Source organism: Saimiri boliviensis, chromosome 6 (assembly GCF_048565385.1).
Source record: "Saimiri boliviensis isolate mSaiBol1 chromosome 6, mSaiBol1.pri, whole genome shotgun sequence".
Lineage (NCBI taxonomy): Eukaryota > Metazoa > Chordata > Mammalia > Primates > Cebidae > Saimiri > Saimiri boliviensis.
The window spans coordinates 25,887,434-25,959,522 of record NC_133454.1 but is presented as its reverse complement, the minus strand read 5'-3'; positions in this window follow the sequence as shown (position 1 = coordinate 25,959,522).

The window sequence follows — 72,089 nt, the reverse complement described above, 5'->3', positions numbered from 1 at the left end:
AGTTTAATGACCAACTTCCAGCCTGGGCAACACAGCAGGGCGTCATCTCTACAAAAGAGAAAAATAATTTAAACTGGCTGGATGTGGGGGCACAGGCCTATTGTCTCAGCTACTCACGCAGCTGAGGCAGAAGGACCATGTGAGCCCAGAAGCTTGGTAATGTCGTGCGTTACGCTGTTCTTGCGTTGCTATAAAAATGCTCATCATCGCTGGTCACTAGAGAAATGCATATCAAAACCACATTGAGATACCATCTCACACCAGTTAGAATGGCGATTATTAGAAAATCTGGAGACAACAGATGCTAGAGAGGATGTGGAGAAATAGGAACACTTTTACACTGTTGGTGGGAGTGTAAATTAGTTCAACCATTGTGGAAGACAGTGTGGCGATTCCTCAAGGACCTAGAAATAGAAATTCTGTTTGACCCAGCGATCCCATTACTGGGTATATATCCAAAGGATTATAAATAGTTCTACAATAAGGACACATGCACACGAATGTTCACTGCAGCACTGTTTACAATAGCAAAGACCTGGAACCAACCCAAACGCCCATCGATGATAGACTGGACAGGGAAAATGTGGCATATATACACCATGGAATACTATGCAGCCATCAAAAACGATGAGTTTGTGTCCTTTGTAGGGACATGGATGAACCTGGAAACCATCATTCTCAGCAAGCTGACACAAGAGCAGAAAATCAAACACTGAATGTTCTCACTCATAGACGGGTGTTGAACAATGAGAACACATGGACACAGGGAGGGGAGCATCACACACTGGGGTCTGTCGGGGGGAAATAGGGGAGGGACCATGGTAGTGGGGAGTTGGGGAGAGATAGCATGGGGAGAAATGCCAGATACAGGTGAAGGGAAGGAAGGCAGCAAACCACACTGCCATGTGTGTACCTATGCAACAATCTTGCATGTTCTTCACATGTACCCCAAAACCTAAAATGCAATTAAAAATAATAACAATAAAATACTTGAAACTGGGTAATTTATTTTTTAAAAAAGAGGCTTGTTTGGCCCACAGCTCTGCAGGCTGTATAAACATGGTGCCAGCATCTGCTCTGCCTCTAGGGAGGCCTCAGGGAGCCTTCACTTCATGCCTCGGAGCAGAAGGTGAAGCAGGAGCTTATGGCGAGAATGACAGCGGAAGAGACAGAGAGAGAGAGAGAGAGACAGAGAGACAGAGAGAGAGACAGAGAGAGAGAAGGTGGGGTGGTGCCACACACGTCAACAACCAGACCTCACAAGAACTCACTCACTACAATGAGACAGCACCAAGCTGTGAGGGACTCACCGTCATGACCCAAACACCTACAATCTGAATTCTTTCCGTGATTAGCTTGGCCTACATATAGGAATGAACCAAGACAGTGGCTTGTAAGACCAGAAGCAAGATGGAGTCAGCTATGCCAGATTCCTCCCACTGCGCCATTAGCTTCCACTCTGGTCATTACAGTGCCTCTCTTCCAACACTGGGGATTACAATTCAGCTTGAGATTTGGTAGGGACATATATTATAGCTATACCTCGCAGTGAGCTATGATTGCACCACTGCACTTTGTCCTGGGTGACAGAGAGAGATCCTGTTTTGAAAAATATATGAAAATAAAAATCAAGGCCAACTTACCTTTTCTAGCACCAAACTGCTCCTAAACGCCCTAAAAATCTCCTCATTCTGAACTGGGGCCACGATAAGAGCCAGGTATGGAGGCTTGGCTGGATCAGGCTGACTGCCAGGAACCCAGAGCTCCTGAACTCTTCCCAGCCTCCAGAGACACTTCAGAAAAATAAAACAAATTATCCCTGCAAACATCTCTAGATGAACACTTAAGCAGTCAGGCTTCAGTCATCCAAAGCGGGTTATTCATCCAGGCAAGAACAGCAGGAAAGGAGGGAGGGCTTGGGTGAAGGAGTCTGGGATCAGGACTCTGCACTCTGCTGTCGATCAATCAGCATTGAGTTCCCCTGCCCCAAAGGCCACAGTCCTGTCTTCAGATTGAACAACTGGCCTGTTCCCTTCCCAGCATCCTCCTCTCCTCATTCACTCCTCCATCTGAATCAGAGGTGCCAACAGGCTCTGTGGGCTGGGACATGCAGTATTGATCCATTGCAGACCCAGATGTGACTCCTCCCTGTTCAACTTACAGCTATGAAACCTTGGCCAAGTTACTTAGTCCCCTTTGGTGTCTTTGGTTTTAGAAAGGACCCAACAATACCTGCTGAGTACCTGCGATTCTCATGAGAAATAAATAATGCCTATAAAGCACTCACTGCGATACCTGGCAAATAGCCAATGGCATAAATGATACAGAGCTCTTTAGAAGCAGGGTTTGCTCGAGGAGCTCACAGGCTCCTGATGAGAACAGAAAGGAAGAAACCTGTCAGGCAGGCAGTCAGGGTGCGTCCTCAGTTGAATTCTTTCAAACAAAAGAACAGCCTGGAAAAATAAAGCTGTAGACCTAACTAAGGGAACTTGCCACAACGGGACTTGCTTAAGACATGACCATAGTTGCACGGATAAGAAAGGCTACAGAGGTGACTTGCCCAGACGTGCCCACAAAGGAAAATTCTGTCCTCTGACATGTGTGCAGTCAGAGGAACAAAGCAATATGGAGTAACTCAAGCTAAGGGCCCGCAGGTGCATTAGGAGGACGGAGTGGAGCTCCCAGAAATTTGCACCTTATGCTTATGAGATGCCCAGCCCTCATCAGTTTCTGTAAGAAGCCTTTGCATTCAACTGTATAAACGGCGATGCTTTCTCAGGCCCCCTCTCCACAGCAGAGAGCTTTCTTCTTGCGCTCGTTTAACTCTCACTCCAACCTCACCCTCGGTGTCTACACTCCTTAATATTTTTGGTTGTGGGACAAAGAACTCCAAGTATTCCTTGAACAATAAGACAGCAAAATTGCGGTGCATTGGCAAGACTGCAACACTGAGATGGTGACACCCAGGAGGAGTGTGCAACTGCAGCCCGGAGTTCACAGAACTGCCGGCCCCCACGTGGGGAGGGTCCGAGGACAGAGTTTGGATCCCAAACTCCAGCCCATAAGCACACTGGGTGGCGTGAGGGACAAGAGGCGCGTGACGTGAGACAGGTCCAGCCACTTGTGATTTAGGCTCCTAGTTCCCTTCTTTTTCTTACTCAAAATCAACTCTTGTTGCCATAGCATTTCTGTGGAGAGCAGCTCATCGGCTGGGTCCTCCCTCACTGTCAGCGCAGGAAGTTACAAAGAAATCAAAAGTGGTAGAGGAGAAAGGGGAAAGTCTGGGAGTTTCACTCCCCATCGCCCAGGGTGCACAGGGTCTGTGAGATTAGAAGCTCAGGCCCCGGGCTTCTCACTCAGGAAGCAGGACATGCAGGACCCACCCCTGCCACTGTGGCTCTCCAGGCGAGGGGACAGGACCTGAGTACACAGGCTCACCTTGCACAGCCTCGTGACATCTCTTTCAGAAGCCAAAGCGGAGAAGCAGCATGAAGGCAGCTAGGTACTCAGATACTTTAGCCGTCTCTTGCAAAGCAGCTGATTATTTGAGAAAAGCCAGGTAGTTATCTCACGTTTGACTTTCTCCTGGAAAGGTGATGGAAAAGTCACCTCCAGCCCTTGCACTGCGTTCATCAGGGACCCAACCAAACCTGCCGTAATGAAAGGCTGGGCTCCGTTTCCGCTGCTGCAGAGCTGCCCCTCTCACGCTGCCGCTGCCAAAGCAGAGGGGCGGGATTTTCTGTGTAGAAAACATTTTGGCAACATTTCAGTAGCGAAGAGGACCTAGGGATCAAGGGTTCACTTCCTCTGACACTAGCGGGTGATGTCTGTTGGCACAACAGGGTAAGAATGAGTTTCTTCCTCCCAAGGGGACTGGGGAGAACACTGTCACTGTGTCACACAGCACGCGGGCACTCGGGACAGCTTCCTCAGAAGGTTTCATTGTAACGTGGAGAAACAGTGATTTTGGAATCCAGCTCATGAAGAAACTGAAGGTCTGAGAGGCAAAATAGGAACTAAAACCCAGGTTTTCACATCCATTGCGACGCTGCCTCGACTCACGCCTGGCTGGTCATTACACCAGCACCACCAACAAACCAGCCGCCACCTGAGCACTCACGGCGAGTCTCCCTGACTGCACGGCAGCAGAGAGCCTCCTGACCCGACATTGACTCCCTGGCTTACCCCGCCGGCCCCCCAGCTTCACAGGGCATTCCTGTAACTCCTAGGACCCAAAAGCAGAGCCCTTACACCAGCCCAGAGTGACTGTTTTCTAGATCAGAGGGAACCAAATGGCCAGCGATGGTAAGTCAAACATAGAGGAAAAACTTCACAGTAAGAAATAAGGTGTGAGTGCTGGGTGCCTGGAAAGACACGAGCAGCCTGCCAAGGGAAGGAACAAGTCTCTTTCTATTGAGATTGATTCTGATCTGTCAGTCTCCTTCACACACATCAAGGTTCCTGAGGGGAGAGCCAGCTATTAACATTGCTAATTACTTGTTAAAATGTACAAATGGTCTTGGGGACAAGTTCATCTGCATGTGAATTAGGTGTCCAGAGTAGTTATAATCACTTAATTATGTGCTTGTGAGAGAAGAATAGAATTTAAGACAGAAACAACAGGACTGTCTCGGTCACTGGGATGTGTCTAGAAAACTGAGGACGGCAGGGTCCGGAGCCTCAGGAGGCAGGTCTCAGCACCAGGCAGTTCACAACAATTAATGTTCTGCTGAGTGTCTGATGAAGCCCAGAATGGGCCAGGAGGTGGGTAGGGACCCACAGTATGGCTGAGTAGGCACAGAAAATTGCAGCTATTTAGGAACTTGTGAGGGAGGGGCGGCAGGAGGGAGCCTCTTGGCACATCCCTAAGCAAAGATTACAACAGCGAGAGAATTCTCGCCTGGCCGAGTCCTCCACGCTCTGGCCTCACAGGCAGGCTGCCCTTGCCCATTCCTGGGCACAAGCCAAGTTAACCATGGGAGGAATTTATTTTACAATTTAACATTTAAGCAACAATGATAATATCCCCTCCCTAACACCAACCCGCTCCTTGTTTGGTGACTAACACTGCCTTTGTAAGACTGAGAAAGGGCACAAAATTAGGATTATGGGAGCGCTCTGAATTCTGGTAAGATGCAGGCATAGCTTGCCTTTCTATAATCATTTACTGCACCAGAGGTGACAAGGTTTGTGACTCCCTCAAATGTTCTTATAGACAGCCTCACTGTTGTGGAACCTAAGATTTGTCTTTTGGGATGTTTTCCAGCCCTTTGCGTCCTGGCCCTACCCAGACTCATGACTCATGATCAGCCAGTCCTGAGGCCCCACCCAGAGGCAGACTCAGCGCCTGAAGACTATTTTCCACACCTCTGTGATTTCATCCCCAGCCAATCAGCAGCATTCACTCCCTAGCCCTCTGCCCACCAACTTACCCAGAAAAACCCTAACCTCTGAGTTCTGGAGGGGGCTGATTTGAGTAACAAACTCCAGTCATTCCCCTTGGCCGGCTCTGCATTAATTGAACCCTTTCTTTACTGCAATATCTGTCCCAGTGAATTAGTTTTGTCTGTGCAGCTGGCAAGATTACACTCACTCCTGAATGCAAACACATGGGAGGTGAGGATGACGGATTGTCTCTCTTCTCCAGCTTCATCCCTCTGCCCCCATCTGCATGGACTCAATGATGTTCCAGGAGCCCTTCACATGCGTGACCATGGCCCAGATAGCCCAGAAGGAAACTCAGAGAAATCAGGAAAACAGCCACTCGTGAAGCAGACACGCCTGCCATGCGTGGGGTAGGGGGGACAGTTAAGGGTCCTTTTGCGGCCTTTCCAGGAAAAGATTCTAACTCACCTGTCCCCTCAATACTGGCACTGTGCTTTATGTTTCTATTTATCTTTAACACTTTATAAAGGGGTAGAAATGCTGTGATTTCAAAGTAGGCTTCAGAATGCCTTTGGAAAACTTATTGAGCCATTCTGGCATTGGGTAAGACAATGATCCAGTGTCTTTTTCTCAGTGCCATGGCAAAGGGGAACAAAAATGAACTCAGGGATACAGAGGCATGTGAGACCTAGCAGAGTTTATGGCAGTCAGCAAAAGCCAACCCAGAGTCCTATAGATCTCGGCCAGTTCACCCTAATGAGGTTGTAGAAACTGAAATACAGACCTCTCTTCTCCTTATGAAACTGGGAACAAATACATCAGCCCGTTTTCCACAAACTGTCTTGTAAGAGGAGGAGAGAGAGGCCTGAGGGTGCAAACCCAGATTTTTTAACCAAAATTATTTCCTAGATTCAGTGTATCCAAAAAAAAAAAAAATTCAGTCTGATTTTTGTAAACGAATGGGCTGCTTGTAAAATTCTTATAGGAACACGAAGGACTAAGAATAGTCAAGATACTGAAGAAAACAAAATTTTAAAATATGACCAGCCATCAAGCCATGTTATAAGGCTAAATTAATTCATACAACATGCTATTCACTCAAGAGTGAGCAAACTAACCAATGGGATAAAACATAAAATTAAGGTACAAGTACATAGATTTAGTACCACCTTGTTACAGACAAAAATTAGCCCTGCCCTGCAGCTCAGGAAAGGATAGTGTTTTTCATTCATAGTTTGTACTCAGACAATGCCTGTGTGTGTCACTCACAACCTCCCATTGGCAGAAATCCATCCCAGATGGATTGCAGAGGCAAACATTGTAGATATCTCCCAGACTTTGAAATAGGAAAGCTTCTTCAGTAGGACACAAAACAGAGTAACCATGAAAGAAATAAAATTAAAAATGGCTAAATCAGACTCTATTAAACTAAAGCTTCAGGCAATGGCAGAGTAAGCTATATCAGACTAGTCCTTCTGAGAAAACAATCCAAAGCATTGAAAGACATACACAGAGGTTTGAAAGCACTGAAGAGGCGGGAGCTGGAGGAGTGTAGCACAGGAAATCATGCTGGGGCTGGGTGCGATCACCATGCATCCAGCTTAACACCAAGGACACGCTCCGACTCTACCCAGACATGGGGATACACCTCAGGAAGAAAGCAGAAGTCTCCTGGGAGTGGAGAGCTGGAAGTCTGGTGGGAGACATTTCTCCGTGGATTTCTGATACTTCTGCACACATTATGAGCAAACCACTGATCACCATCGTTCCAATCTTTTCAAGAATGTATGTACAGCAAACAGCCTTGGATGAGAAAAATAATGTCCAGAGCAAAGGGCAGGCATCTTATTGCCCAGTGCAATGAAGATAATGTCTCCGTATGGAACAAAAGACAGGCATGGTTAATCCTATTACAAAAGTTTCCAGTTCCCTCAGCTCAAGAGTCCGTCTCCTGTGATACAATATACTACATGCACAAATATCATTTGGCCCTTTTCACATCATCCTGTAGAAACTGGGGCTCATGGAAGCAGCACAAAAATGCCACAAAAATATCCTATGTATGCTTTTGCTATGAGCAACAGGCTGCCTTTCTAGTTTGCCTGTAGAGTCAAGTCTCCGCTCCTTCCGTTTCTGACAGTTGTAGTAAAGAGGATGGGATGTTGATCAAAACGTTGCTTTCTGCAAGGGAAACTATGAGGCCTCAAAGGTCTATTAGTAGGATTTAAGGGAAGTTCATACAAATCAGTAGCAAACATGTTCCCTAAACTGTATAATTAACTGGGCAATAAAGTCCTTCCCACTATGGCCTGTTAATTAAGGAGTCACGCCCTTTTCACTAGCAGGTCTTTCCTCTCTTCCCAGCCCCAGTGCCTCCCCACCCCTTCCCCAGGCCTCAGTTGCTTTAAAGAAAAAGACTATTAGAAGTGAGCCAGAGTCTCCCTGCTCAAGGGCAACTGAAGGTTCTAGGCACCCGCATGCTGGGGAGCTCTCGGCTGGGAGCTCCCCAGCATGGGGACTTCTCTGCTGCTATTGGTGCAGGTTCAAAGTCACCATTCTATGCAGTCCCTGGGTTAAAAAACTGAGGAAAGACCAAAGGTCAACTGAGTGAGTTTGGACCAAGTTTACAGTGGACGAGGGAAGAAAAGTGATGTGAGTGGAGCCACCATCTCCACTCACAGTAACTGTTAGCATGATTTTAGGCGTTTTCTTTTCCTTCTCAATCTCTTTAGGTTTCAGTCATCCTAGTTAGGAAGTAGTCAATATCTACTGAACTCCTGCTATGTATCAATGCCAAATTGGAAAAGTAATGCGTGCCTTGATTCACAAAACTGTCATGATACAGAAATGAGATAGATGTGAAAAGGCTCTGGGAAAGAATGTCGGTAGCAGAAAGGAGCTAGCAGTGGGCTCTGGGACAGGAGTTGGAACAGAGTTCTTGGCCGGCAAATGGCGCTCTCCATATGGTGAGGCAGTGGAAGAGCTCCCAAGCCAAGCCAGGTCCCAGTGGGTGCTGCAGGGCCCTTGGTGCCAGTGTTCACGTCCTAATCAATCAGCAGGGGCACCCCATGACCTGCTCACTTGCCCCTCTCCAGCCTACAGGTAACTGCTATATAGCATGTGATAAGACGTGACCTGTCTTACCCCAAATCTTCTGTGCCAGAGCCTCCCCTCAGCCCTTCTTCAGGCACTTCATCCTGAGATGCGCTTAGCAGGACTGAGGAAGCAGAAAGGAAACAGCCCACACACAAAAATCAAACAAGTAAACAGAAAAGAACAAGAAGAAAACACATCTTAAAATCAAATCGTGTGGGGAATCTCACAAGAAAAGTGAGGGCAGGCGAGGTGTGAGGAGTGGGATGGCCAGAGCAGACACAGTTCAGTATTGATTCATTCATTTTAAAATAATTCCAGGGGAGAAAGGGACTGTTTCGGGCCTGTTGAGTTGATTTTCGATGTTGTACTATGTGTGAAATTATCTAGTCATGAGAAGAGAATAAATAATGCTCTGATTTTCTTGCCAGTAACAACAGCACACCATGCATATTGAAATACTGAAAACCACGGTAATTTGATAAGAACTGTCATATTCCACGCCATGGCTATTTCTTGTCCGTACGTGTGTGTGTGTGTGTGTGTGTGTGTGTGTGTGTGTGTGGTGGGGGCAGGTTCTGGCTACCTTTCTTGCCATTTTTCCTTTGTGTGGCTATCCCACATGTCTCCCTCCCTCTCTCTCTCCCATTCCCTCCCTCTCCTCCAACTTCCCTCCTCTCTCTACCCCCAACTCCCTCTCCCTCCCTCTCTCTCTCAGGAGTCCCCAGTGCCCTTGCTGCTTCCTTCCAAAGCTGGGCATCTCCACTCTGTCCATCCACTTCTCCAGCTTGCTCCTTTTCTCCTTTGCTCTCACTTCTCTTGGCTGACCTTCATCTTCCACTCATACTGTCTGTCACCACCTTGCTCACCTGTCCCAACAGAACCACATGTCCTAGTGGACTCCTCTCACCTCTCACTCCTGTGGAGAGGAGACCAGGGCAGCACAGCCCTGAGGCAGTGAGCTCTGATAGAAGGTGCTTATCTGGGGGACAGCTGGAGGCAGCAAATAGCACCCGGGGCCAGGGTTGACTGGGAGGCCCTCAAGTCCACCGATTCCACTGTAATTGTTTTTCCAGTGAAAGATATTAACCAAAAGCTGCTCTTGGAGTGAGAGAAACCACTTCCTTTCAGAAAGGAGCTTAAATCTTCCTCAAGCACTGAGCAAGGACTTTTCCCATGCAAAGACACTTCATTGTGTCTTGTGGAAAGGTAAACATCAGCATTAGCTCTAGCATCAGCCCTATGGTGGATTTGCAGGTTCTTGATACGGAACCAAGTAGCATGTCCACCAGGTGTTACAAAATGGTGGCCTCCACCCAGATCTGGACTGCAGCCGTGGAGGAAGGCATCACATCCAGCGTGAAGCTGAATGCTTTTTGTAAGGCATATGAGGTCCAGTGGCACAGCATCCATTACTCTTCACTGTTTAATTGACAGCAATTCAACACCTTTACACCAGGCTACGCCCAAAGAAGACCAGAACCCTGATGAGAGGAGAGGTGGTATTCTCCCTGGGCTGGGGAGAAGATGGTGGAAGGCAGGGGAGAAAACGGGGATATGGACACGCTTGGTTCAGCTGCTTGGAGGATTTTGCCAGGGAGTGGAATTGTTGCCGCACCACAGAGCTGAGCCTGACTTTCAGCTCTCTGCTCCGAACTTTCTTAATTAGATCCCAAGGGAATCAGGAAGAAAAAAAGTCATCAGAATTTCTAATTTTGCCGTGCCAAGCATATTCGTGTTTATGTGAGAAATCAAACGTGGAACATGAGAAGGGAGGGTGATTCCTGCAGGCTGGGAGAGCAGTGCAGCGTGGGGAGGCAGAAAGGGGAGGCCACGGAGTGCGCCTCACGGGGACAGCTTCTCACCGTGGAAAGCACAAGGTCTGGAGGAGAAACAGAGGCAGGAGGGGAAGCGCAGATCCTGATCTTTCTCTCAGACACGTGCAGCAGCCACCAGCCATCAACACGAGCACGGGCTCCACGGGCAGTGGCTTTATCTGCTTTGTGCCCAGTGATATCCCCACACCATCACACAGGGCCTGGCAGTCACTCATTCAGTAAATACTGATGACCAAATTAACTGAAAATAAGTAATTCAAAATCTAAGCTGCTGGGATTCTAAATCGTTTTGAGCCTTAAAGTAATATAAGGGGCCTGAGTCACATAACAGGCAGTTGTAACCTAGGCACGTGCAACCGTTATTTCTCTGATTATAGATGAGCCTTAGTCCTTATATACACTGTTTGGTTAAATGTTGCAAATGACTAAAGGTCACCAGGGGTGGCCCCCTCCCTCTTCATTGTTGATCTTTGTAAGGGTTATTGCTGAGTTTAAAACGAGAAAACTGAGGCCAATATAAGAACAATTAAATTCCAATTTATTCAGCTCCCGGGTGAGGTTCTATGGTCTGGGCAAGCCGGGCCAGAGAAGTCGCCCTGACTTCCTGAGTCTAGGGTTTTTACAGCTATAGTGAGCGAGGAGGAGCAGGGTGCTCTGATTGGTTATGGGGGAGCGGGACGTGGACGGGGCAAGCTGCTATTGGTAGATTGTTGGGCGGGATTTCCCTAATGCAAGATCTAGCTGGGTTACATTAGCCTGATCCTTCCAGGAGAGCATGTGATCTCCTGGTTCTGAGTGCAGAGATGTGAGGTAGGTTTTGGGCGCAGAGATGCGTGGGTGTGTCCGAGCTCCTGGCGAGGCAACCGGCCTTACAATCCTCACTATAGATTAACTTCCCCCTTATCTTTCTCACACAAAACTTCATAATTATCACAGTGTCTAAGATGAAATGTTAAATACACACTTGCAAATTGGAAAGAAATTGAAAACCAGGTGTAAAGGAAAGAAAGCAAGACCTAAGAAAACAAACTAATTAAATTACTGAAACTCATTAAACCAGCCTTGTATAGAAAACGTCATAATCCTACTAAACCTCTGTACTCTGCCTATATAAGCAAGAACTTAAAAATTTTAACTTAGAGCACTGACTCTGTTTCTCTGGAGTCTTTATCTACCATTACCAGCTTTTTGCTTGAATAAATGCTTTAAACTGGATTCTGGTCTTTTTTATTACTTCACGTTGACAGAACAATATCATATATATGGGTTTCCCCAGCGCCTGTCATGTGAAAATAATTTAACATGTTTGTGCATGGATGCTTGAGTGTTTAAAAGAAGTCATATGTAATAAACCTTTGGAAGCCACAGATCCCAATGCCTCTAAGATGAGATTGACATACTGCAAGGCTGTGAGCCGGGAAGGCACACATTTAGAGCTCCAAGGATGTTAGTGGTTTCCTTCTGACACCAGATCGCAACAAACCTCACTCCTGGCACAAGGACCCTCCAGATTTAGTGTTGCCGGAGAGGATGACGATGGTGATGATGAGCTCACAGAGAGTTAACATCTCAAGAGGTTAAAATACCTCACTACTGGCCACGCAACAATGTGAATGTACTTAACATTCCTGAACTATGTACCTAAAAATGGCTAGGATTGTAAATGTTCTTTTAAGTGTATTTTACCAGATTTTAAAAACAAACCAACCACTAGCTAATGGTGGAACTGTCAAATCCAGCACTTTCTGATTCCAGTGTTATCTGATTGCAGTGTTATTTCTTGCCTCTGGGATGTGGTATTTTCAAGTAGCCATTTTATCACATATCCTAAGTAAAGACGATCTCTTCAGATGTGCAATAAACAAATGCTCTCATTCCACCCTGGTACTACAAGACATGGAAATAGAACAAGCAACTGGAATTACACTCTAGCTAAGACATTGTCCACCCCTGTGTGTTGAATCTGGAAGGCTTGTCGGAGTCCTCAGTGTTGTAGGCAACATTGAGGCAGTGCACGGTACCCGGGCCTGACCTCTCCGTCCCCTGTGGCCAGAGAGGGTGAGGTGTCAAACAGGCAGTAAGGACTTCTCTGAATGCTTCTAAGAGCATCTATTTTATTTATTTTTAATTTTTCCATAAGTTATTGGGGGTACAGGTGTTATCTGGTTACATGGGGAACTTCTTTAGCAGTGATCTGTGAGATTTGCATGCCCTCATCACCCTAGCAGTATACACTGCACCATATCTGTAGCCTCTTGTGTCTCACTCCCCTCACACTCTTCCTCCCAGGGAAATGCAAATCAAAACCACAATACCATAGCAACTCACTTCTGCAAGAACGGCCATAATCAAAAATCAAAAAACGGTAGATGCTGGCATGGATGTGGCGATGAGGGCACACTTCCACACTGCTGGTGGGAATGGAAACTAGCATAGCTGCTATGAAAAAATGTGGAGATTCCTTAAAGAACTAAAAGTAGAACTACCATTTGATCCTGCAATCCCACTACTGGGTATCTACCCAGAGGAAAAGAAGTCATATTTGAAAAAGATACTTGCACACACGTTTGTAGCAGCACAACTCATAATGGCGTTCATTGTAGAAAGGAGCTGAAGCATGATCATCAGCAGGCAAGCAAGGAGTTACTGGAGGAAATTAAAGTGTTCAAAACACAGGGAAGAAAGGCTCGCCAGAGGAAGCAATTTCCTCTTCATAGGACGGCAGGGCTTATGCCTCTGACATCATTTAATCTCCAGCACCACCCTGTGAGGCACGTGTGACTTCTGCCACCATGTTACTGATGCCGTAAAGAGTCAGCAGCGAAAGCATTTTCTCAACTGACATTGATCCATGTCCTCCTCATCCTGGTCCTGTCTCTGTCTAGGCCACGGTGCAAGGTGCCCTCCCGTGACCCTCATACGTCTTCAAACGTGCTCACACACACAACCACTTGCAAAAGCCATCTACGCATGCACCACACACAGCACACACATAGGCACACATACCACATGTACCACACAACACCTCCCACACTGTACACACACTACACACCGAACACAGCCCACACTCCATGCATCATACACACCACGCTGTACACACACTACACACCAAACACAACCCACACCCCATGCATCATATGCACCACACTGTACACACACTACACACCGAACACAGCCCACACACCATGCAGCATACACACCACACTGTACACACACTACACACTGAACACAACCCACACTCCACGCATCATACGCACCACACTGTACACACACTACACACCGAACACAACCCACACCCCATGCATCACACACACCACACTGTACACACACTACACACCGAACACAACCCACACTCCACGCATCATATACACCACACTGTACACACACTACACACCGAACACAACCCACACCCCATGCATCATACACACCACATGCACTACACCCCACACACACCACACTGTACACACACTACACAACGAACACAACCCACACACCATGTATCATACACACCACACACACTACAACCCCCACACACTACACCCCACACACACCACACACTACACACCACCCCTACACACCATGCATCACACACACCACACATACTACACATCCACACCACACACACCAAACACAATACACACCACACAAACCACACACACTACACACAACATACACCATAAACCCAACACAACCCTCACACACCACACACCCATCAAACACATTATACACTACACAAACCACACATCCACATCACACACAGCAAATACAACAAATGTGCACCACACACAGCACACACACTACACACACACACCCACAGCACACATCACCCACACCACAGACACACCACACACCGCACATACCACACACCACATACCACAAACACCACACACATCAAACACACTACACACATACACATTTATATATAGACCACCTACCATCCACACACCTTACACATACTATACACACATTCAACACATATACTCAAAAGTACATATCATATGGTGCTTTAAAAGTAGCAGAAATGAGGTCAGGAAGACAAACTGTGCCACAGCAGTTGGTAAGAAGGGCACAGGCTCTGCCTGCACCCAGGCACTCCACCCACGGAGGGGAGGGGTGAGGGGCACAGTCTCCCGGAGCAGTCTGCCGGCCTTGCCACTCCTGTGTCCCTAAACCAGTTCCTCTCATCAACCCTGCCTCCCCCAGCTCCAACCCAAACCACATGCAGGCACACGCGGACATAAACACAGACACACGGAGATACACAGACACCCTGGCACACACAGACACATAGAGATACAGAGTGACACACAGACACACAGAGACATACAAACACACTAGCACACACAGGCACATAGAGACACACAGACACACTGATACACACAGGCACATAGAGACACAGACACAGTGACACACACAGACACATAGAGTCACAGTGTGACACACAGACACAGAGAGACACACAGACACACAGCGACACTGGCACACACAGGTAGAGAGAGATACAGGCACAGTGACACACACAGACACAAAGAGATACACAGACACACTGGTGCACACAGACACATATAGACACAGACACACTAACACACACACAGACACATAGAGACACACACAGAGACACACACACTGGTACACAGACATACAGACATACTGACACACACAGACACTGACACATACAGACACATAGAGACACACAGACACATACAGACACAGACACACTGGCACACACAGACATACAAACATGCAACCCAGACACTTATAGATGTAGACACATATAGACACACACACAGACATACACAACCTATAGCTATGCTACAGACACTCACAGAAAGACATATAGATACACACAGACACACGCACACCATTGCTTGTGAGTGCTCCAGGAATGCAAGCTCATTTTAATGTTGATGCAGGCACAATTCCATTAGGAAGGCGATTTTGGTGATAGAAATCAATACAGAATGAAAGCAAAGCTAACTGTCTCCAGGATGTTTTTTTGTCGGCAGAGAGCACCTCTAATGGCACAGGTCACACTGCTAAGGACAATCTCACACCTTAAAGAATGGGGGGAGAAGTGGGGTCTAGTGATTGACAGTGTGTGACCCTGGACAAGTCATTTCACACATTTGTGGCATCAGTAAGTGGGGGAACCAGTGCCTCCCAAGGCTGGCCTGCAGAGGAAGTCATGGAAGGTACCCAGAAGCAGCGGGCAGATGCTGGCAGGAGGCGCCACTCACGTCACTGAGCACTGAGGACGGAGGACACGTTCCCAGGAACCTTCCACTGGAGTCTACACCGGGGAGGGAGGATGAGGAGGAAATGCTCTTTTTCTTGTTTTTCCTGTGATTCCATTGCTCCTGCCTTTTCCACAGCTTGTGCACTCCACAGAAAACTGTGTGGCTCTGTTAATGACTTTCTCCAAGGCCATGCAGCTGATAACTGAGCCAAGGCCGAGGCCCAGGACTCTGACTTCAGGATCCCACACGGACTACCACGAAGCCACCCGGATGGCCATGGGCAGATCCTTCAGGAGACAGTCACGGCTGCTCTTCATTGAGTTCCAGTTGCAGTCTTCAGGGTGGAGGAGGGGTATCTGTTCCTACCCCTAGGGGACATGTGGCAATGTCTGGCCATGTTTTTGGCGGTCTCAACTTGGAGAGGAGTGCAGATGCCCCTGGCATCCGGTTCTTCGGTGGAGAGGCTGGGGGTGCTGCCAAGTGCCCTCCAATGCACACGACAGCCTCGGCAAAGACTGTGGCCTGCAAGGTGGGTGCTGCTGAGGCCGGCACTCTGGCCCACTGCGACCCATGTCCTCCCTCTGACAGGCACGACCAGGAAGCTGTGCCCCCAGGGTTCTCATTCCCCTGGGCCCCAGGAATGGCTCTGAGGGGTCCATGGCCCCTTTCATGGAGGTGGTAGGAGGCACGCCAGCTTCATCATGCCTTGTTTGCCCCTTGTTCCCGCACTGTCCTTCCTGAGCCCAGGGAGTCCAAATCCACAGTCTTTGAGTCTCCACCGGCGGCCTCCCAGCCCAACTGAGAGTCACTCCCTCTTTCAGAACAGGCCGACAGTGAGACAGCCGACCACTCTGCCCATGAACCTCAGTTCTCCATCACTTCGGAAATGCCTTTAGAACCACTGCTGGGGGCCCTCTCCAGCCTGCCCCACGCTCCTGACACAGTCTCCCCGTAAGACCAGCATCGATCATCCCCACAGAAAACTCGAACTCGAGAAATGAATGAAGGACCACAGGCTTGGCTGATTGGCAGAGGACAATCTAGGAGCCGGTGTTTGACAAATCAGTAATGACACCTGGGATAGCAGAGCCGTGCGGTTAGCACCTTCCTCCCAAACACAGCGAATTACCAGCAAGGGCAGGAAGCCCTGGCAGAATTAATCACTACCTGGAAAACAATTTCACACTAGAATAAACAGGAGAGAGAGAAAATAATAAAATGCCTTGCATTGTCCAGTTGTTAACCTGGGCCTTGATATATATTAAAAAACAAGTCAATTACTTTTAGCAATGACAGAAACTCATCTTGTTTAGCAAAGTAAGATAAAGAAGTCTGGGGGTGGAGAGCCAGCGATCTGAGGGAAGACATCCTGAGATGATAAATATCTCGTGTCAAGCCCGCACTCAGCCGCAGGCTTCTCAGCGCAGAGGCAGCCAGCTCCGTTCCATCTGAGGGAGCAGAGGAAGGAGGGATGGCATGGAGCGTTGGAAGGGGAGCGGGCATCATCTACCAAGGAGTTGTTATAAAATACAGAAGCAAAACAGTAAAAGGCACAGTTATTTTTCAATAAAACCATCCCATGTCATCGCAGAAGGGTTTAGTTCCTGCTTTCACACTCCGCGTGGTATCTGGAAAAGGTGCTTGACTTTCTGTGCAGAACCAGAATGGGAGACAGGAAGATGAGTTTATTTCTCAAGACAAAGCTCAGTTGTTTTTCTTTGCTGTCTGCTGGACAGGTGGGCTTTCTGAATTGATAGCACGTCAGTCAAGAGGCATTTGAAAGAAAACACTTTAATCCTAAGTGAAAGAAGGGTTCTCATGTGTACAGTCCATGGTTCAAATAAGTAGAAACCACTTTACTTTGGATTCCCAGGTTGTATGCCCCAGACGGACTGCACTTTCCGGAGTCTGACACCAGAACACGTGCGGATGGTGATTGAATTATATTCTGGGCACTGGAGGCTTTTTGTAATCGACCAGAATTGCTTTTTCTGTGTAAAACGATGGTTGCAGTGCTTCCTGGAGTATAAATAATGTCCCTGAAAATCACTTAAGATGCCCTTACAAAACGTCAGAGGCTGTAATTCTCCCCTGCCCTGTAATGCGTGACCCTCATCAGTTTCCTTCCCGGCATCTGTGAGAAGACTGTGAGGTGCACCAGGTTCCCCAGGGCTGGCTGGGGGTGGCTGCCTCTAACACAGCCACCAGGACATGTCAGATGTGCTTCAGCCTCACTCCCATGACTGACCTAATTCACGTGGAAATTTCCAAGGAAAAAGTATGTCGTAGACGTATCCAAGAAAATGGGTCTATGCAGCTGCAGTGGCAGAAGGCGTGACGCCTTTACTCACTCATCCTAAGGCTCACAGAAGACAGGTTGACAAGAGAAAAGCATAACAGATTTACTTAACGTTTTATGCAATACAGGAGCCTCGAGAAAGGAAGACCTACAGCTGCAGGGGACCCATCTGTTTGCGTGCTTGGGTTCCACGCAGAATGGACACTGCAGAGAAACGTGGACTAAGGGGGATGATGTGTACTGCTAGACTGAGGCCCCGCAAGGCCAGTCTTGGCTTCTTGTGTAGCATTCCTGCCTCTTGGGTACCGACAGGACTCCTGCAGAAAGAGGGTTTTCAAGGGAGAAGGGAGAGAGTCACCTTTATAAACCAAAACCAAAATTCTAAGATCCCACTGACTGAATATTCCCCCCTTGGCCTAGAGGACCCCAAAGAAATCTGGAAAACTAGTTCTAACTTCTGGTTAGAAGAAGGAGTCAGACATGCCTCTTTATCCCCTCTTCTCTTTGCAGTTTGAACACAAATGACCAGCATTAACACAAAAACAGAGGTCTGAAGACAGACAAGCAGACTCTCTGTAGCCATAAGATTCCAAATTCCAGCCTGACTGTGGTATAGCATCGCATGACAGATAGCAGGCCCTGAAGGAAATCAAAGTGGTTTACCCCAAAATACATTTCTTTGACGTATTTTGAAGCGGTTCTGCAAAGCTGTCTCTCTGTAGGGCAAATCTGCATTCTATAGAGATTCTCCTTCCCTTACTAGGTCTTTCCAGAGACTCTTACACCTTTTAAGGTGTGATAAGAGACACCCACATCCGTTCTCTCTGAAGCCTGCTGCTTGGAGACTTCAACTCTTAAATAACAACCTTGTCTTCCCCAATCCCCTTACCTAAACTGAAGCATTTCTTTACACTGAGTTTAACTCTCCAGGCAGCACTTAACTCTTTCAAACAAAGCACATCTTTAAACACCCCCCTTGACTTGGAAGCCCCCTGCTTCAAGCTGTCCTGGCTTTCTGAGCCTGCCAATGTACACCCTACATGTATTGATTAATGTCTTAGCCTGGAATTTCTGTCCTTCCAAAATGTATGAAACCAAGCTATTGCCCAACCACTCAGAAGACTGAGGCTGTGTCATGGCCCATGGCCCAGCCTCAGGAGAACGTGTGCCCAAGGTGGCTGGGCCAAATAAACCTCCAAGTTGATGGGGACCTGTCTCGGATACCTTTTGCTTTACACTTTTCTATTGCTTACCTGAAGAAGGACATTGGGACAAATTGAATGCAGAGAGTTAATTTGGGCCAAGGTTGAACACTTCCAAGCCTGGGACACACTGTGACATGCTCAGAGAGCAAAGGAGAGGCTCAAATTTTTAAATAAAGAAGAAAGAATCAGGAAAGGGGGTGATTTCACAAGTTGTTGGTCAGGAATTCTGATTGGCCTGCAGAAATAACATTGATCAGTGATTAGCTATATATTGTTAAATGATAGGGTGTGAGTTATGGTGTCCAGCGTGGAGAGGCCAGTCTTTTTAGATTAATTTATAGCTATTGGTGGCAACACTCATTCCTGAGTTCATACAGCAGGTGGCTTTGAAATGATGACTTAGCTCAAGGCACGCGGCATGACTGCTGCCTTATTTCAACACCTCCCAGGGCCTGATCGTTCCTCACTTTCCTCAGATTAAAACTTTATTTTCTTTCTCACTACATTTCAGGGCTTGCTTTGTGGCAGAGGCAGAGGTCCATGGCTGCCACAGGGAAGAGGATTCTGGCTTCTGTGACTCCCGTCAGCAGGGAAGGAGTCTGAAGGCAGAAACAGTCAGAGCCTGGCTTCTGAAGCCTGCCAGTCTTCCTTAGCTCCAAGCGTTCAGCACACCAGAGCCTCACACTGTGGGCTATTGTTCTCAAGGTCATTGTTTGTTAAGCTACGTGCTGAGTCTTCTAGGAGCAAAGCCTCTGCCCCTCTTCCCCAGGGTATTCACAGCACCACATGGTGCTCTGCTTATAGTAGGCACATCATCAATGGTTATTAAATAAATGAATACATACCTTTAATTCACTGCAAGAGAAGTCTTCTGTTTCTTTGTCCTGGCTGCCTGTATTCATTTCTCCAGGCCTTTCTATCCCCAGGGCTGACAGTCCAACAGAAGATGGCAAACACAGTCAACTTTTGGCCAAAGAGTCTAGACCATAAGGGCCGGCTGGGGACAGGTCTTGTGGAATGCATGGGTTTGGGCTTTCATCAAGGCCGAGGAAAGACCAGTTCCCTCCTAGGAACAGGATAAAACTGAGCAAGGAGAGGTTTGGCTGGAGCTGGCAGGGCAGGAGCCTGTGTGCAATTCAAAGTGATGAGAGAAGACAGACACCAGGGAGGAGAACTCAGCCAGGAAACTCAAGGGCAAGGATGCTCTGGAAGATAACAGCTGCATTGTCTTCAAATTTTTAAAACCTCTGTCGAATGTTCGAAAAATCTCATTAGACTTACAAATCATGAGCCTTCAGCCAATGCACATGTAAGAGGCTTTTAGATATGCACCTCTCTGGCTGACCCAGGAAAACTTACATTAAAATGACTAAAGAAGCTGCTAATAGGTAGTTTAGCACAGCTCCAGACAAAGGCGGGCTCCTGTAAAGTGTTCAGGAGAGGGGTAGCGGCCAGGAGGGCTTACCTCTTGTTTAGGCTGAGAGGGCGGAACTCTGTGCTGTGAATAGAGGAAGCTGGGCAAGATTTTTTCAATCAAGCATTTCAGCTGTCAGCCTGCAACAGTACCTGAAATTCCTCATAAGAACCCCTGTTTTGATTGCATACCTTCCCCCCGTGTCTGCTACCCTGAGGGCTATATATCCCGGAGGCCGCCACGCACCTTTGGAAGTTGTCCTGTGAGTTAATGCATTGGTTTTCCTCAGCATTCCACAGCCATCCAAGAGGAGTATCCTGCTGGAATGGAAAACGGAGGAAATAGACTTTACTGTGAGGAGTAATCCAGGAAAGAAAAAGACAGGGGCACAACCCAGAAATCCAGGCCCTCGGAAAGCAAAAGCAGGCACCCGGGATACCTGCAAAGTGGCCGAGAAAGCATCAAGGGGACAGGAAGCAAGAGGGGCTGCAGTGCCCTCCAGAACTCCCCAGGCCCCAGCCCTCAGGTCACGCTGCCTGCCCCTCTCTGCACCACTCACAGGTGCTCCTGGATGAAGCTGCAGGCTCCAAGGCCTCATCTGAGTCCCAGTTAACTGGGCCTTATGCAAGTCACAGGGCTCCCAAGACTGTTAAAATGCCTATCAGGTAAAGACCAGCGAGTAGTAATTATGATGCAATGAAGGCAGCTGACATCTGTAAAACCAAGGTGTGCTTGAGCTGCTGGAGAGTCATGGGGCTGCGAGTCCAGAAACTGCCCTGCCTTATCAACTGGAAACACTGTGTTTGCACAACCGACATGGAGAAGGACTCTGAGCCCTGCCGATGGCTAAAGAGGGGATGAAAATGAAGGATTCTTCCTGTTCAATGAGTGTTCCAACCGCGAACCTGTGTTCAAAGGGCCAGTCTACCTGTGGCTACCTCTGAAGGAGGCATAGTCCAAATGTACCCACCCTGGAGAGGAGTGGCTCTTTCAAGGTCAAGACAAATGTGGGCAGCAGAGCCCCAACCAAGGCTGTTAGCCAGCGATGTCCAGCTGCTGATGGAAGCCCTCTCCAGAATCAAGGGCACGGTCCTACCGCAGAGCCCTGGACTCCTGTGCACCCCAGATACGCCTCGACATCCCAGACTTCACCCATCACTGAGTTCTAGTCCCACTGTGCATGTCCAGCCTAGAGTCTTGACTCTCCTGAGACAGCCTCGCCTGCCCCTCCATCTGCTTATAAGCTCCCTAGAGCAGGAGAAGCCATTTATCACTTTACTGGGATCTGTACATTCAGATATTAGAGGCCTCTAATTTATTGAGGTTCCAGGATGAGAGGCCCAGGAAATCATTACTGCTTGGTTCTGTGAGGCCCTTTAGCGTAACCCCAGAGAGAGCCTCAGAGACATCCACCAATGCAGGTGAAGCTGCCCCTCCTCCCTGCTCACTCCTGCAGTGGGTGGGGGGGGTGGTCCCTGTGTGTTCTGCATCCACCTGCAGGCCCTGCACCTCACCACAAACAGGCAGGCTTGCCTCCTCCTGGTCACTGAGTGCCGCTTCTCACCTCCGAAGGCTCCGTACCAACCGCGTGGTGGAGTGTGGCCCGTCTCCTGCAGGTGCTGGCGGATCACCGGAGATGCCAGGCCCACTGTGCAGGGCCCCCGCACCTGCTCCTGTCTTCTGCACCTAACTTTTCTTGTTCCCTCCACATCGGAAAGCAGGGTCTTGCTACACCAGGTAATCTGAGCCCCTGCCCAGCCCTTGCTGCCACTTGCTTTAAGACAGTCACACAACAGGTAGGAAGTCCTCCGAAGCTGTCATGACAGGCAGCGTTCACCACGGTCCCCGAGACCCGGGATGGGAACCAGAATTCTAGTCTAGAGGAGACAGAGTTGTGTAGCCAGGAAGCAACCTTGGAGTCAGAACCAAAGAAAAATAGCCCAAATTAAAGAGGAGAAGTCCTGGGGGGATGGGGTGCAGCTGGGTAATGGGAGAGCCCAGTGCATGGAAGCCCAGAGTACTTTAGTTCCTGCCTGCAAGGGCCACTCACAGAGCATCGGGTCATGCAATGCGACACACGGCTGGTGAAGGCCACAGGCCCCTCGGGCCAGTCAGGGGACACTGAGAGGCCTGAGAGTTTACTGGGAGCTGTGATCTGGAGTAGCTTGCCGGAGACCAACTCATTTGGATGAAGATGATGCTTTAACTCATATTTCCCAAACAGCAGAGTGTGGCCAGGGCTGACGTGCTATTGCCTTACTAAGGAGCGCAGTGAAGTGGGCTGGAGCAGGGCCACACACACACGTGTCATGGAGCTGACCAATGGTGTGACGAAAGCATACCCAGGACCTCACCCCGAGACCATGTCTCAGCTGGGAAAAGGTGAGAGTGTCTCCCTCTTCTGTCTCCCTGAAGCTAGCGTCTTACCCAGGGCACACATCTCTCTCACACTTCCAGATGCCCTGAGAGGCTACACTCTGCTCTCAGGGCATTTGACCCTCTTTCTTAGCTGAACTCCCCAGGGCCAGCCCAGATGTGAGGTGCTATGAACTCATGCCCACTGACGTTGACCTGAGTGCTTGCAGCGTTGACTGCGCTGAAGCAAATGGTAAATGGGGCCCAGAGACACACAAGGGGGAGAGTCTCGCATGGCTCCTCAGAAGAGCCTGCAGTGGGCACAGCCGTGCTGAGGACACTGAGCCAGCGGGCCGACCTCCACCCCTGACGGTGGCCCCGCCAGGCCCAGAGCTGGAGTCACCCTGGCCACCATGGGAGGAGGGACACATGCCTTCCACCTAAAGCCAACCCTTAGTCTCCTGCCTGACACAGAGAGGAATCCAGGTCTGGAAACTCCAGGAGGTCATGGCTTTGTAAAAAGCAACATTCCTCCTCCCCGGGACCTGCCCTACTGAGGTCTGCAGCATTTCAATACTAAAACGATTCCATCTGTTCAGAGGACAGAAGTAGATTAAGAATTAGCGATGGGCAAAAGACAAAGCCTGGGGACAAAACATGTCAAATGGGAGGCGGCCAGGCGCCCTGGGAACGGGACTCTGGACTCACTGCTTCCTATCTGCTCCCGAAGTAGCGCAGGAGGGTGCTCGGAGAGTCCTGGCCTCCCCTTACGGCAGAAGGCACAGCTAGGAACCAGCGCCCAGCGTCCCTTCCCGCAGGCCCTGCATTTTCAGCTCTTTTTCTGTGCTGAGGGAGCTCACAGATTTCCTGAGGAGCCTAGCTCTCCACTGACATCCCCTCTCAGCATCTGAGCTTCACTCACCGCCCGGGGAGCAGGAGAAGGCGCCTCGCCCCAGCCTCCTCTTGGAGGGAGCCTGGACGGAATTGGAATCGTGGTTTTTTTTTTTTGTTTTTTTTTTTTTAATTATTACAGCTACAATTATCATGCACCAGCCACATGCCAGAGATTTGTTTGCTAACGCTCACTCTGACACTGGAAGAAAGGAGCTATTATTCCCATTTTACAGAGGAGGAAACTGAGTCGTAGGGGTGTTAACTGCATGGCCACAGACCTGCATACGTAAAGGAACAGTCAGCTGCTGGGCTGTTCTTCAAGTCAGTATCCACCCACAGTTAGAAGAGCGAGGGTTTGTGTTCATTTGCGTTCATGCTTTTTTAAAAAATTCAGCTTTAAAGAGCAACTAAAAGATTTAACTCAGGGTAGCAGCCGAGGGCAGACGCGCTGTTGGCGGAGAGGGCAGCTGCAGGAGCATGCTGGTGTCTTTATGTTCGAGGATTTGTTTTTTACTTTTATTTCACAAAGCAAAAGTAGCTTCTAATTTTTCATATAAATATGTCCAGTATCCGTTCCTCTGGTGCCTGCTAATGCTGAACAAAGTTAAAACGCAGCTGCAGAGCGCAGGATGAAAGGCCAGATTGCCTGGGTCTGAATTTTGGCCCAGCCATTCACCAGCTGTGTGACTTTAGGCAAATTAAACTTTAAATTTTCTATGTGTCAGTTTCCGGTTAAATAAATACAATAATAGCCAGCTTGTGTGCATGCTTATTATGTTAATATAAGACTTAAGAGAATTCTAAGTATTTGTAAAAGGACTGAGATAAGTCATGGGTTTGATAAATCAATAAATAAGTGAAAAATATTTTTAAATTAAAAAAAAAAAAAAACGCAGCTGCCATGGCCCCCAGGGCTCCTGCAGATTCTGGGAAGATTCAGGACAGACAGCAGCGGTCATTTCTCCCCAGTGCTTCTGCACTGTGCTTGGACTCAATTGTGTCAGCTGTAAGTGAACCTTTACATAGTGTGGTGCTGGTGTGTGTGTGTGTGTGTGTGTGTGTGTGCAAGAGAGACAGACAGAGAGACAGAGAAAGCACATGCAAAGGATTTCCTTCTCCTTTGAATGACCCAGGTGAGGGAGCTTCAACAGCACACCTGGTGACCTCAGCTGAGGTCACGTGAGGAGCTGCTTTTCTGTCCCCTGAGCCTCTCTCTGGGTGTTTGCCAATCTCATCCTTTTTGTGATCACAAATGGAATTTCTATGTTTCTGCCACCTATCCAACTGCAATTTAATCCTCAAAAGATCTCTCCTGAGATTGTTTGTGTCTAATTCCTGAGCCTCCCTGGACACAGAGCATCGCCGGGGTGTAGCAGTTGGCATGATGTGATCCGAGAATGCCAGAATTGGAAGTTACATTGGAGCAATGATCCCACACCAGCCCTGAGTCCTGAAAGAGGTTCTCTCGTGGGAAAAGATGTGTATAGCCAGCTCTGCCATCACGCCCTGCCCCTCCCCCATCCAGCAGGACCCCATCTCAGGAGCCTGATAGTGACAGAGGCACAGCTGAACAGGTAAGCCCTCCCTGCTGCTGAGCCACCCAGGCACAAGGCTGGCAGGGAGCTTGGGACACACAGGAGGACCCTACACCCACCCTGCGTGAGCTGCCAAAGCCTGATAACAGAGAGAAGGCTGGAGCAACACGGTACCCTCCCGCACAGAGATATACTTAACGTGTGTTCCCATAGCTACACACACAAAATGCCACAGAGCCTTCCAAAACCCATCTGTTTGGAACATATCCAGGGTTTACACTGAAAATACCAAAATCCTTAAAGAGACTTCAGCCTCAGAAGGGGCTAGTACATTTGTATCCAGCATGAGATCTGGAGCCATGTTCCCATCTCAGGGGAGACTTTACAAGTTCTCCCTAAACCCACTACTCTGAGCAGACTGAGCGGTCAGCCAGTCACGCTCCCCAGGCCCCCTGAGGCCATAGTGCCAGCCAACTGGATTCAGGCACACACTCATCCTCAGGTCCTGACTCCGTGCTCATCCTATCTCGCAGACTGCTCTGATTCTCCCCAGGTGCAGAGACTGCTTTTCTCTGTTTGCTTTTCGTCCCCCCACCCCACTCTCCAGGTTGCGCCCAGCCTGTACAGGCCCTCGTGATGCCCAATAAATGCCGGTGCCCAGCCGGCTCAGGTTCTAGCCATGTGTAACCCCCATGCCCCTCACACCCAGCCCATCCGCACCAGTCTCCCTCCTAGAGGGTCGCAGCTCACAGGAGGCAGCTTGGTCCCCGGAGGCTCACACAGGAACCTGCCTGTGTGGGCGGCAGCACCAGCACCAACCTGCCCGGGCTTTGGCAGCCCCCATGCGGGGCTGAATACGGTTATGTGGGAAGGAAGGACGGGGCAGGATGCCAAGGGGAAAGGGCACATCAGGGGCAACAAGGAAAGCGTTAAGCCTCCAAGTCACGACCTCAGGCCCTCCTCCAGCTCCCATGGCCCCACATGGCCTCCCAGGGACCCGAAAGCCTGGCATTCAACAAACAAGGCTGTTCTCAGCTCTCAAATCTCCTGGAACCAATCTTAGAAGTCAGCTCTGAGGCTCCAAGTTTATCATCTAATCATTCCATCGAGCACGAAGCAAAGCAGTACTGGCCAAGTCAACAACCCTGAATACGTTTCTGTGTGTGTATTTACCTGTGAGCCATGCAGAAAGCACAGGTGTTAATGCCCCCTGTCCGCTCAGGCCACACTTAGTCAGGCCATCTCAGCCACCAGCTGCCTTCCTGTCTGCTCTGGCACCCACTCCGCTCTCAAGTATGATCTGGAAGAGGATTCCAGGGGCCCTCCTCAACGCCCAGGGTGAGCAAAGCATCTTCTCCAGAGAGGCAGGACCACAGGGAGCACCTCCAGGACCCCCAGCAGAGGCAGGGCCCAGTCTCAGGAGTGCGGCCACAGTGCAGTTCCCACTGAATCAAAAACATGATAGAATCGTGGTCAAAAGCCATGCCTCTCAGCCTCAGCCCAGATCCACTTCAATCACACCGCCTTCTCTGCCAGGACCAGCGTCCCATTGAAGCAAAGCCTGAGACCGCTGCCAGGTGACAGTGCTCTCCCCCCCGCCGCGAAGGTACACGACGCGGCTGCTGCCTCCCACAAGAAAACCCATCCTCTGTGCAGCTACAGAGGCTGACTTTGCTCCCAGCCTTGTTGAACACTTTGTAAGTCAACACCCAGGATTTGATGACCTGCTCACATTTGACTTATGCCAGGACAGTGTATCCAGTGAAGGTGGAGGAAGCTGTCAGTGTGTTATCACTGCACACACTGTCCCACCAAACCCTCATAACCACCTAACACACCCTATGCTACAGAGGGAAATCCAGCCTCCAGGGTGAGGGGATTTATGCAGTATCTCAGCTAGTGGGAGGCAGGCCAGTGACTGGAATTTAGTTCTGTCTAAAGGGCAGAGCGTTTCCTCTCCACACCTTGTTTCACTTGGTAATTTATCGGCGAGACATGATCACACCTTAAAAAAGTAATTTGTGCTGTGTTCTAATTGTTTTTCCTCCCCACCCTACCCACCTATTCAGGCAGAGACAGGCCCTATTCTAGTTATCATTGGATGGCTGTTATCTTTCTCAAGACAAAAGAAAGCCGTCATTAATTACTATTCCCATCCATTGTAAAAGATTTCACCAATTATAAAAAAATGCTGCTAAGTATCTAAATCAGGGAGACACAGGGGGAGATGTGGAGAACAGGTGTGGCTGAGAAGACCAGAGGGGAGGAAGGACCTGGAGCCGTGCAACTGGAGCAGCTGGTCTCGCTCTGGGAGATGTCTAAAGAAGATGGGTGCTGAGCAGAGACATGCCCCCAGTGTCAGCTCTATAAAGACACCCGAAGCCCCCAGCATCGAAGGGCTGCATGGATTGAGACTCGTCCTCTTTCTGCAGAGACCAGTACCAACTGATAACCAGTGGCCGGAAAGGCCCTCAGGGTTTGGCAGGACACACCCCATGGGAACTTTACCTCACTGAGAAAAGCCATGAAAATGAATGAGGTTGGAGTTTCAGCCAACCCAGTAAAATGGAACTAATTGCAAAAGTTCAGGTGATTTAAAAAAAATGCTGAGTTTCTTGTTACCTTAGTGCAAGGTTTAGATCTGCTGATTTAATCCTGATGGAAGCACCTTGCAAGAGCGAGCCAGCCTCACCTGTACCCTTCTGGCGCACCTGCACTCCATTTTGGTTATCTTCTCTTACCAGAATCTAAAGGCATCAGGCGAGTTGCCTGTTTTAGATCCAGATGTGCTGGCTTCATGCCTCTTGAGTTCTGTGATGAGCTGGAAGGATTGGGAAACCGTGGTGTGAGGAGAGCTGTACCTAAGCTTACAGGAGGGTGGGGTGGCAGTGTGAGATGGGTTGAGGGTATAGCATAAGCAGCCCTTCACATCTACCTAATGCCTGTAATGCCTGGCAAGAAATGGGCATCACCAGGACACAAATGGCACAGACACGCTGGCTGGCATTTGCCTTGAAACAAAGCTATAGCATCATGATGTCCATAGCAAGGGGTCTGGGACACTAGGCTGGAATCATACATACACTGTGGTCAAGATAAGGAACAGGAGTAAAACTCTGTTAACTTTCATCAAAGGTTACCCGATCACCTCAGAGTGTCTGCCCTTGTCCTACAGAGCTCCAGGAAGGACAGACACACAACTTCACCCCAAAATTACTTCTAGTACATAACAACCCTATTATGGTAGATTGTACAACCCTACTGTTGCTCCTTCTGAGGTCTGGCTGAAATCAGGGCATGGTAGCAATGTTGTCTGCTGTCAGGAATTCAGCACAAGCATGGAAATAACCTAAATCAAATATGGTGGATGCACATTTAGGAAAACTTCCCCGTAGTCAGAGGTGATGAACCAGATTGTACCCTCAGCAACATGAGCGATGGGGTAAAATGGAAGAAAATAAGAAAAGGCAAAACAGGATCCACAGGACAGTGCCCCTGAAGACTATTAACAATAAATAAATGGAGACAGATGTCAGCAAGATGGCTGACTAGAAAGCTCCGGGTCCCTGAGCTTTCACGGGAACACTGAACGAACCACTGGAGGCGGGCTAAAACAATGTGATGGGAACTCTACAAATCATGAGACTCACTTTCCATTTAAAGACACGTAAGATGGAAGTGAAAAGATATGAAAGGATAGTTCATACAAATAGTAACCAAAAGAGAGCAGGGGTATCTATATTATTGTCATCTATACTGATGTCAGACAAACTTCCAGTCAAAAACGCATACAAAAGACGAAGGATTAGAGGCATCATATGCCCAAAGGGTCAGTTCACCAAGAAGATGAACACTTACAAATATACGTGCACAGAACGTCAGAGTTCCTAGGCATTGAAGGGAGAGATGGACAGCGCTGCAATAGAAATAGAAGGCTCCAATGCCCCTACCTACATATATGACATAAGATATAAGATAGATATATATCCATCACTCGCAGACCAACCAGACAGGCACGCATCTGGGAACAGAGGGCTGAACAACACTGTAGACACACCAGACGCCACAGACACATATTGAACACTCCACAGACAGCAAAATACACATTGTTCTCAAGAGCACATGGAACATTCTCCAGCACAGACCATATGTTAGGCCACAGAACAAGTCAATGAATTTTAAAAGACTGAAATTGTACAAAATATCTTTTTCAACCACAGTGGAAATGAAACTAGAAATCCATAGCAGAAGGAAACTGGAAGATTCACAACTGGAAACTGGAAATAAGACAACACACACTTTAAAAAAAAAAGTGGGTCAAAGAGAAAATCACAGGAGATATTATCAAATATTTTGGGACAAATGAAAACAAAAATACAGCATGCCAAAATTATGGAATGCAGTGATGAGAGAGAGAAATTTATTGCTGTGAATGCTTACATTAAAAAAGAAGAAAGATTTCAAATCAACAACTTACCTTTACATCTTAAGGAACTAGAAAAAGAAAAATGAACTAAACAAATCCAGCAGAAGAAAGTAATAAAAATCAAAGCAAAGATAAAATCAAGAGAAGGAAAACAATAGAGAAAATCAATGAAATCAAGAATTTGTTCTCCAAAATTATGAGTAGAATTGACAAATCCTTACTTTGACTAAGAGAAAAAAGAAGTTTCAAATAACAAAATTCAGAAATGACAGAAGGAGCACTGCTATTGAGTTTACAGAAATAAAAAGGATTCTAAGAGTGCTATGAATAACTATTTATTTCAAAATAAATAACATAGGTGAAATGGACAAATTTTTAGAAACATGTAATTTACCAAGACTTAATCATGAAGACAAAAAGCATCTGGATGGACCTACTGGTAAAAAGACTGACTCAGTAACTAGAAACCTTACAACCAAAAAAAAGTCCAGGACCGGATGGCTTCACTGGTAAATTCTACCAAACATTTAAAGAAGAATGAACACCAGTCATTTCCAAATTATTCCAAAAAAGTTGAAGAAGAGGGAACAATTTAGTACCAGGCTGGCATTACCCTGGTGCTAAAATGGGCAGAATAACTAAAGAGAATCTTTCTTTAGAAAATGGTCTTTAAATGGCCAATAAATTTAAAAAACTGAACTTCAGTAATCATCAGAGAAGTGCAAATTAGTATGATGATTACTGAAATTTAAAGATTAGCAATGTTTAGTATTGGTGAGAATCTAGGAGAAAAAATATTGAGACTCTCACAGAGTTTTGTTAAGATATAAATCGGTACAAATCTTTGCAAAGCTGTCACTCTGTAGTAAAGGTGGGCATAAGCTCATGCTGCAGCTCAATGATTCTACTGCTAGATGTAAACAATGAAATTGTGTGCATGCATGAATCTTAACATATACACAAGATGTTCAAAGCAACACTAGCCATGATAACTCCAAACTGGAAACAACCCAAATATCAATCAGCAGTAGAACGGATAAATAAATTATGCTGTATTCATACAATGGAATTCCAAATTTTGTTTAGTATTTTAACAAAGTAAATGGTACAATTTCCATGTTTCTGCCAATGCTGATCTTTCTAAACTTCTAATTTTAAAGAAATTTTCCCTCACCAAGAAGAAGAAAAAGAGAATGAAATTATGATAGATGCATATATGTAAGGTGACTCCAAGATTCTGGAACTTGGAATGTAAAAAGCATTATAGCTACTAGGCCATCCCTGCAATGTGGTCTACTAAGGTGTAGTAGATTAAAGACGGCTGCAAACAATGAGAACACATGAACACAGGGAGGGGAGCACTACACACTGGGATCTGTTGGGGGGAAATGGGGGAGGGACGGGGGTTGGGGAAGTGGGGAGAGATAGCATGGGGAGAAATGCCAGACATAGGTGAAGGGGAGGAAGGCAGCAAATCACACTGCCATGTGTGTACCTATGCAACAATCTTGCATGTTCTTCACATGTACCCCAAAACCTAAAACGCAATAAAAAAATAAAATAAATAAATAAAAATAAAGATGGCTGCAAATCGTGTTCTATGGCTCACTTTGAGAGGTAAAATATAGTTTTCCTCTTCTTGAATCTGTACTCTTTTTGGTGGTTTGCTTGACTAGTAAATGTGGTTAAAGTAGAATTTTGGGACATCCAAGGCAGTACCTAAGACAGCCTGCAGCTTCCACCTGAGTCTCTTAAAACACTTACTCTAGGCAAATATAGAAAGAAAAAGCTAGACAGCTTGAGAATGGTGAGTCTAGGGAGACCATGTACACAGTCCATAGCCAACGATCCCAGCTGATTACAGCCTTCCAGCCATCGTCGCAAATGTTTCAAGATGTGTGAATGAAAGGACTCTCCAGCCCATCCACCATCCAAGAACACAAAGTGACCTTAGTTTATGTCATGGGGAGTGGAGGAACACCTGGCTGAACTCTGCCTCAATTCTTGACTCCTAAATTAGAACATACAATTAAGCAACTGTTACAGTCATGATAAAATCATTCTCTAGTGAATATACATATATATATGACATATGAAATACGGCAATAGATTGCCACGACAGAAGTTAAAACTGAGCACCTAAGGTAGGGTGCTGATGTCACACAATTCTACAGCATGCAGTGTTTGGTTCAGGATGTGTGGCAAGCAGGAGCTGTGAAGTCTTCAAAGAGACTCGTAGTAAAAGCTGAAAGGACAGGGAGGAAATTTTATTGGAGGAAGGATGAAAGGAAACCCGTGTTATATAGCAGTAAAATCTGGAAATATTTGTGTCTGCAGTACTGTGGAATAAAGAGTATAAAACTAACACATATAGATTCGGCTAAAGAAATTTTCAGGCAGAATGTCAGCAGTGCCTACTGGTTTCTCATAGCAGCTCCTAGTAAGTTCCGGAACTAGGCAAATCACTAAGACAATTTCAATCAAAATCTAGAGGGACAGGTGAAGGATACAGGACTTCACAGACTCCACAGTAGAACTGTCTGTCAGTCCCAGCCTCTCTAGAGCCAAAAGTCTCACAAAATAAGCAAGAGTCTCTAGGTAAGAGTTGTCTGAAAGGTGTGCCTCTATGCCCCTTTTCTGAGATTTTGGAAGTATTTAGGGAGATCTCATAGTTGTTCTCAACTAGAGAAAAATGCTTCTGAGAGTATCAAGGGTGTCTGCCTGTTGAAAACTGTCTCAGTCCAAGCCAGGAAAGGTCTTGAGAAAATCTGTGTATCTTTTGCTAATGGGCAGCAAGACATTTCTAGGAAATGACATCATAGAATCCCAGACAGTTTTCAAGAGAATTGTACTGGTAGATGCACCATCGACTTGAACTAAAAGGAACAAAAAGAGACTGTTTGAGGTGAAGAGTCCTCCAGGTCCACAGCCTTTTCTGGACAGAACAAAAGCTCAGAAAATTGCACAGCTGCAGACACAGGTCATTTCTCACAAAGGGAAGAGTGATTAGAGGCAGGAAGCAGAGCCAGGAGCCACACTCATTCCCAGGGAGCAGAACTGAGCCATCACTAAAGAATGGGTAGAATGGGCCTGACTGGATTTCAGAACTGCTGTGATCCCTCCCTTCTCCCCCTTTTTAAACTGGAGTGTCTATTGTAGATTTACTGTATCTGCCCGACCACTGTCTGTTGGTGTGAGGGAGGCAGAAAACTTACCACTTTAGGACATAAGAATTTAGAATGAGAGGAACATCATGTGAGGAAGTACATCAAGGAGCCTCATCTGCTCCTGAACCTGATTTAGATAATGACTTCTGGATTAGGATAGTGATATCCTAAATTTTAGGTAATGATATCTAACCATTGTTACTACCAGACATAAGTGAAGCCTCCTCAGACCCTCCAGACTGGCCTCTCTAGCCCTTAAGTACCAACAAATCACCTCAGTCAGCACCACGAGGAATAGAAGAATCACCCAGCTGCTGAACCCTGCACGAATTCCTAACCCACAAAATTTGCATTATAATAAATTGGTTGTTTTAAGCCACTACATTTTGGGGTAGTTTGTTACACAACCAGGGAAACTCAGAACACAAGGCTTATGTGAGCACTACATGCCTACAAAATCATTTTCTCCTGCTCATAACATACCTGCTCCTACCTGTGTTCCATTACAGGGAAGTAATTCCTTCAGAAGGATCACTGCTGTCCTGATCGTGTGTTTGTCCTTCACAGCATTGAGCACCGAGGTATCCAACATGGAAAAACGAGGACCACAGTCTAGGGATGTTTCTTCTTTTTTCATTTCTTCTGCAAGCACATTTTAGTTCTTTGTCTAATTCCAAGCACTGTGTGACAGCCTAGGCACATCTGTGTTGTTATTACAATCTGTTGGAAGTAACAGAGAAGGAACTGAAAAATTACAAAGCAGAGTCACCAATATTGGTTGCAGGGTGTTTAACCCTGGCAGGAGAAGCTAAGGAGGGAGGAAATGTTTCCAAGAGAGAACAACATGATCTGAGCCTTGAAAGATGATGAGAGATAAAAGGGTGCAGGACGGGAGAGGAACCGTTTGTGGAGATGAAACAGCACACACAGTGGCTCTTATGGCAGAGGTTCCAGGATCAAACTGCTCATGGTCAAATCCCGATTCCCAGGAGCATCTTATCCTTGGGTGTGGCAAATGGACCATGATCCTTCACTGGTGCTTGTGGCATGTGGGGGAGATTGGCAAGGGATGGCACAGGAAAGGTCAATGGGACTCTGCTTTCCATGCTCAGGATTTTATATTGAAGACAACAGGAAGCTGTTTCAAGGTTTTGAGCAGAGGGCAGAGAAGAGCTGATTTAATGTTTGAAAAAGCTCATCCCAGCAGCCATAGCAAGACCTGGAGCCATAACAGACTCACGGGGGTTATGACTCAGATGGCGGCAGTGCAGTGGCACTGATAAAGCCCAGCCAGCAGGACTCGGCGTGCAGTCACAAGAAGGGAGCTTCCAGAACTAAACCCAGGTTAGTCTGGGGGGAAAAGAGAGGGACTAGAGAAAGAAGAGAAGATGGGAGATGGGAGGTGAGGTGCAGGGTCAGGGTTGGGGCATATGCTAGAGACGGAGCATGTGCTTAGATTTGGAAACCGAGAGAACTATACTCCCATCTCAGATAACTTGCATTTAAGTTTTCTACAGAGCATCCATCTGGAGAGGTGCAGCAGGCTACTGGAGTTCACAAGAAGGTTTGGGGCTGCAGATGATGATTCAGGAGATATTGGGCATTGGTGGTGACTACGCCTGGGGTTTTGGATGAGAACATTCATGGAGAATGCAGAATGGAGCAAAAGAGACCTGGGGAGATGCATCAGGAAAAGACATTGGAAATTATGGAGAAAGCAACATCACAAAGGATGGGGAAGAGAGACAACGTTTCAAAAACTGGAAACAATCACAGGCTTCAAACTCCATAGTAAAGCTGAGTATATTCAAGTGGATTTGGCAAATAGAAACAAATGTATATTTTGACAAAGGTAATGCCAATTGTATAGTGTGGGTGAAAACAGTTTGCAACAAAGATCATCAGCAAAAACTGCTCTTTGCAGGCAGGACAGCACATTTTTGGAGATGGCCATGGGACCGCAGGAAATGCTCTGGCTGAGAGTGCATGGGCTGGGAAAGGCTGGGCCATCCCTTCTGAGAAATGCCATGAGGAAACCACGTTCTCATGGAGGAGGGGGTGACAGGCAGACAGAGAGGGGACCAGAAGAGAAAGAGAGAGGGGAGATTGTTGCTTATTTTGTTTTGCATTTATGTTACTAAATGTCAGAGTAACTTTCTGGAGCAGACAGATGAAACATTGACAGGGACTGCTGCAGAGGAGTAAGGGGAAGACATCGGGGGTTACGCAGGTACAAGCCTCTGAGGCAAACAGGACCAGGACATCTCCCACAAGGCCATGACTGATGCCAGCAGCAAAGAGCTCTGATGCCAGCACCTCCCCCTTCACACCTGAAAGACACCAGGTCAAAAACTGAACAGGGAGTACTTTCCTTAGAAATCAACTTTTCCCCATTTGATTTGATTTAGGGCAAGCAAAACACCATGAATGTTCCACAATTCACTGTACTCTCTAACTTTTATAACACACAATATTATGAAATTTAGTAGCAGAGGTTCTAGGATCAAATGGCTCATGGTCAAATCCTGATTCTCAGGAGTTTCTATAGAAGGCAATGGGGCCTGTTCTAAGGTTGGGAGCAAGGGGTAGAGAAGAGCTAATTAACGTTTCAAAAGTTCACCCTTGCAGCCTGGCAGGAGCCAGCATACGTTATTTTCTGTAAACTTCCTTGTTTGTAAAATAAATAATGTTCTTATCTCAAGGAGTTGTTAGAGTATCAAATGATATAATGAACAAAAGCACTCAGAATAATGCCAGATCTGGCATAAGCATTTCATAACTGTAACTGCTCACAACTATTAGTACTTATTAATTAATAATTATTTCCCACTGGGTCATCCATGAGCTTCCTTAAGAGCTCACCTGTGAATAGGAAGAGATGGAAGCTACTGAAGACATTAAACAAGCCAGAACGTTTTCTGGCATGGTGGGCACTCCCGGCTGGCTTCTTGCCCGTGATTCCGACTCCAGCCGCCTTCTCCACTCTGCTGATCTGACTCCCACGCTGTCAAAGCAAACCAATAGGACAGTGACAATGCTAGCAATTTCGCTGGTAGTAAGGAAGTCTTTTTGTTCCTTGGTGTCTCTTGTACTCAGAATAAACAAAATTATTCTCCTAAATATGGACTTTCAATCACTCTCAGAAATATTTAACTTTATTCCTAAAACAAACTTCTCAAGGAGGTAAAATACCTGTTGACAAATTTCCGAAGGGATGGAGGACATGGTAAGAATCCCACCTTCATCCTCAGTGTCTGCCCCAAGAAGTATCCATGGTCCGAAGGCAAAGCAAAGTGTCTTCCGGAGCAGGAAAATCACCATGAGATCACTCAGAAATTCTGAGAAAAGAAAGTAGAGAAAGTAGACAGAGGAAACTATCACATTCTCTCCCGCTTCCTCTCTCTCCTCCTTCTCTCCAGCTTTCAGAGCCCTGAGAGAGCCCTGGCCTGTTCAGCCCCCAAGCTTCCTGAGGGTAGAAACGAAAGGGGCTCGGGCCAAAGGCACCTCTGCAGGGTCCGCCCCCCTCCAGGTGGAGGCAGCAGCAATGCTCTGCAGCCACTGAATACTTCTGACAAGGTGCCCAGACAGGTGGACACTTTAATGAGCCTGCTGGGATTTGTGGCTGATGCCAGGGCAGAGGGGGAGAGAATGATTAGAGGCCTCTGTCACAGGGACAGGAAGAAACTGTGCACATGGCCAGAGGGGCAGCTGGTTCAACTAGACCATAAACCTGTCAAGGGAATAGGTGGCTCCTTGAGGACGGTATATGAGTGGCATATTACGGGGGGAGAAAGGTTGCAGAGCTGCAGAGAGGAAATGTCTAGGCCCTGCCAGGCCCCCTAGAAGGCTCACATTGGCTCAGCAAGACATCGTCCTCCAACGCCCCCAACACTTCACCTGTACTGCTAAGAGCAGAGCTAAGTGATGTATTCTCAGTCTCAAGACGGCGCTCCAGGAAAAAAAAATCCCCTTCCCTCCCTGGAGAATTGACGCTCACTCCTAAATGGCAGAACTCCCTGCCAAGTGAATACATCCAGAAATACAGATTGCATTCAGAGCAGGTGAAATATTACCCCAACTCTTGGTGCTAAGACCTTTATGCACATACGGATTTGTGACTTGAAGTTTATGTTCCACGGAAGGAATATATAGACAAAACAGGCTTTTTTTAGCCCCACCCTGCACGTGGGGTGCATCCAGCATCCATCCTGATTCAAGGGAACGTGACAGGTATGCACAGCATAGCATGCAGAACTTAGCGCTGAGGTGGGTAGTGTGGGATAGCGGCACGAGCACTGGGCAGGAGTCCACTGGGCATCCTGTGATGGGTCCCACACTCATGTGCAGCTTCAGACAGCTATACAGACTCCAACAGAAAATGTGGTGTTTTCACTCAAGGGTACAAAACTGCTGTGAACAGGAAAAACACAGCTGCAAAAAATTTCACAGACAGGACGTTGCAGGAAAGAAACCAGATACGAACACATACTGTGCCACTCAATTTATATAATGTACAAAACTGGCAAAACTGGTATATGTTAGACACACTGTTTTAGTTACTGGGAGTAGTCCGACTGCAGAGCGCTCTGGGGTCTCCCTGGATGCTGATGCTTTTGGTTTCTCCATCTGAGTGCTGATGCTATGGCTGTGTTCGGTTTATGAAACTTTACCAAACTTTTGTGTCCGACGTGTGCACTTTTCTATAATTGTAACATGCTTCAATAAAAAATCAAAAAGAGAAGAATGAATTGATAACTTCTGGAGTTTCATTCAGTTTCAGCAGGCTGTCATTCTTGTCTGTCAACCATCCCAGCTTCCAGTGTCTCTTATTCTTTTGTTCCCTCCCTTTGGCTTCTCTCATCAGTACAAAGAGAGGTGGAATGGGCAGAATGGGTGGGGGGCACGATTCAGTATTTTCACTTGGCCCCCTGCAAGCAACTCTGATCCCAGGCCCAGTGGAAAAGGGGGCCAGGCCCCCAGCATTTCAATCAAGCTTGGTTTTATCAATAAATATCAATGATTGTCACTTCGCTATCCATGGTAGATGGTTCCCAATCTAATCCTTATCTCTGAGCAGAAAAATTGAAACTGTTCTAGGATTTGGGAGTCTGTGAAAATCATTATGTGGAGAAGCAATTTTTATTTTCTGTGAACAGATATGCTGAACTGAGTATTTTTCCATTACCTTCTTTAGTTTGATGCCCACATTCATGGTAAGCATAGGGTGCTTTGTCCTTGATGAGGGTGCTTTCAAGGTGATGCTGCATTGGGTGTGGACTTGAGCAGCTCTCTCTGTGAAGCAGCGAGGCAGCTGTCTGAACTAAAATCTAGGGGCTGGCGGTAATGAACAGAGAGTGGGATACCATGTTGATTCTTCATCTCCCCCCACTACTGGCCCCTGACAAAAGCTTGTAGTCTGTGTCTGGTAGAATATGGAAAGTCAACGGCAGCTCAGCTCCTTTTTGACTATACCTCAAAGCTGGGAGTTTTAAGCTAGGTGATAGGTTAGCCACCTGGCAGGTAGGTAATAAGACAGGTGTGCATATTACTCCAAGGGCAAGATAAATTATCCAGTCTAAACCCAGACAAATGTAATAGGCAAATTGTGCTGGCCAGCACAATGAAACTAGCGCTGAGTATCTAGGCAAAACAGATGATTCAAAACCTTGAAAAGTATTTGGCAGCCAGGCGAGGTGGCTGATGCGTGTAATCCCAGCACTCTGAGAGGTCGAGGCAGGCAAACCACGAGGTCAGGAGTTTGAGACCAGCCTGGCCAATACAGTGAAACCCCATCTCTACTAAAAATATGAAAATTAGATGGGCGTGGTGGCAGACACCTGTAATCCCAGCTACTTGGGAAGGTGAGGCAGGAGAATCGCTTGAACTCAGGAGGCGGAGGCTGCAGTAAGCTCAGATCGTGCCACAGCACTCTAGCCTGGGCAACAGAGCCACACTCTGTCTCAAAAAGAAAAAGAAAAGAAAAACATTTGGGAACCTGAAGGACAACGTGGGTGCAGGGGAAGTGGAGCAGGAAGGAGCACAGAAGAAAAGGAGGGGCACAGGGCCCTTCACTCTGGAGCAACTTCCACCCAGGCAGGCAGGCAGCTACCTTGGACAGTGGACCTGGCCTGAGTCAGGGAGCTCGAGGCAGGGCAAGAGGTGGGGTGCAGAGGGCAGAAGTCTGTCAGCCAACTCTTACATACACAGAGCTGTCCACGGCTACCCATTGGCTCACAGCTAACTTGCCCAAAATGTAGTTGTCGAGCCACTCCCTGCAGAGGCCTGGCACCATTTGAGGCACTGAGAATACAAACGTGAAACTATCCCACACGTTCTGCTGACAGAGCAGTCCACAGATGGCACAGGAGTGCAAGAGCAGGTGACCAAAAGCATGTGGGTTTCGAGGAGAGTCCACAGTTGGCCATGAAGTGCAGCAGGGAGGGCCGCGAGGGCACTGCAGCAGAGCGCCTGCGAGCACAGAGCCACCAGCATGCCAGGTTTGGGACTCCGACGACACTATTCATGCACCGAACAGATACTGACTTGGTGTGTGTTGTCAACACAGGGCAGACATGGCGCCCACTCTGCTGGAGCTGTATCCCGGCAGGGGACAGCTCCGTATGGACAGACAGGGCGTTCCGGGGACCCCCCGGGGAAGAGGCAGTCAGTGTAGGCAGCGGCCAGCCCACGGCAATGGTGCTGGTCTATGGCAGAAGAGCTCGTCCTGTGTTCCAGGGCATGGAGGTCATCGAACTGCTCAGTAAAGAAATAACCTCGGTGAGAAATCCTGCACTTCTCCGGGAAGAAAGGAAACGAAGGGCTCCCCGGACGTGCCCGCCGCGTCCGCTTCCACAGGCAGCACCCCAGGGCCTCTCCTGTCCCGCGCGGGTCCCGGCGGCGTCTGCGTCCACCCCGGACACGTGGTGCAGAGCCGAAGGCTGCTCCGCGTCACCGCAGCGCCGCGCACGCGCACTGTCAAGGGCGCGCCCCCGCGGGGAGGCCCCCGGGAACGGCTCCTGCGGCCTGCGGGGCTCCCGCCCGGCAGGGCTGGACTCAGGGGACCGCCTTGCGTCCGGCCCAGCGACGCCGCTCTGCCCTCATCACTCACTCCAAGCAGACAAGAACCACCCCCACCCCCCAAAAAAACCCACGAGGGCCTGGCTGCTTCACCTTGGAGTGTTTCCTGACCGCCATCAGAAAGAAACCAGAGGGTATATACCCAGTAATGGGATTGCTGGGTCAAATGGGATTTCTATTTTTAGGTCCTTGAGGAATCGCCACACTGTCTTCCACAATAGTTGAATTAATTTACATTCCCACCAACAGTGTAAAAGTGTTCCTATTTCTCCACATCCTCTCCAGCATCTGTTGTTTCCCGATTTTTTAATGATCGCCATTCTAATTGGTGTGAGATGGTATCTCAATGTGGTTTTGATTTGCATTTCTCTGATGACCAGTGATGATGAGCATTTTTTCATATGTTTGTTGGCCTCCTGTATGTCTTCTTTTGTAAAGTATCTGTTCATATCCTTCGCCCATTTTTGAATGGGCTTGTTTGTTTTTTTCTTGTAGATCTGCTTTAGTTCTTGGTAAATTCTGGATATCAGCCCCTTGTCAGATGGGTAGGCTGCAAAAATTTTTTCCCATTCTGTTGGTTGCCGATTCACTCTACTGACTGTTTCTTTTGCCGTGCAGAAGCTGTGGAGTTTGATTAGGTCCCATTTGTCTATTTTGGCTTTTGTTGCCATTGCTTTTGGCGCCATTGCTTTTGGCGTTTTGGTCATGAAGTCCTTGCCTACACCTATGTCCTGAATGGTTTTGCCTAGATTTTCTTCTAAGGTTTTTATGGTATTAGGTCTGATGTTTAAGTCTTTAATCCATCTGGAGTTAATTTTGGTGTAAGGTGTCAGGAAGGGGTCCTGTTTCTGCTTTCTGCACATGGCTAGCCAGTTTTCCCAACACCATTTATTAAACAGGGAGTCCTTTCCCCATTGCTTGTTTTTGTCAGGTTTGTCGAAGATCAGATGGTTGTGGGTATGTTGTATTTCCTCTGAGACCTCTGTTCTGTTCCATTGGTCTATATAGACTGGATAGGGAAAATGTGGTACATATACACCATGGAATATTACGCAGCAATCAAAAACAATGAGTTCACGTCCTTTGTAGGGACATGGATGAACCTGGAAACCATCATTCTCAGCAAACTGACACAAGAGCAGAAAATCAAACACCGTATATTCTCACTCATAGGCGGGTGTTGAACAATGAGAACACATGGACACAGGGAGGGGAGCACTACACACTGGGGTCCGTTGGGGGGAAATGAGGGAGGGGCGGGGGGTGGGGAGGTGGGAAGAGCTAGCATGGGAAGAAATGACAGATACAGGTGAGGGGATGGAAGGCAGCAAACCACACTGCCAAGTGTGTACCTATGCAACAATCTTGCACGTTCATCACATGTACCCCAAAACCTAAAATGCAATAAAAAAAAAAAAAAGAAAGAAAGAAACCAGAGCGTAGAATGGCAATAACGGCCGTGGGGTGAAAACAAAGCAAGAGGATGGGCGACCTCGGGGCGAGGTCCTGACAGAGGGGTGCCGGGCCCCTGGAGAGAGGGATGCGCGCGCAACCCCGGTGGGTCGGGAGGTAGGGCCTACTGTCCGCGCCAGCGTAAGAGCGTGCGTGCGTGCGTGGGAGCGGGAGTGCGTGCGTGCGTGAGTGGAGCGTGAGTGCGTGCGTGCGTGAGTGCGTGCGTGCGTGCGGAGTGAGTATCTCACCAAAGGCGGCCATAGTCGTTCCCAGCGTCTGCTTTCCCTGGACGGCCCCTTTTGTGCTTCATGTTTAAGGAGCACCGAGTTACTGCGCAGCCTTCTCTGTGCACCCCAACCCCTGGCTCTTCTCCTGAGTCCGGGAGACTCGGGCTTTCCCACGTGCTCTGCCGGCGCCCCTAGTGACCTCGCCTCCTCGTGGCCGACACCTCTGGGCGGGGCCATCTTTCAGACCCACCGGCCGTGAATTGGTGATAGCTTCAGGAAACCCTCTCAAGCAATAAATTGTAAATATATCCAGATTGCCATCTCGTTTTCGAAATATAATTTTCCGTTTTGTGATTAATTGCCTTAATGTCCTTGCAAGATTAAAAGGGAACTACCTCTTGATCATCAGTTACTAAATTATGTATCACCAGTTCATTTGCTGCATTGATTTGAGCTTTGTGACATTTCTTATCTATTGTTTGAAAGCAAACTTCCAATTATCAAAGGATCAGATACTGCCAGCTCGAAATCTCTCTTAGAGTAGCAGAGAGCTGGTCTTTTGTGACCAAATCGTGACTTGAGCCCTGATACTGGCATTAAGCAAAGGAAGCATTTTCTTAAGGGGGAGGTTTTGAGAAACTCAGAATTTGACTCTCGAAGCCATCACAGTGTGGCTGCCCTGGCAGAAGAGCACCTCGCTTGCTTGCATTTTGAAGCCCAGTGCACTGAATGTGGTCTATTATGTTTAGACTGGAGATAAAGAGCCACATTTGGCAGACATCCCGGCTCAGATCCTACCTTTTACAAAGGCATTAAACTGCAGGTTCCCAGAGGTGAAGAAAGAATAGCTGCAATCGTAGCTTACGATTTATCCCTATTTCAAATGTCTGGGGAATGTTGAAAATCTTATGTGCAGGCATTGTGTAAGTACTTTACATATTATACCTATGAATATCATTATGGATCTATAAATATGTATTGTTAAGTAACTAATGATACAGATATAGATCTCTACATCTACCTATTTAAATAGATGCATCAATCTTCACTTTTAACCCTGCCACCAACCCTCTGACGTAGATATTATAATGGTCCCCATTTTAGAGATTAGGAAAATGAAGCAAAAAAAAGAAAGTCAATTTATTCAAAGGGCATAGCTAGTAAAATTTGGCAGAACCAGAATTGAACTGAGGTGATCTGACCCTAGAAATGATGCAACTTAGGCTTGCGTTTAGGCCTCTGGCTGCAAATGCAGCATTCAAATGCGAAAGTGAGTGTACAAGAGAAGTGTAGAGGTTCGGGGTCAGGGTGACCCCACCACGGACATTTCCTACTTTGCCTGGTGACAGCCCCACTTTGGTCTATGGCTCTGATTTCCTGATGCAGAAGGAGAGGCAGGGTTTTATCTGTGTTTCTTGGTGATGAGCCGATGGCAGGGCCACCTGACTTACGAAATCAGAGTGCTCTTGCCCCAGCAACCAGCCAGGTGAAAGCACTGATTGCACTTTGGTTGATCTCTATAATGGCTAATTATTAACAATTAACAGGCCCAAGCCTGATAAACATTCTTGTTCTAGCCTGTTCGAAGGCAGTAATTAAGGAATTATGCCCACCTGAAATACCAATCTGCCCATCCAGCCCTGCATTGCTAACTACAGTCATACATGGCTTAGCAACAGATATACATTTGGAGAAAGATGTCCTTAGGGTATTCCATTGAGGTGCACACATTGTAGAGTGTACTTACACAAACGAAATGGTACAGCCTGCTCACACTAAGGCTGTGTGGTGTAGCCTACTGCTTCTTGGCTATGAACCTGTGAAGCATGTTGCTGTACTGAACACTGTAGGGAATTGTAACATAATGATATTTGTGTAGTTAAGAATATTTAATGATAGAAAAGACAGTGAAAAAAAGGGAGGGGGATAAAAGATTAAAAACAATATACCTGTATAGAGCATTTATCATAAAATGGGGTTTGCAGACCTGGAAATTGCTCTGGGTGAGTCAGTAAGTGAGTGGTGAGTGAATGTGAAGGCCTACAACGTTGCTGTGCACTTCTGTAGATGCCACAAACACTGTAGACATAGGCTACACTGAATTTATTTTTTTTCTTTATTTAATAACAAATTAATCTCAGCGTACTGTAATGTTTTTACTTTATAAATTTTTAAAAACCTTTTGATTATTTTCTGATAACAGCTTAAAAACAAACACAATTGTACAAAGATACTTACACAACTGTACAAAAATACTTTTCTTTACAACCTTATTCTATAAGCTCTTTTCTATTTTTAATTCTTTTTTTTTTTTAGTTTTAATACATTTTATTAAAAAGTAAGCCACAAACACACACAAGCCTAGGCCTACAGGGTCAAGATCATCAATATCCACTGTCTTCCACCTCCGCCTCTCATCCCACTGGAAGGTCTTTAGGGGCAATAACACACATGGAGCTGTCATCTCCTAGGATAGCAATGTCTTCTTCTGAATTCCTCCTGAAGGACTTGCTGGAGGCTGTTTTAAAAACGTAGGTAGAAGTACACTCTAAAATAATGATTAACAATAGAGTGTAGTAAGTATACAAACCAGTAACGTAGTTGTTTATTATCATCATCAAGTATTTATGTACTGTACATAATTGTACTGAGATACTTTATTGAGACTAGCAGTGCAGTGAGTTTGTCTACACCAGCATGGGCACAAACATGTGAGTAATGCATTGAGTTGCAATGTTATGACAGCTATGACATCACTAGGTGATAGGAATTTTTCAGCACCGTTACAATTTCATAGGACCATCGTCATCTATGTGATCCGTCATGTGGCATTTTACTATGTTTCTTAATTGATGCTGTTCCTTGACTGATTATTCTTTTCCCTTCTACCTGTGCAAATTCTACCAATACTTCGAAGTACAACTCAACTCCAGCCTTACCCATAAGACCTTTTGATCTTCTATTCATCATTCCTTTATTTTAAAAAGTATTTATTGAATGCATTTTATGTGCCAGATAATATTCTAAGCTGGTGACTGGGATGGAATATAGCCTAAGGTGTGTAGTGGACTATACCATCTGGGTTTGTGGACACACACTCCATGATGTTTGCATCCAACAAACATATGAAAAAATATTCAGCAACACTAATCATCAGGGAAATGTAAATTAAAACCATGATGAGATATTGTCTTACCCCAGCCAGAATGACTGTTATTAGAAATTCAAAACCAATCAATGTTGGCCTGGGCGTGGTGAGAGGAGAATGCTTACACACTGCTGGTGGGATTGTAAATTAGTGCAGCCTCTATGGAAAACAGCGTGGAGATTTCTCAGAGAACTAAAAGTAGATCTACCATTCAATCCAGCAATCCCACTTCTAGGTATCTACCCAAACCAAAGTCATTATTATCAACAGAGACATCTGCACATGTGTATTTATCATAGCACAATTCACACTTGCAAAGATATAAAACCAACCTAAGTGTCCATAAATGCATGAGTGGATAAAATGTGATGTGTGTGTATATTACCACTCAGCCACACAAATAATAATATCAGATTGGATGGACTGGAGGCCATTATGCTAAGTGAAGTAACTCAGGAATGGAAAAACAAATACCGTATGTTTTCCTTTATAAGTGCAAGTGAAGCTATGGGTACAGACAGGCATACAGGGTGGCATAACAGACATTGGAGATTCAGAAGGGGGAGGTTGGGAGGGGAAAAAATGGGCACAATGTACTCTACTTGGTGACACAAACACTAAAATCCCAGGCTTTCCTATTATACAAATCATCCATGTAATTAAAAACCACTTGTATTCTTAAAGCTACCGAAATAATAATAATGTGATCTGTGGCTTACATGGAAGTTAGAAATTGTTGGATATAACATTATTATTAATATTTAGTTACAGTCAAAGAGCTTATTTTATGATATTGTAATTTGAAATTTATTGATACTTATTTCATGGCCCAATATAGGGTCACTGTATATGGTTTTCCAATGTGCCCTTTAAAATCACATTCACTCCTCAACTGTGGAGTGGAGTGTCTGAAAACATCAGTTACGTCAAATTGGTTGATAATGTTGTTCAGATGGGCTATTTTTGATTTTGTCTGATTGTTCTGTCAATTATTGAAAAGCATTGCTAAAATCTCCAACTATGGTTATGGATTTGTTTGGTTTTCTTTTAGATCTGTTCGTTTTTCTTTCATTTATTTTGAAGTTTTCAAGAAAGGCTGAGGTAAAACCACAGCAATATTCGTAAGGATGGGGATAGAAAGGGAAGCTGGAGACAACAGAGAGAAAGGGCAACTCTTGTACCCAAAGGAAGGGCTCTTTCTGGCAACCGTCCTTCTGTATCCCCTGGCTTATGCCACGTTATGTGTGTGCATGTGCTCGTGTAAATTAAGTATGTGTGCACCCTTCTTGCTACATTTGCTTTCATCTATTATTTTCTGCAAACTTTGTATGATCTGGACCTTTTCAAGATGCCTATGTTAGGGCTCTGAAACCAATACCCCAAAATATGGTGCTTTGACCTGCTAAACTAAAAAAGCAAGCTCAACTTCCCCCTGCCTTTGTCCCTTAGTTCTCTGTCTCTTCCAAAGCACAATATAAAGCTGTTCCCCCAAATGTCCTTATATACCCAGAAACCGGACCCCAAAAGAGGAACACAGTCCCTTCTATCCGTCCTCTGAAATTTCATTAACCAGAGAAGATTAAAATTCATATCACAGAGATAGAGACTAAAAGTTGAACATCACACCTAGAGCCTAGACGAAATTCACATGGTTCGGTTATCCCAAATCATTGTTCGTTCCCTGCTTTCATTCACTTCCCAAAGATAATTATTACTCACCATCGTCTGAACATGGAGTCCACTCATTCTCCCTAAAAGTCATTTACTCCCACACCCCCACCTTCCCTTCTCCTATGAAGAAGGGTACATAAGCATCTGGAATGCATCCGAGTATTGGGTAATTATTCCCCTGCGATTCCTCCATGCTCTGCACATTAAAATAATTTTGTATGCCTTTTCCTCGTATTAATCAGCCTTTTGTCAGTTCATTTTCAGCAGCTCTCAGAGGGTGAAGAGGAAAGTATTCACACCTGTTGTAGCCCAGAATGTGTGTATGATAGTTGATAAAAATTATGATTTATTATTAGCAAAAACGATTGATGCTGCTGACTCTTCCAGATTTCTGTGATGCAACAGAGCACCTGCTATTTCTAGAGAGCACAGTGATACAGAACTGTGAAAATAATTTTTTCAACCAATTTTCCAGGTTTCTGTTTATGCCTTTCTACAAGATGGCGCATGTAAATTGTTTAACAATTCTGAAAGAAAACTGATCAATGAGGAAGTTTACTTATACATTTTAAATCATGCCCAATAAGTATTTCTGTTTTGTTTCTAATAAAAGATACATAATATCTGAGTGAATAATTGAGAATAACTGCATTGACTTAGTATTTTACCTCTCATTAAAGTTCTTCTGGCTGGGCATAGTGGTTCATGCCTGTAATTCCAGCACTGTGGGAGGCTGAGGTGGGTGGATCACTTGAGGTCAGGAGTTCGAGACCAGCCTGACCAACATGGTGAAATCTCGTCTGTACTAAAAATACGAAAATCAGCTGGACGTGTTGGTAGGTGCCTGTAGTCCCAGCTACTTGGGAGGCTGCCGCAGGAGAATTGCTTGAACCGAGGAGGTGGAGGTTGCAGTGAACCCAGATTGCATCACTGCACTCCAGCCCGGGTGACAGAGTGAGACTCCATCTCAAAAAAAAATAAATAAATAAAGTTCTTCAAGGAGTGAGTACATCCACATCTGGATTTGTTACCCTGAACTTATTACCAGTGGGAATCTCACTATTATTTGATAGCTTGGCTTCAGTTTTTCCTGGTATATCCTTTGATCACTGTGATCACTCAAATCATTTCAAGGGTCTGGAAAAACAGATGATTTCTCTTTAACTGCTGCATTTTATTTCTTGGGAAAGGAGAATTATAAAACCTTGCTTTACAATTCAGGGATGCCTATTCTCTCTGGCCAGGTGTTGTAGAAAAGCCTGAGGGGCTTTTTCCTTTCCACGTTTTTCCCTGGGAGACTGGGAATAGCTGTGTGCCTTCTTTCCCATTGTGAGGCTTTGTTCCTTGGATCACCCTTGCTGGGAGCCAGCCGGTTGAAGTGCTAGTCCCTGACAAGCAGACAGCTCTCAGCTCTTAAAGGAGGGGAGGGGTCCCTTCACAGCAGGATGTTTGCTGCTGACACTGGGAGGGGACTCTAAGAGGCAGGGTCTCATTCACCACATTATTTGATCTGAAAATGTCTTGCCAGAACTGACCCCTGCTTTGCAGCTGCAAGGGAAGAGGGTAAGTCACCGAGAGAGAGAGAGAGAGAGAGAGAGAGAGAGAGAGAGAGAGGTCCATATATATATATATATATATATATATATATATATATATATATGTATATATATGGACGATATATATGGACCAGGAGGAGGAGTCAATTTACTGCACCCCACTTAGGTCTAGAGCCTAAAATGCAAGGTGCAGCATCACCTTTATCAAGCTCCGCATTCAATGTTTGTTGTTCCCTTCAGTCATTTATATTGTTACTTGGAGCTTAGAAATGATTAGCCAGCCAGGATTTATGCATTTCTGAGTTTCGCTCATAATATAACCAAGAGTGCCATTTCTCCACTAGCAGGGTAAAATGCAGGATGCCCAGTTAAATAAAATTTTCAGATAGACAAAGACTTTTAAAATATAATTGCATCTGAAATATTTCATGGGACAAAATGCACTAAAATAGTATTTATTGCTTATCTGAAATGAAGTTAAACTGAGAATGCTGTATTTTTATTTGCTAGATTTGGAAACTCTACAAGTTTATGCTTAAGCACGGTGGTCTTGAGCATAAACTTCAGTGACAGATTGCCTCGTTCAAATTCCTGCTGTGACTTACCAGGTCAATAAGGATCTTAAGTGATTTTACTTTAATTAGTTATCCTTCAGCGTCCACAGCAGTAAAATGTTTATAATATTAGCTACCTCAAATGCTTAGGGCGAGGATTATGTAATCAATACACATCAAGTGCTTAGAGCAGTGCCTGGCACATAATAAGAGGTATTTAGGTGCTAGCTGATAACCATCTGATATTAACCTGCGTTCAGTTTAAATTCTCAAGTCTTTTCGGAATTTCTTTTGTATACATATGAAGTTCTCCATATTGCACAGGTGACCACTTCTACCCAAGTGAAGAGATTTCTATTCTAAGTTCATTTCATACCCATGTATCTGGGCGTGTGTGTGTGTGTGTGTGTGTGTGTGTGTGTGTGTGTGTGTATGCATAAGTATTCTAAATGCCATCGGTCCTCTTCTCCTTTGCTTCCTGGATTGCCACTGGCAAGTTTGAAAACTTTCTCCATTAGCGGGGTATCCTTCCTTACTGGCCGGTGGAGCACCAACCAGAGGGGCCAATTTTGGGGTGAATTAAAAAGGCCTGAGAATGAGACTGGGAAGCCCTCCGCAGACAGCGGTGGGTACCAAAGCCAGAGGGTGGCTCATCCCAAAATGGAGCCATAGAACCAGGGGCCACCAAGTCCCTGGAGAGGTGAGGAAGAACTGCAAGTCTCCGGGGATCCAGGTTACCAGGTGACATCAGGATTCTAAGCCCAAGGCTGAAGTCCCAGAGACAAAAGAACCAGAAATTAAAACTCAAATGTGGTCAAGTAGGGGTTGGAGTGCTTGGAGCTTGAGTCAGGGCTGGGACAAAGAGTCAAGGCATTGCTGGACAGAGTGCCTTCTAAGCCATCACTCAAAGTCTGGTGAGAATGTTGACCCACGTCTACCAGGGAGCGGGGCACCAGCAGCTCCTCTAGGTAAAATTGCTCACACGCATTTCAATATACCTTTTATACCGCCATTCTGCCTGTCTTTCTCCATTCCGTTTATAAGGAAGTCAAGAAAATCATGCCCAAAGGCCCTGGGAAATACAGGTCTGCACCTAACCCAGGCCCCCGCATCGCTAGAAACCCCATCGCAGAGCATGAAAACTCGCAGGGCCGTGAGATTTCCCAGCCATTTGGAAAAGGGCCAGTAACGCTTAGGCTGTTTGTCTCTCTTCTCCCATCCCCACCCTCATGTTCTCTTCTATTTTCAGCCATGAAACATGTGATGGGTTTCTAAACAAACTACTCCGGAATACGGCACTTTGGCAGCGTGAAGACTTTAAGCTGAGGGAATTCGAGAAATGGCAGGTGAAAAAGAGACTCACTGACCTTTCACTGAAGTCGATCATTGGATGCTTCTGTGAGAAATGCCCTTCCCGTGCCCGGAAGAAAAGAACACCCTTATCTCACAGGCACAGGGCTGCCAGGGGGAATCTGAGCACAGAGGCCTTGCTGGGTGTCCCGGCTCGGCACACTCCGCTCGCACTTCTCTTCCTGTCACATTTCTCCATGACATTTTACTCGTCATCAAACTATCACAAAAGCACTCAGACTCAACCACTTTTTCAGTCTTCATTTCTTTATGAAAGTTCCCGTGTCACGTAAACATTCAGTAAATCAGCGTGCTTTTCTTTTGAGAATCTGTCTTTTGTTAGAGGCCTCAGCCAATGAAACTGAGATGAGTAGAAGGAAAAGATGTTTCTCCTCTGGGACACCAGCCAGAGCCTTTCACCCAGGCAGGGCTGCAGAGCCTCTCACAGCCCGGAGGACCAAAACCCTGTGCCCCCCTCAGCCTCCGCCTACCTCCCCTGCCATCTACATCCTTCCCCAGCAGCCTGAGCCTGGGCGGTAGCTCCAGCTGACCCTGCAAGAGCGGCAGGTTGGACATGGGGAGCTCCAGTGCAGGGGAGGACTTCTCACAAGCTCCCAGAGGCTGCCTCTTATCTTCCACCCAGCTCTGTCCATTCTGAAGGCAGGGCTGGTGCTTGGCGTGGCAAGTAATGTTTAGTACCGTTTAGTATTTAGCGTTCGCATTTTGCAGGAAGGGTGTTGTTTAGCAGCAGAAAAACGAAAGACTTAAAGAAATGTAATGCATCACCCAAGAACACAATGCCTTTTAGTCCACACCAACAAAGGAGAGTCGAAACTGAGGACAATCACCTAAGTAATGAGTGCTTAAAACTCTCTTTTGCCTCAGTTTATCTGGATATTTTCACCCAATTTCCTGGCTGATTACCTGCATTTTTTAGTCACTGGGTGAGTGAAGAGGCTGTGGACTTGGGCAACTATTTTCAGAACTGGTTTAGGCAATGTTTGTTTATATCTTATTATCCTTATTGTATCACCATACTAATTATTATGTATTATAATAATATAACCAATATAGTTATTTTACATCAATATCCTCATTAATGCTGTCATTATTATTACTCATTACTTCCATGTTTTAAATGTTTGAAAGGAAAAAAAAGGAAAGAAGAACTTGACATTTGTTTCATTTGAAGCTGCTAAAAGAATAAGATGCATTGAAAGTGTTTTCTAAATTCTGGCAGTCTTCTTGGAAACCAACCCATGCTCCTGTTTAAATTATTTAGATGATTAGGAAAAAACACCAACACACTGAAAAATAGTTTTATTTGTACAAACATAGGCATCTGCAAATTAAGACACTCTAGCAAAGGGAAGGAAATTGTTTTCTCCAGAGGGAAGCTGTGGCCTGACGAAGAGCGTGTGCCCCCACCTGTGTCCCGCCTGGCTTCCTCCCCTGGTTCGTGAGCAGCTTCCTCACAGGAGAGCCTCCCCTGTGCAAGTGGGACGGCCAGCCTCTCTTCACCCGGGGACACTGAGTGCCCGTTCCTGTTGGCATCATGTCACGCGGGATGCTTGGGAACAGCAGCCCCTCCAGCTCAATTGTCCACCTGTGCTGATCGTCTGGCACTTGAAACATCATCAGGCACGCTTTCTCTGGCTGCTGTAGGTGCCCCTGCTTCAACCTTCCTCTCGGGGCTGCCGGGACTCAGGGGGAGTCCGGGCAGGTGACCAACACTGCCGGGACTCTGGAATGGGTCGTTCCCCCTGGAGTTCTCCCACTCTGCTGCCTCGGGGCCCAGGCACTGGGTGTTGACCGCCCAGGCACAGTGTGACCCTGAGTAAGCTGAGGGGACTCTGCAGCCGCTGACCACCAGAGGCGGCTGCAGGCCACATGCCCCAGCTACACTGCCGTCTTTATTGTTTCTGGTACAGTCCACTCCTGCCTAGTCCAGTTGGGCTGCTGCAACAAATGACCCTAAACTGGGTGGCTTCAACAGCAAGCATTGAGGTATCAGCGTCTGAAGGCTGGAAGCAAAGGAGCCGGTGGCTTCTGTGTCCATGAAGGCCGCTTCCTGATTGTAGCCCGCTGTCCCCTCCTCGTATCCTCACATGGCAGAGAATAGAGAGAAAAAAGCAAGCTCTCGTGTGTCTATTTACAAAGGCACTAATGCTGTTCGTGAATGCACCGCCCTCATGAATCACTCCCAAAAGCCCACCTCCTAACAGCAGCAGCTTGGGAGCTAGGATTTCCGGATGTGAGTTTTAGGGGACATAGATACTCAGGCCATCACACACGCCTGCACTGCTCAGGCTTGCTTTGATTGGTTTTTAAATGTTGAACCAACCTTACATGCCTAGAATAAATCCCATTTGATCCTAGTGTATAATTTTTAATATATTGTTGGATTCGATTTGCCAATATTTTGTTAAGGGTTTTACATGTATGTGTATGAGAGATATTGGTCTATATTTGTCCATTCCTAATAATGTGATGTCTGGTTTTGACATCTGGAAAATGTTGGTCTCATAGAATGAGTTAGAAAGTATTCCCTCTGCTTCTATTTCTGGACCACATTGTGGAGAACTAGACCAATTTGTTCCTTAAAGACTGCAGAATTCACTAGGGAAATCACCTGGGTCTTCTGCTTTCTGTTTGGGAAAGATATTAATTACTGACTCATTTTTTTAATAGATATAGGCCTATTCAGATTATCAGTTTTCTTTTGGGGGTTTTGATAGATTGCATGTTTCACGGAATTGGTCCATTTCGTCTAGGTTATCAAATTTGTGGGCATAGAGCTTTTCATAATTTCTTTATTATTCTTTTAATGTTCATAGGACCAGTATTGGAGTAGCCTTTCATTTCTGATATTAGCAATTTGTGTCTTCTTTTTTTCTTGGTTACTCTGAATAGCTATTTGTCATTTTTATTGATATTTTCAGCAAACCATTATTTGGTTTTATTTATTTTCTCTAGTGCATTCTTGTTTTTAGTTTTATTTTTTCTCTAACTTTTATTATTTATTTTCTTAATGTCCTTTAGGCTTATATTGCTCTTCTTTCTCTAGATTCCTAAAAGGGATGCTTAGATTATTAATTTTAGAACTTTCTTCTTTTCTAATATATGCATTTAGTGCTATAAATTTCCCTCTAAGTACTGTTTTCACTGCAACCCATCAATGTTGACGTTTTATTTTTATTTTTATTCAATTCAAAGTTGTTTTAAATTTATCCTGGGACATTTTCTTAGACTTGTGTGCTATTTTGAATGGTGATGCTTAATGTTCAAATAGTTTGGCATTTTCCAGTTACCTTTGTTACTGATTTCTACATTAATTCTATGGTGTTCTCACGATATACGTCATATGATTTCTATTTCTAAAATTTGTCGAGGTATGCTTTATGGCCATAAATGTGGCCTGTCTTGGTGAATATTCTGTGTGAGTTCATGAAGAATGTTACTCTGCTGTTGTTGAATAAAGTGCCCTATAATGATTGACTACATGTCGTTTGTTAATACTGCTATTCAATTCAGTTACATCCTTACTGATTTTCTGCCTGTTGGATCTGTCAATTATTATTAGTAGTATTTTTTTTTCTTGAGACAGAGTCTTGCTGTGTCCTACCCAGGCTGGCACAATCTTGGCTCACTGCAACCTCTGCTTCCTAGGTCCAAGCAATTCTCCTGCCTCAACCTCCCGAGTAGCTGGGATTTATGGGTGCCTACCACCATGCCTCGCTACTTTTTTGTATTTTTAGTAGAGACAGAGTTTCACCATACTGGCCAGACTTGTCTCGAACTCCCAACCTCAGGTGATCTCCCTGCCTTGGCCTCTCAAAGTGCTGGGATTACAAGCGTGAGCCGCCACACCTGGCCAGGGTCTTCAATCATTAATAGAAGGATGTTGAAGTCTCCAACATATAATCGTGAATATGACTATATTTCTCTGCAGTGCCATCTGTTTTTGTCTCACCTCTTTTAACGCTCTGTAGTTGGTCACACACACACTTTAAGGACGGTCGATTCTTCTTAGAGAGTCGATCTCTTTATCCTTTATTGCCCTTCCTTATTTCTGATAAGTTTTCTTATTCTAATATCAGTTTTGTCTGAAATTAATATAGTTACTCTAGTTTTTTAGAATTCATAGTACCATAGAATATCTTTCTCCATCCTTTTACTTTTAATCTGTCTGCACTTTAATATTGAAATTGGGTTTCTTATAAACAACAGGTAGTTGAGGCTCTTTTTTTTCCATCTACTTTAGCAGCCTCTGTATTTAATTGTTATTTTGGATTATTCACATTTAAAGTGATAATTGTTATAGTTGGATTAATAGCAACCACATAATAACTGTTTTCTCTTGTGTTTCTTTTTTATCTTTTCCTCTTTTCTGCCTCCTGTCATTTTAATTGAGCATTTTATGGTTCCATGTTCGGTCACCTTTTAGCATACCATTATACTTCTTTTTAAATATGTTTAGTGATTGCCCTATCACTTGCAATATACATTTACAACTAATTTAAGCACACTTTCAAATCACGTAATAGTGCTTCATGGGCAGTGTGAGTGCTTATGTCACTGCTTCCTCCCATTCTTTATGTGTGGCTGTCATCTGTTTTACTCATCCATAAGCTATAATCATCTAATACATTGTTGCTATTATTATTTTGGACAGTTGTCTATTAGGCCAGCAAAGAATAAGAAAAATAAAAGGTTTCATTCTGCCTTTCTCAACACTTTTCTTTATGTAGATCAAGTGTCTGGCTTGTAATATTTTTCTTCTGTATGATTTCCCTGATATAAATTTATAGCTTGGTGGATTTTTTTCTTTCAATGTATTTCTTTCACTTCACGCTCCTCTTGCCTGCATGGTTTGTGTGGGAAGTCTGATGAAGACTCATTCTTGTTTCTCTACAGGTAAAGTCTCCCCTACTCCTGGTGAGGCACCTTCCAGAGGACTGTGGGGGGCCTGCTTGTTATTGCCAGGATTCTGCAAACATTGCACCAATCAGCAGTCAGTGTGTAGCATGCATTGACTCATTTGTCTGTCTATGCCTGCAGAGGCAGAGAGCCTGGCTGGAAGAGACCCTGAACCTCTTTATCTGCCAGTTCCTCAAGACCCCAGTAGAGTGACCCAGGTCCTTCAGTGTGTTCCTATGTTGTCTAGTTTCTGTCTTTCTTCATGATTATCAAAGCTACCTCTTATCTTTGCAACATCAGCACCCATTCCAGGCACATTTCCACCTATCAAATTGGAAATTAAAAGTTCAGATCCTATAAGTAACAGAGAGACTAACTTATTTTACCTTAGATGGTTGAGAAAAACTTTCAATAGTTGAACCTTTCTTGCCCCAACAAAGTCATTCGTTGGTTATTTTCCAGCTGACCTCTTAATCTATGTCTTCCAGTGTCTACTGGGACTAGGGGAGCTCAGAATAACACAGAGCTTGGTTCTTGTGTAAGAAATGACCATTGGAAACAATGGTGGGTAACTAATGTAATTCACAAAGAGGCCCCTTACCCTACAATGTACAGATATACCTCAGAGCTATTGCAGGTTTGATTTGAAACCCCTGTAATAAAGTGAATATCTCAATAAACCAAGTTACACACATTTTGTAGTTTCCTAGAGAGTGTAAAAATTATGTTTACACTATTCTCTAGTCTATTAAGTGTTGCAATGGCATTATGTCTAGAAAACTAAGGTGGATGCCTTAATTAAAAATACTTCATTGCTAAAAAATGTTAACAGTTCTCTGTGCCTTTAGCATGTTGTAATATTTTTGCTGGTGGAGAGTCTTGCCTTGATGGTGGTGGCTGCCGATCAGTGTGGTGGTTGCTGAAGGTTAGGGTGGCTGGGCAATATTTAAAAATAAGACAACAACAAAGTCTGCCACATGGACTAACTCTTTATTCACAAAAGATTTCTCTGCAGAGTGTGTTGTTGTTTGATAGAATTTCACCTATAGTATAATTTCTTTCAAAATCGGAGTCAGTCCTCTCAAACCTTGCTGCTGCTTTATCAGCTAAGGTGATAAATCCTTTATTGTCGTTTCAACAATGTCAACAGCAGCTTTACCAGGAGTAGATTTCATCTCAAGAAACCACTTTCTTTGCTCATCCACAAGAAGCAGTTTCTCATTCAGTCAAGTTTTATTATGAAATTGCAGCAATTTAAGCCATCTTCAGGCTCCACTTTTAATTCTTATTCTTCTACTATTTCTACCACATTGGCAGTTACTTCTCCACTGAAGTCTTGAACCCCTCAAAGCTCCTATGTAGATGAGAACCAACTTCTTTCAAACTCCTATTGATATTGATATTTTGACTTCCTCTCATCAATTACAGATGCCATTACGGCATCTAGAAGGGAGAACCACTTTCAGAAGGCTTTCATTTTTGTTTTTCCCAGATCCATCAGAGGAATCATTATCTATGGAAGTTTTGGCCTTCCCAAATGTATTTTTTAAATAAAAAGACTTGGAAGTCAAAATTACTCCTGAATCCATAAGCTGCAGAACAGATGTGTTAGCAGGCATGAAAACAACATCAATCTCCTTATACATCTTAATAAGAGCTCTTGAGTGACCAAGTGCAGTGTCATCAAGCAGTAATACTTTGAAATAAATTTTTTTTTATTCTGAGAAGTAGGTCTCAACAGTAAGCTTAAAATATTCAGTAAGCCATGCTGTATAGATGTGCTGTCATCCAGATTTTGTTGTCCTAGTTATAAAGCACAGGCAGAGTAGATTAGCATAATTCTTAAAGGCCCCAGGGTTCTCAGACTGGTCAATGAGCATTGGCTTCAACTCAAAGTCACCAGCTGCATTAGCCCCTAGCAAGAGAGTCAGCCTGTCCTTTGAAGCTTTGAAGTCAGGCATTAACTGCTTTCTCTAGCTATGAAAGTCCCACATGCCATCTTCTTCCAATACAATGGTGTTTTGTCTACACTGAAGATCTGTTGTAAGTGTAGCCACCTTCATCAATGATCTTAGCTAAATCTTCTGGGTGACCTGCTGCAGTTTCTGCATCAGCACTTTTTGCTTCACCTTGTACTTTTATATTATGGAGACGGCTTCTTTTCTTTTACCTAATGGAGCACCCTCTTCTAGTTTCAAACTTCTCCTCTGTAGCTTCCTCACCTCTCCCAGACTTCACTGAACTAAAGAGTTACAGCCTTGATCTGGATTAGGCTTTGGCTTAAGGAATGCTGTGGCTTACTTCATCTGTTCAGATCTCTCAAACTTTCTCCGTGTCAGCAATAAGGCTGTTTTGCTCTATCATTCCTGTGTTCACTGGAGTAGCACTCTATTTCTTCTGAAAACTTTTCATTTGCATCACCAACTTGGCTAACTGTGTGGTTCCAGAGGCCTCACTTTCGGCCTGTCTTTGTCACTAAGCTTAATCATTTCTAGATTTTGGTTTAAAGGGACGTACATATACTCTTCCTTCTACTTGATTGCTTACAGGCCGCTGTAGGGGGATTAACTGCCCTAATTTCAATATTGTTGTTTCTCAGGAAGTGAAGTAGGCTTGAAGACAGAGAAAGAGATGGGGAGGGACAGCCAGTCCGTGGAGCAGTCAGAACACACACAACATTTGCCAGTTAAGTTTGCTGTCTCATATGCACCTAGTTCATGGCATCCCCAAACAATCACAACCGTAACATCAAAGATCAGTGGCCACAGATCGCCATAACTGATATAATAGTGAAAACGTGTGAAATATTGTAAGAATTGCCGAAATGTGCCCCAGAGACATAACGTGAGCATCCGCGACTGGGAAGATGGAACCCACAGACCTGCCTGATGTAGGGTTGTCTCAAGCCTTCCATTTGTAAAAAGTGAAATATCTGCAAAGCACAATAAAATGAGGTGCACCTGTGCCATCTAGTAATAATTTTGGAAGTTTTGGTGAAATACATAAGCTATTAAGATGGCATTTTAAAGTTTCAATATGCAAATTATTTTTTATTTATCCATCTTTCCTCTCCATGAGATGTCTGTTCAAGGGAATATATATGTATGCATACTCACCCACAACCAAACACACACACAAACAGCAAATAGAAGCTTAAAAGTAGTTTCTTATTAACTAATACATTGTTTCCAAATTTCAATTCAAACTTCCAACCTCATGGATTTTTTTTTTTTTTTTTTTTTTTTTTTGGTCCATTGGAAGCTTCACACTAACAGTACCCAAGACTAGTTAGTAAACTTTTTCCTGAAACTTCAACCTGACTACCAGAAGGATTCTGCTGCACATGCGTTTGTTGTCTGGAACTTTTCATCAGTTTACAGCCTGTCAAAGGGCCTGAGAAGTGACCACCGAGAGATGGACGTGCTCTACACCACCAGCTTCCCTTCTACACCACCAGCTTGGATCCTGCCTCCTGAGGGTGTGAGCTCACTGACCTGGGGTGTGATATGGTTGTTAGAACTTTTTTTTTTTTTTTTTTTTTTTTTTTTTTTGAGATGGAGTCTTGCTCTGTCACACGGGCTGAAGTGCAGTGGTGCGATCTTGGCTCACTGTGACCTCCTTCTCTCTGGTTCAAGTGATTCTCCTGCCTCAGCCTCCTGATTAGTTGGGACTACAGGCACCTGTCACCATGCCCAGCTAATTTTTTTTTTTTTTTGGTGTTTTTGATAAAGACGAGGTTTCACCATATTGTCCAGGTTGGTCTCAAACTTCTGACCTTGTGATCCACCCACCTCAGCCTCCCAAAGTGCTGGGATTACAGGCATGAGCCACTGCACCCAGCTGTTAGAATTTTTAAAAGTTCAGTAGGTGGCTCTAATATACAGCTAACATTGAAAGTCACTGATCTAGGGCAGTGGTTCCTAAAATGTGGTCCTCAGACCAGCAGCATTTGCATCTCCTGGAAACATGCTATCCACATCGACTCCTGGGCATTTTCCCAACCTAGTGAACCAGAAACTCTAAGGGTGAGGCCTAAAATTCATATTTTAACCCAGCCTTCCAGATAATTCTCGTGCACCTAAAGTTTAAGGGCCACTAATCTGGACTCAACTTTAATGACAGTACAGCATCAGAATCGCCTGTGAGCCTTTATAATCACACGTCACTCCAGACTCACTGCATCTGAATGTCTGCTGGCGTGGCCAGGGCACTTGTATGTTTTAAAGGATGCTATAGTGATTCTGATGCAAGCCCCTGGTTTAGAGTCTTGTGTTGAGACCAAACCGTTTAATTTATTGATGAAAAAACTGAGGCTTAGGGAGGTAAAATGACTCACCTAAGGTCAAAAACAGTTCTAACCACTGTGTAAAAGAAAGAGAAATATTTCAATTTCACTGTATTATGTCATTTCTTAATCATATGTATCTTTGAGCTGGTTGGAAGAAACCACAGGAAAGGAACACTTATAGAATGAAGAGGAGACACAAGCCAGCCACCACCCCGGGACTCAGTCAGTCACAGCCGGTGGGCGAATGTGGGCCTAGGAACCACAGGTTTTGATGTTGACTTGAATTAAACAGCGTCTGTATTAATAAATACTTGCCATTCACTCTATAGTGATCTAATGGACAGGAACTAGAAAATCCAATATGTACACTGAGAAAATGTTCATTCATACTAGTCCATTCCAAAAATAAAAAAAACATAAGCAAAAACTAAGCCACAACATTAGAAACCCAAGAATTTTGCCTAACAAAGTTTCAGTGCAGGTTGTTATTTCAGGACAAGCATTTTCTTCTTCTTCTGTGACACCAGACTGTTCATGGCGCATGGGGTGCAGGTTGGGTGTGAAGTCATGCAGGGATGAAGGCTGAAAAATACAAAACTAGCTCTGAGCAAACACAAAGGAGTGGGGTTTGAGCTGCAGAAGGGAAAGTGGAGGAGGGATGACCCTAGCAGAGAAAGAGGAAGCATGGAGCCTGCCTGGTCCCAGGAATGTTCTGAACAGCAGGTAAGGAAAGGTGAGGCAGGTGTAGCCAGGGCTGTAAGAGTGAAGGGCCTGACACAAATATTAGCCTCAGCTCGATCCATAAATAATTTTGCTTTTCTTCACTGTTCATTAAAAACAATAATCTAATGGCATATTTTTATCAAGGAAACAGAAGTTCCTCAAACACACTGAATAAATGTGTATTTATTTGTGAGTTCATATAATCCGAAAGGGGCCATCATATGCAAATGTGATCAAGGCATCCGAGTGCCCAGCTACCCTGGAATATGATTGTGTTAGAATTAAATGATTGCTGCAGCCCAAAATGAATCTTTAGTGTTAAAATTAATAGTTTGCTCCAGGTATCCTGCCCCCTTGCCCTTTCGAAGTTCAGAAGTTTGAGACAGGGTAGATCTGTACCTTCGTGAAACCAAAGCTGGTGCCTGGCCATTATGACTATGTTTGAGCAGTCAGGGAACATCAGTGTGTTTGTGGGGAAGAAAAAGAAAAATGAGAAGTGGACTCTAAAATGCATATGGATATGGAAAGGGTCTAGAATTACCAAAACAATTTGAAAATGTAAAACCAATTTGGAGGGCTTATACTCTGATTTCAACACTTACTGTAAAGACCAAGACAGTGAGACATGGATATCGCCATAAGGATAAGGAATCCAACAGAATAGAAAGTCTGGAAATAGACACACAAATACACACTCCATTGATTTTTAACCCAGGAACCAGTCAACACAATGTTACAAAGTTACAATGTTACAAAAGAGAGACTGTTAACAAAGTTCTGTAGAACAACTACATATTCACAGGAAAATAATCTTGACTGCTACAAAACACAAAAACTTAGAGATGAACTTTAGATAAAAATACAAATGGTAGATTTATAGATCTTCTAAAATAAAGCATAATGTATTTGTGATTTTGTGACCCTAGAGTTGGAAAAATATTTCTTAGAAGAGACACAAAGATATTAACCACAAAACAAGAAAATAAAAACAGATTTTATTTGGTTAAATATATATTTTTATCAAAAAGCTTTATAAAAATGAATAGGCAGGGGACAATTGGGAAATATATATTATATATGTCTACATATATATATATGTGTATGTAGGATACTCAATCTTTGTACACAATTCAACAATAAATAAGTGAAGAACCCAATGGAAAATGGTCAAAAAATTCAAACGGACAGTAAACAAACAAAAAAAACCCAACATGAATACTAATAAGCAAAGAAACTCATGCTCAGCATCATCATCTATCATGGTAATGCAAATTAAAGCCACAATGAGATACCAATTCCAACCAATTAGAAAAAGTCTGACAATACTAAGCACTGTTAAAAACATGAAGTAACTTGACTTTCATACAGAGCTAAGGAGTGTAAAAGAAACATTCACTTAGTCAAACTCTTTGACAGTTTCTTATAAACTACAGCATACATATGACCAAACAATTCTCCTCCTGGCTTTTGACCAAAGAAAGTTTAAAATGTGTTTACAAAGGGAATTGTGGGAAAAAATTACAGTAGCCTTATTCATAACAGCAGAAAACTGAAAACACCTTAATTATTCATTGTGAAAATGAATTCACTACTGACAAGTGAATCACCAAATTGTGGTATAGTCATATAACATACTACAACTTAGTGATAAAAAGAATAGACTACTAATATGCAGAATGACATGATTGAATGTCAAAAACGTTATTCTGAGTAAAGTAAGCCAGACACAAAAGAGTGCATTCTATATGATTCCACTTATATGAAATTGAAGAACAACCAAACTTAATCTATAGAATTCAGAATATGGGTTCTTGTTGGGAGGGGAACAGTTCTATAAAGCAGTACAAACAAATGTGCTGCAGTGATGGAAATATTCTGCACCATATTTTTGCAGTAGTTTTGTGAATATATGCAATCGTCAAAATTCATCTAAATAAGCAGTTAAGATAAATCACAACCTTTGCAAATGAACAGTGTAGTGTTAAATCAGACACATCATCTAGTGTTGGCCACTACTCTCTTTCTGACCAGGGTGCATCAGGAAGCTGGAGGGTTCCTGGCTGCACAGCTACCCTGTCTCATTTTCTGATGCCGCCTGAGATATTGTTTGCTGACAGGGGCTGGAAGTGATCTAAATCACTCTCTCATGCTCTTTCAGACACAATCAGTTACCATTTCACAAAATAATGAATCTGCCAGACGGGAGAATCCCAGATGAAGGTCTTGACAGAATCAACCTCCTGAATTTTGTTTCTAACCTTTTCTTCCCCTTGAAGTATTTCAGACTCCAAGGCTCTCCTCATTCTGCTGAAACAGAGCCATGGCCAAGGAGTAGAGGTGAAGGAGGAGTACAGGGGTGAGGACAATGGAGAAGAAGTGAGAGGTGGGGGGACACGGGAGGAGAGCAGGGAGGCAAGAAAAAAGGAAGAGAAAACGGAAGTGGGGGCAGGCAAAGGAGACTAACAAGGAAGAGAAGAGAAAGTTGATATGTCGCATCACTTGAAGCAGATAAATTACAGCAACATCTGACACTGAGAAGCTCTCAAGCGATATGTGTGTGCATGTATATACATATATACATATGCAGCAACATGGATATATGTATATATTAGGTATACACATGTATACATGTGTATACATATATGTATTCATTAATTTGTTGCTATATATGTAAACATGTGTGCATATATGTGTATATGTGTATACACATGTGTATATATGTATACATATATATGTAGCACCAACTTAATGAATACATATATACACATGAATACATACATATATATATATATATATATATATATATATATATATATATGTAGTGGCAACTTAATGAATTTGTTAATTACCTACACATACACAGAGAAATTTAGGGCATAGGATGGAGAACACACACTCAGAACACAGAAGGCCTTCTCCTTCTCAATCCTCAAAAAGACTAACCCTAGTTATTTATTTCTGATAAAAAGAAACATCTCAGACCACGGTATAAATTAGCATTTTCAAACAAGGTTTCCGTACCAGGCAGTGTCACGAATTAGGTTATAACAGAGATGTCTCATGTCCCCAGTACGAGTGTGATAGGCAGCTTCCCCATGCTATAAACACCAACTCTTCGTTTAACAGCAAGGCAGCTCTGACAAGGTTTACACGTTTCTCTGAGACCCATTATCAACATTTTTATTTGAGGCACATTCTGTATGCGTTTAGTGATCCCCGAGTCTAAAATACCATTTGTCTACACAAAAGCTTTGTTATGGCATCAGGGAGGATCTGTTTCATGTTAGTTGCTGAGAATTTCATTTTTTGTGGATACAAGTTTATTGCGAATCGGGAGACTCTCTTCTTGCCCATTTTAGTTTTCAACTGATTTTTGGAATATTATGTTTTGTAAAAGACTCATTTGTCCAAAACAATTTTATTACTGACCTTTTTCTAAATGTTTTGTGATGCAAAATAACCTGCGCTATAGCACTGCTATTTGTCCTCCCTTTCCTGTCTCAGTGCCTGGGAGTGTGACGCGACTGACAGCAGCTGCGTGGACCTGGGCCGCCCCGTGCTGTCTCTGCTTATACTCCAGCCCGGAACCCCGGAGTGAGCGCTTCTGGGGGTGCCTGGGCAGGCTTGTCTTGAAGAAGGAACCGCTCTTCTTGGCCTTACGCAGCCTTACGTGGACTCAGGCAGCTGTCATCCTGGCTCTCGGAATGAGTATCAGGAATTTTGCTGAGTTTCAGTAGAGTATCTAAATTTAGGATACGCATTTTTACCAAAGAGAACTCTGTCTGGGACCTCTGAACTCTGATGTTTATCACCAAAACCCAAGTAAAATAATAACCTGATAAGAAACAGATAGTTAGAACTGGTCACTGAAATGCTCATCAACTCTTTGTCCTGCTCAGTCTGCTTCACAGGTAGGAGCACTGGGTCACCTGGCTCACTGCGTTTCAGCCTGTCAGCTTGAAGACGTAGTCCTCTGACTTGCATCAATTGGCTGCAGTTAGATAACAATCCAAGAAGGCAGTATCAAGCCAATTGCTGCCTTAAGAATTGTGGCTAGAGGCTGAGAGAAAGGGAGAAGGTATAAATAGATGTGAACCTTTGTATGGGTGTAATGTATGAGATGTGCTGTGACTTGAAATGCATGTGGAAAATGACTTTAGAATACAGGAAGATCCCTACAGGAATTGTTGCAATAATTTGAGGATAGGAGAAATGTGGTTACACGTGTGGTTACACATATCTTAGGTGATGTTTTACTTTGCCCACTTGATAGTGCTTCTTGTGAGGCTTGAATAAGATCATGTATATTTTGAAAGTAATTTTAAATGATAAAGCACTTGGAAAATGTTGGCAATGATAGTGTGTGACGTTGTTAGTACTAATTCAATCAGAAACTCACATGGAAACTCCCAAACTGTTTTCAAGTGCATCACAAAACTAAGGAACAGAAAATATTAGGTTTAATTGTTTCCATTTCATTCCAAGTTATAGAGGGAAAAAACACCTGAAAATTTATGACAACAGCAGGATTAGAACCTGGGCCAATTGTCTTCTGAAGTACTATAGTACCTATTATACCATATTATCCCAGTGCAGAGAAATTAGATCCAAATACAGGAGCAGGCTGCAAGAAAACCTAGCTTTATTCAAAGGGGCTGTTTCTATAGAACAGAAGACATATCTGCAGGAAGCAGGCTGGCAGTCTCACCGTAAGAAGATTTTATGAACAAAGAGACTCCTGCGTTCATGGCTGAGATGCGAGTCTGCCATCTCACACTGCCACTCTGTCATACACTATTTGTTGGCTAACGCTAGAGGCGTAAACAGTTCTGTTTCTCTCACTTGCCCACTGTAGTACCTGAAAAGCTCAATACGTATTTCCCCCAAAAACTGATGACTAGGTGTGGCTATGCAATACAGTCCAGATCAATAAAACAGATGTTATTTTAGAGGTTTCTGGAAAGGATTTGCCTTTCCTGACAAAAGAAACAGCTGAGACACATGCTCCCATTCCCTCTTCTTCCTGCGTTGATTTCAGACCTAATATCTGGAGCTACAGAGGCCATATTATGACCACGAGACCTCATGCATGAATAAAAATCCCATATAATAACAGGGTTATCAGTCTCAATAGCATCTAAGGGCTGGATCATTACCAATATCTTCCTTCCTCCAGAATTTTTAAGTTTTGGGGAAAAGTAAACCTTACTTGTTTTAAGTTACTGTGGGCAAGTGTTTTTTTTTTTTGTTGTTCTTCTTCAGGGGAATGCACTTTTAACTTTTATAGCCCCTTATTAATTAATTTGCAATTGGGCATGCTATTTGTTTTTTGTTTTGTTTTGTTTTGTTTTGTTTTTGTTTTTGTTTTTGAGACTGAGTCTCACTCTGTCACCAGGCACCAGGCTGGAGTACAGTGGTGCGACCTCGGCTCACTGCAACCTCTGCCTCCCAGGTTCAAGCAATTCTCCTGCCTCAGCCTCCCGAGTAGCTGGGACTACAGGCGCATGCCACCACGTCCAGCTAATTTTTTTTGTATTTTTAGTAGAGACGGGGTTCCACCATGTTGGCCAGTATGGTCTTGATCTCTTGAGCTCGTGATCTACCCGCCTCAGCCTCCCAAAGTGCTGAGATTACAGGCGTGAGCCACCGCTCCCGGTCGGGCATGCTATTAACCTCACTGAGCTGGTGAAACAGATCAGCAATGGCCCAGCACATAGGGTTATGAAAAGTATGAACTCAGAAAGCATGTAGAAGGGAATAGCACACTGACATGCAGAAAATGTCAAAGGTCCTCATCTTCACCCACCTCCAGTACTACCTCTCGCTCCACCTTCATCACCACCACCTCCGTCAGTCCCTCCCCACCCACTTCCTCCCCCTCCTTCTCTTCTGAAACTTTTCTACCATCCTCAATGCAAAATGTAGTACCATTTTATTCCCCGGATAGATCCCAATACAAAGTTTGTACTAGCAACTATGCTGACTGCAACGATGACAGACAGGCTGGCTTTGTAAATCTCAAGGCAAACTAAAACATTAAATGACATTTGTTCTCAGAACACAACCATAAGCTTTTTTAGAAACCTCTGTATCAGCTTGTTAGGGGCACTGTAAAAACAAGTACCATAAAGTGCGTGGCTTAAAACAGCAGGAGTTTATTCTTACAACCGTGGATCAAAAGTTTGAAATCTGGGTGCTGGTAGCACCCCGATTCCTGGGGAGACAATGGGGAAGGAACTGCTCCATGCCTCCCAGCATCTGGTAGGCACAGGTGTTCTTTGGCATGTGGATGCATCACTTGGATCCTCCAAATTCAGGTGGCTTCCTCCCTATATGTCTTCACACGAACTTCCCTCGGTACATATCTGGGTCCAAATTTCTCCTTTTCATAAGGACACTAGTCATATTGGATTCGAGCCTAATAATCCAAACTTGGTTAAATCTACAAAGACTCTATTTACAAATAAGGACACATCCTGAGGTCCTGGGGACTAAGACTTCAATATTTCTTCCTTTGGGGACACATGATTCAAGCCAGAGTACCCCCTTATAAACTATCCTGTAGCTCTTTTCAATACTGTAGCATTATACTTCAATCAAGAGGAAACTTGCTTTTAGCTAGATGCCACAATTTTGTCTTACCCCTGTCTTCCCTGTGATTTTAGGTTAAAGTTGAACAGAAATATAATTTTCTTTTTCTCAAGAGTATATGCCTTTGAATAGGAGATTATTTAATCCTGAAAAACTCCAGGCATTCCGGGAGACGGTGAGTAAAACATGAGACGTGGAGGGGCATGTGATCTGGAATTCCCGACAGCCTCACCTGGCCAGAGGGGCCAGTGTTCACGCAAACACCACACTTGTCTGTTTGATGCCCGTGGTGGTGAATTCCCAGCGTACTCCATGCCTTTGTCTCTTTTTCAAGATTCACCTCTCTAATCCAGGCCCGTGGATCAGTTGTCAGCCCAGAACGGAAAGATTTTAAATGATGTTGATGGCCTTGCCTCTTCCCAATGTCATTTATTTTTTTTATTTATAGGTACCCAAATGTCCCTGGCTTCTTGCCATAAAGAAAAGCAGGTGTGAAATTAAGAGGAAGATTCATTGGCTGAGATTTCCCCAAGCCACACATGAAAAGAGCTCCATTGTCTGTGCTAGGAAGACAGACGTCTTCAGCACTGGACAGCGAGTCACAGGCCTGAGAGTTCAGGGCCTGAGTCAGGAGAGGTCTAATCATTTAGAAGAGCAGAGCTCTTACGTTGGAGGCAGGAGGTGGACGAAAACAAAGCTGGCTGGAGAAAGAGAAGGAGCAAGATAAAACTGGATTTTTTTTTTGTATTGGCAATTCTGATTATTTTTTTCTTTCCTTACTATCTGAACAGAGTTATTCAAGTCTAAATAGGAATCCTTTATTTTCAGGCTTGTTACCACTCATCATAAAAGCAATCCTTCTCTGCTTCCCTGATGTCTGCCTTTTTCTGCCTGTCTGACACAAGTTTCCCTGCGGTTCATACAGATTCGATGTCCTCTATTCATCCTCCAACTCCTTCTGCGGCTTAACTTTCCTCCTTCCTTCCCTCACTGTAATTTGATCGCTCATCTCCTGCAGGAAATCTTGCCCAGCTGGAGTGCGCTCCCGCTCACCTAGGGAAAATTGTCCAGTAAGGTCATCGGGATTCTGCATCTGGCCATTGTCTCCTCAGCTCCCCGCTAGCTGCTGACTAATTTGGTGTTGAGATTGCTTTTGCACTGGGCTTCTTTCACTAAGTGTGTTTAATCTGCTGTGAAATTGTTTTCATGGTTGCAGTCAGTGTTATAGTAACTGTTTAACAACGTGCATTTCTTTGCTTTGCAAAGGGTCTTGGCAGTGTCTATGCAAATTAGCACTTGTCTAATGTCATGAAGCATGGGTCCCAGAAGAGCAACAGCTGGAATCCTGGATAAACTTGTCCACTCAGTCTGGGGGATAAGGAGACTGGGATAAAGAAGCAGAAACTCTCTCTCTGATGGATGGAACAGGCCTTACCTGGATATACGTGATCTTCACTTAAAGTGGCCTTGTGCTTGTGATAGGAGTAAGAGATTGTATTAAACCAGCTGAACTTTTATAATCTGGGGCCAAATGCCAAACTCTATCCTGAAATGCGACAAAGTGGGTTTCGATTGGCCTAAGAAAGTGTGTTTTGGTTCGAGTTAGTCATGGAAGCCATATTTCATGTAGAAGTATAGGGTCCATTGGGGTCAGAGACTTAAACTATGCTGTTGTAAGAAATGGGGAGTGAGGTGCTAGATTGTCCAACAGTTATAATGTATATTTCGTTTCTCTAATTCTGGCAGCAGTTCTGTAAAGTCAGATGCAGAGATTGCATTCCCTTGGAAGCTTACTCTGAGATGGAGTTTGGAAAGCTGAATGTTTATTGTGAAGATAAATAATTCAAATTAAAGCTGTTGGAACTCTAAAGTATTTTGAGCCTTGAAGGGAATGTGAATTGTGAGACCTGAGTCATGTAGCATGTGGCTACACCTTCTGTTTCTTCCTGTAACTAATAAGAAAAGGTCTTGTGGCACCAGAGAGCAGACGCCCCCAGGTTGTCACCCCTCCTCAGGAAGTGCTGGAGTGCTGTTTCTTAGAATGTAGCCAACTGTGACCAATCACATCCTCGAAACTGTGTACTGGCCATGTATGGAGAATGGGGCCAAACTTCTTTGTTTCTGCCTACACTAATAAAACCTTAATTTCCTCACTAGGGAGGTAATGACCCCATTCTTTTAGAGTCTGTGTTTCTGAGCGGCTGTCTTCAAACTTTATGCTTGAATAAAATTGGATTTTGATCATTTTAGTTATTTCAAGCTGACATTATTGAAAAGTGACTTTGGGATCAAGCCCCGTTGTAGGAAGGGAGAGTTGGAAGGGCCGACAGAGGGGTAGCTGAGCTGTGATGCAGGCCCAACAGGAGCCTCCGCTGGCACCAAGAGGGCCCCTGGGGAAACAGCAGCCCCCACAGTTGTCCCAGTCGGGCTAAGTGGTCAGGCCTCGATTTCCCCTTCTCCATGTGTCAGTGGATGTGGGCCAACGAGGTGGGGGTGACCCTGGGAGAACGGCTTTCCTGCAGGGTCCTGGATGGGGCTGATCACTAAAAGCTGTTGCCAAAATCACTCCCAGCAGTTGAAACAACCATTTTTCATTGAGGAGGAATCTGGGTCTTGTATCACTGTGTCCACCATGTAAGATGTGTTTGTCATCACCGTAAAAATAAAAAAAGGTACACTGAGAGAGGTTACGTGATTGTTTGAGGTCATATAATAATAGTAATAGTAACCGTAAACAGGCATTTATGCCAGGACCTTTTCTAAGCACATCACATGGCTCTTTGTTTAAGTCTCACAACAAACATATTTGACAGGTATTATTGCAATTTCTGTTTTAACAAATAAACAGAGACAGAGTAAACATAAGTAACTTAATGAAGATATCACAGCTAAACAGAGTGGGTCTAGACTTGAAACCAAGCCCACAGAACTTCAGAGACCACGCTGTGACCACTGCCTCCTATGGCTGCTACAGGGTTTGAAACCAGAGCTTCCCGACAGTGAAGCCTGTGCCCCCTCTATGCTAAGCTGCATCTTCAAGACTGTGACTGTGTGAAGGCACTGGGGATAGAGAAAGAATGAGCTAAAACTTTTTCTCAAAACGGAGACCAAGGCGGAGCACTTCTGAGGTCAGGTTTCCCAGGCTCCAGCACCCAGAGGTCAGAAGGGTCCTGTGTGGGCCATGGGTTTGTGGCGCTCCCATTTTCCTGAGCTCTCCATCAATGTAGCCAGAGTCTCAGCCTCCCCAGCATCTGGGCGCAGGGAGCACGTCTGGGCGGAGTTCTTTGTATGTCCCCACTGGAGAGCACAGCCATAAGCTGCAGGCTGTGAGCCTTCATGCTGGCCATGTGGTGTGAGCCTGGCTCCTCTAACCCATCACCTGTCTGGCAGCTCCTCCCGCTTCTTTGAATAGGATCCTGTCAGTAGCTGTCAGCATCCTGGTGACCTCCCCCTTCTGTGAAATGTTCTACATTTCTGGGGATTTCAGACACTGTTCATAAGTGCTTGCTCTCCCCTCATCCCCCACAAATCAGTGTCTTGCCCCAGATACAATAGCCTCTAGGTTCTCTGCATCCTGCGGGAAGCTGGTGCTCTCACCACCCAAGTTTCCATGTTTCTACCTTGTTTGTTTCATTCAACCAAAATATATGTCAGGCGTCTGATAACTGAACTGAGGTAGCCCTGAGCTCCAGGAGCTCACAGACTCACAGACTGCAGTGGGCAACAGACACACAAGCAGATCAACAAGTGTGGAATGTCCTGCTGGGGCGGAGCGAGACTCAGATACGTCTGAACAGGAAAGGTCAGGAATGCCCCAGATAATTGTGCTTACCCACTGATGAACAAGGACATGAGCTGATTCTCAGGAACATTAGTACTTGATGCGTATTGCAAAGGAAGCTTGGACAAACACGGACATAACTGTGTGTGTCTGGGGTGACTGTGATGGAAGCCAAGCTAGAGAATGTCCCATAAGAGAGGAAGGAGCTTGGCCAGATTTGGGAACACAGCCTAAGGTTTGGAGAGGAGACACAGCTTCCAGCGAAGGATGCTGTTTAATTACCTGGCATGACCCTGACGCCCTGACAGGGTGTATACACAGTCAGAAAGATGACTGAGGGAACGGGAGGGAGTACATCCCTAAAGTCTACGACATTTCAGTCCACAGGTATCCTCACCTGAAAACCTCCCCTCCAAGTTAACATCACACAGAAGGAGGGTGGATTCTCTGATCTGTTCTGTAAGGTCTTCACCGGTCCCAAGGCTGGTGGCATAAGCACCCATGGCCATAGTGCCTCCCCACCTTCAACCAGCAGTGAGGACAGCAGTGACAAGCGAGGCACGCGCCTCTGTCAGGAACGCCTTCAGCAGCAAGGTCCAGAGCACCTGGCCAGTCGGGGACCACGCAGGTAAGACTGTTTTTCTCATACAGTTCCATGCCTGGGGTGGTTGCCTCCTAGCATTGCTTCAGGAAATTTATGCTGTCTGGCTGGATTCTTGGGATCCTCTTGACCTGTCCCTCTTTCTTGACTTAAGTTTGCTTCTGTGGCCCCAGTTACAAAATAAATATCAAGGCTGGAGGAAGTAAATGATGTACTTAGAAAAGGTCCTGGCATACAGCACCTACTTTTTATTATTATTTCTATTATTATATGACCTTGCACAATCACGTAACCTCTCTCAAGTTATCTTTTTCATTTTTAAGGTGATGACAAACACATCTTAGATGGTGGACACAATGATACATGACCCAGATTCTTCCTCAGTGAAAAATTTGTTGTTTCAACTGTTGGGAGTGATTTTGGCAACAGCTTTTAGCCATCAGCCCCTTCCAGGACCCTGCAGGAAAGCCATTCTCCCAGGGTCACCCCTCACTTCACTGGCCCATAGCCACTGGCAAATGGAAATGGGGGTATCGAGGCCTGACCAGGATGGCTGCAGCTGCAACTGTACATGCCCCTTTTCATCAAGAATGCAAATGTTTCCCTGAAGACAGCCCTTTCCGTTTCATTGCGTAGAATGAGTCGTACAGCCACCCTGGCTACAGAGATGTTTGGGAGTGCTGGTTCCTGGCTTCCTAGTCTCTATAGTGTGAGGTGACAAGGAAAAGGGTGGTTGGAAATAGGTGGTGGTTACTCAGTTGAGTCAGCTGTCCATCCATAGACATCAAAAAGTGTCAAGAATTTTATGAGGGGCTGAAGCGCTGCTGGAGGACGGGAAGTTGGGCCAGCCCCTCCTATCTGGACATGAATGTCTGCATGCTGGGGCTTCCAGAAGAAAGAAAGCCTTCCCTACCTGCCTTCTGGCTCCTCTCCAATCCCAATGCCACCACCTCCACTGTCTGCCACCTGAATTATGTGGCCTTTCCATACCCAGTCTTATTCTTATCCAATATGCCTACCAGACTTTCTCAAGTGGATCTAATCAAAACTCAAAATTTACCATTAGTACATTGCTTATACCATTAAGTACCTATACCCAGACAGTAAAGTCTAAACTCATTAAAATGATGCAGAGAAATTCGAGATGTATTGTAAGGTTGTAATAATCAAAACAAGATAATACTGGTGAAAGAATAGAAACACAGAGCTACGAAACAGAATCGAGAGCCGAGAAATAGACCCACACAAATAAAGTCAACTCAGTTTTGACAAAGGCATAAAGGTAATTCAATGAAAAAAGGG